General features: G+C 28.0%; 3 protein-coding genes and 3 pseudogenes across 3 annotated transcripts; 4 read left to right on the forward strand and 2 right to left on the reverse strand.

The window, feature by feature from the left end:
- Nucleotides 1-25,448: 25,448 nt before the first annotated feature.
- On the reverse strand, nucleotides 25,449-28,478 carry LOC149061524 (uncharacterized). The gene is made up of 8 exons (XM_089215019.1): nucleotides 27,942-28,478; nucleotides 27,370-27,806; nucleotides 27,160-27,291; nucleotides 26,796-27,007; nucleotides 26,548-26,731; nucleotides 26,152-26,484; nucleotides 25,677-26,017; nucleotides 25,449-25,600 (listed from the first exon to the last, which is right to left on the reverse strand). The coding sequence occupies exons 1-8, from the start codon at nucleotides 28,476-28,478 to the stop codon at nucleotides 25,449-25,451; spliced, it is 2,328 nt and encodes a 775-aa protein (XP_089071145.1).
- A 39-nt stretch (nucleotides 28,479-28,517) lies between these two features.
- Nucleotides 28,518-30,099, reverse strand: LOC149061525 (uncharacterized). The gene is made up of 3 exons (XM_089218222.1): nucleotides 29,918-30,099; nucleotides 29,732-29,829; nucleotides 28,518-28,687 (listed from the first exon to the last, which is right to left on the reverse strand). Exons 1-3 carry the CDS (start codon nucleotides 30,026-30,028, stop codon nucleotides 28,564-28,566), a joined length of 333 nt encoding a protein of 110 aa, XP_089074348.1. The 5' UTR covers nucleotides 30,029-30,099; the 3' UTR covers nucleotides 28,518-28,563.
- Nucleotides 30,100-32,592: 2,493 nt separating this feature from the next.
- LOC149061526 (uncharacterized) lies at nucleotides 32,593-34,144 on the forward strand (annotated as a pseudogene).
- A 308-nt stretch (nucleotides 34,145-34,452) lies between these two features.
- Nucleotides 34,453-54,649, forward strand: LOC149061527 (uncharacterized; annotated as a pseudogene).
- Nucleotides 34,759-36,256, forward strand: LOC149061528 (uncharacterized). The gene is made up of 5 exons (XM_089220924.1): nucleotides 34,759-34,990; nucleotides 35,084-35,155; nucleotides 35,421-35,513; nucleotides 35,753-35,899; nucleotides 36,024-36,256. Exons 1-5 carry the CDS (start codon nucleotides 34,759-34,761, stop codon nucleotides 36,254-36,256), a joined length of 777 nt encoding a protein of 258 aa, XP_089077050.1.
- Nucleotides 49,136-50,964, forward strand: LOC149061529 (uncharacterized; annotated as a pseudogene).
- Nucleotides 54,650-72,089: the final 17,440 nt, after the last annotated feature.

The raw sequence follows: 72,089 nt of genomic DNA on the forward strand, positions 1-72,089 counted from the left end.
AATCGTTATTGTACATAACTTGAATCACATCACGTATTTTACAGTTTTATATTGACGTGCTTAAATACAGACAATCCATTATGAAAACTGTATATTGTTGGGAAAAATTATATTAATTCAAGAAAATGTTGCAAAAATATATAATTATGTGTCTTATAACAGTTTGACATAATGCTTTTTTCATTAGAATTTAATCTAAATTATTTTATTAATCTATATAAATGAACACCATGAGGGTGTATTTTAAAAACAAAATTTTGGTTTCAATGAAGGTTGGTATTAAAATCATGTATATTTATAATTACATGCTATAATTTTGCCTCGAACAGAATATCAAGACAGAACCTAAGTTGTACACGTGTGTCCAGACATATTAATTCGTTAATATATACAAGTGGTCTACTAGCAGCCAAAATATAAGCAATATTTTTGTTTTTATTTAAATAAAATGTACGATTAAAAGTAGATTCTAAGATGATATGATTAATGTTAATATATATATTTAATTTTCAAACCATTTAGAACTGAATACGCCTTCATCAGGAGTACCTACTCAGTACATGTTACACGTCTAGTGTTTCTGGTATTTCAATTCATTAAATGTTATATACTGTTCAACAAATGGTTTTTTCATAAAAAATGTGGTAAAAAATTCTTAGACGAATCTTATTGGCATATTATTTGTAATTTGTTCCAGCCATAGTGTATTATTTAAACTTTTTTATAAACATATCTAATGTAAGAGCGGTGATGTTCATTTGTTAATTAAAACCGTGGGATATATACCAGTTAATCATTGAGATTATGAATGAAAATTGGACGATGCACACCATTGACTATGCCTACATTAGATTGCCCAACGAGTTCATATTACGCATTTAATCCTGGAACGATAATTCTTAAAATCTCAAATAGTCCTCCGTCGATAGCTATGATTTTGAAATTAACTGTAAACTCTATTTAAGATCGTACCTAATTATCATACTGTTACTACAAAAATATATTATTAAAATTAACTTTTGAATTTATAACCATATGTAGTTTTTTGGCGCTTCCATTAAATATCGAAGACACATTCACTATCACTTATTCATGGTGATATCAAAAGTATATTCCCCTGGTAGTTACATTTCTTTTCAGACGAACTAAATCGTTTGAAATTCATTTGAATTGTTATTGTACATAAATTGAATCACATCACGAATTTTACAGTTTTATATTGACGTGCTTAAATACAGACAATCCATTATGAAAACTGTATATTGTTGGGAAAAATTATATTAATTCAAGAAAATGTTGCAAAAATATATAATTATGTGTCTTATAACAGTTTGACATTATGCTTTTTTCATTAGAATTTAATCTAAATTATTTTATTAATCTATATAAATGAAATACGATGAGGGTGTATTTTAAAAACAAAATTTTGGTTTCAATGAAGGTTGTTATTAAAATCATGTATATTTATAATTACATGATATAACTTTGCCTCGAACAGAATATCAAGACATTACCTAAGTTGTACACGTGTGTCCAGACATATTAATTCGTAAATATATACAAGTGTTCTACTAGCAGCCAAAATATAAGCAATATTTTTGTTTTTATTTTAATAAAATGTGCGATTAAAAGTAGATTCTAAGATGATATGATTAATGTTAATATATATATTTAATTTTCAAACCATTTAGAACCGAATACGCCTTCATCAGGAGTACCTACTCAGTACATGTTACACGTCTAGTGTTTCTGGTATTTCAATTCATTAAATGTTATATACTGTTCAACAAATGGTTTTTTCATAGAAAATGTGGTAAAAATTTTTTAGACGAATCTTATTAGTATATTATTTGTAATTCGTTCCAGCCATAGTGTATTATTTAAACTTTTTTATAAACATATCTAATGTAATAGCGGTGATGTTCATTTGTTAAATAAAAACGTGGGATATATACCAGCTAATCATTGAGATTATGAATGAAAATTGGACGATGCACACCATTGACTATGCCTACATTTGATTGCCCAACGAGTTCATATTACGCATTTAATCCTGGTACGATAAATCTTAAAATCTCAAATAGTCCTCCGTCGATAGCTATGATTTTGAAATTAACTGTAAACTCTATTTAAGATCGTACCTAATTTTTATACTGTTACTACAAAAATATATTATTAAAATTAACTTTTGAATTTATAACCATATGTAGTTTTTTGGCGCTTCCATTAAATATCGAAGACACATTCACTATCACTTATTCACGGCGATATCATTAGTATATTCCCCTGGTAGTTACATTTATTTTCAGACGAACTAAATCGTTTGAAATTCATTTGAATTGTTATTGTACATAACTTGAATCACATCACGTATTTTACAGTTTTATATTGACGTGCTGAAATACAGACAATCCATTATGAAAACTGTATATTGTTGGGAAAAATTATATTAATTCAAGAAAATGTTGCAAAAATATATAATTATGTGTCTTATAACAGTTTGACATTATGCTTTTTTCATTAGAATTTAATCTAAATTATTTTATTAATCTATATAAATGAATACCATGAGGGTGTATTTTAAAAACAAAATTTTGGTTTCAATGAAGGTTGGTATTAAAATCATGTATATTTATAATTACATGCTATAACTTTGCCTCGAACAGAATATCAAGACAGAACCTAAGTTGTACACGTGTGTTAAGACATACTAATTCGTAAATATGTACAAGTGTTCTACTAGCAGCCAAAATATAAGCAATATTTTTGTTTTTATTTTAATAAAATGTGCGATTAAAAGTAGATTCTAAGATGATATGATTAATGTTTATATATATATTTAATTTTCAAACCATTTAGAACTGAATACGCCTTCATCAGGAGTACCTACTCAGTACATGTTACACGTCTAGTGTTTCTGGTATTTCAATTCATTAAATGTTATATACTGTTCAACAAATGGTTTTTTCATAGAAAATGTGGTAAAAAATTCTTAGACGAATCTTATTGGTATATTATTTGTAATTCGTTCCAGCCATAGTGTATTATTTAAACTTTTTTATAAACATATCTAATGTAATAGCGGCGATGTTCATTTGTTAAATAAAAACGTGGGATATATACCAGTTAATCATTGAGATTATGAATGAAAATTGGACGATGCACACCATTGACTATGCCTACATTAGATTTCCCAACGAGTTCATATTACGCATTTAATCCTGGTACGATAATTCTTAAAATCTCAAATAGTCCTCCGTCGATAGCTATGATTTTGAAATTAACTGTAAACTCTATTTAAGATCGTACCTAATTTTCATACTGTTACTACAAAAATATATTATTAAAATTAACTTTTGAATTTATAACCATATGTAGTTTTTTGGCGCTTCCATTAAATATCGAAGACACATTCACTATCACTTATTCATGGCGATATCAATAGTATATTCCCCTGGTAGTTACATTTCTTTTCAGACGAACTAAATCGTTTGAAATTCATTTGAATCGTTATTGTACATAACTTGAATCACATCACGTATTTTACAGTTTTATATTGACGTGCTTAAATACAGACAATCCATTATGAAAACTGTATATTGTTGGGAAAAATTATATTAATTCAAGAAAATGTTGCAAAAATATATAATTATGTGTCTTATAACAGTTTGACATAATGCTTTTTTCATTAGAATTTAATCTAAATTATTTTATTAATCTATATAAATGAACACCATGAGGGTGTATTTTAAAAACAAAATTTTGGTTTCAATGAAGGTTGGTATTAAAATCATGTATATTTATAATTACATGCTATAATTTTGCCTCGAACAGAATATCAAGACAGAACCTAAGTTGTACACGTGTGTCCAGACATATTAATTCGTTAATATATACAAGTGGTCTACTAGCAGCCAAAATATAAGCAATATTTTTGTTTTTATTTAAATAAAATGTACGATTAAAAGTAGATTCTAAGATGATATGATTAATGTTAATATATATATTTAATTTTCAAACCATTTAGAACTGAATACGCCTTCATCAGGAGTACCTACTCAGTACATGTTACAGGTCTAGTGTTTCTGGTATTTCAATTCATTAAATGTTATATACTGTTCAACAAATGGTTTTTCATAGAAAATGTGGTAAAAAATTCTTAGACGAATCTTATTAGTATATTATTTGTTATTCGTTCCAGCCATAGTGTATTATTTAAACTTTTTTATAAACATATCTAATGTAAGAGCGGTGATGTTCATTTGTTAATTAAAACCGTGGGATATATACCAGTTAATCATTGAGATAATGAATGAAAATTGGACGATGCACACCATTGACTATGCCTACATTAGATTGCCCAACGAGTTCATATTACGCATTTAATCCTGGTACGATAATTCTTAAAATCTCAAATAGTCCTCCGTCGATAGCTATGATTTTGAAATTAACTGTAAACTCTATTTAAGATCGTACCTAATTTTCATACTGTTACTACAAAAATATATTATTAAAATTAACTTTTGAATTTATAACCATATGTAGTTTTTTGGCGCTTCCATTAAATATCGAAGACACATTCACTATCACTTATTCATGGCGATATCAATAGTATATTCCCCTGGTAGTTACATTTCTTTTCAGACGAACTAAATCGTTTGAAATTCATTTGAATTGTTATTGTACATAACTTGAATCACATCACGTATTTTACAGTTTTATATTGACGTGCTTAAATACAGACAATCCATTATGAAAACTGTATATTGTTGGGAAAAATTATATTAATTCAAGAAAATGTTGCAAAAATATATAATTATGTGTCTTATAACAGTTTGACATTATGCTTTTTTCATTAGAATTTAATCTAAATTATTTTATTAATCTATATAAATGAATACCATGAGGGTGTATTTTAAAAACAAAATTTTGGTTTCAATGAAGGTTAAAATTAAAATCATGTATATTTATAATTACATGCTATAACTTTGCCTCGAACAGAATATCAATACAGAACCTAAGTTGTACACGTGTGTCCATACATACTAATTCGTAAATATATACAAGTGTTCTACAAGCAGCCAAAATATAAGCAATATTTTTGTTTTTATTTTAATAAAATGTGCGATTAAAAGTAGATTCTAAGATGATATGATTAATGTTAATATATATATTTAATTTTCAAACCATTTAGAACTGAATACGCCTTCATCAGGAGTACCTACTCAGTACATGTTACACGTCTAGTGTTTCTGGTATTTCAATTCATTAAATGTTATATACTGTTCAACAAATGGTTTTTTCATAAAAAATGTGGTAAAAAATTCTTAGACGAATCTTATTGGCATATTATTTGTAATTTGTTCCAGCCATAGTGTATTATTTAAACTTTTTTATAAACATATCTAATGTAAGAGCGGTGATGTTCATTTGTTAATTAAAACCGTGGGATATATACCAGTTAATCATTGAGATTATGAATGAAAATTGGACGATGCACACCATTGACTATGCCTACATTAGATTGCCCAACGAGTTCATATTACGCATTTAATCCTGGAACGATAATTCTTAAAATCTCAAATAGTCCTCCGTCGATAGCTATGATTTTGAAATTAACTGTAAACTCTATTTAAGATCGTACCTAATTATCATACTGTTACTACAAAAATATATTATTAAAATTAACTTTTGAATTTATAACCATATGTAGTTTTTTGGCGCTTCCATTAAATATCGAAGACACATTCACTATCACTTATTCATGGTGATATCAAAAGTATATTCCCCTGGTAGTTACATTTCTTTTCAGACGAACTAAATCGTTTGAAATTCATTTGAATTGTTATTGTACATAAATTGAATCACATCACGAATTTTACAGTTTTATATTGACGTGCTTAAATACAGACAATCCATTATGAAAACTGTATATTGTTGGGAAAAATTATATTAATTCAAGAAAATGTTGCAAAAATATATAATTATGTGTCTTATAACAGTTTGACATTATGCTTTTTTCATTAGAATTTAATCTAAATTATTTTATTAATCTATATAAATGAAATACGATGAGGGTGTATTTTAAAAACAAAATTTTGGTTTCAATGAAGGTTGTTATTAAAATCATGTATATTTATAATTACATGATATAACTTTGCCTCGAACAGAATATCAAGACATTACCTAAGTTGTACACGTGTGTCCAGACATATTAATTCGTAAATATATACAAGTGTTCTACTAGCAGCCAAAATATAAGCAATATTTTTGTTTTTATTTTAATAAAATGTGCGATTAAAAGTAGATTCTAAGATGATATGATTAATGTTAATATATATATTTAATTTTCAAACCATTTAGAACCGAATACGCCTTCATCAGGAGTACCTACTCAGTACATGTTACACGTCTAGTGTTTCTGGTATTTCAATTCATTAAATGTTATATACTGTTCAACAAATGGTTTTTTCATAGAAAATGTGGTAAAAATTTTTTAGACGAATCTTATTAGTATATTATTTGTAATTCGTTCCAGCCATAGTGTATTATTTAAACTTTTTTATAAACATATCTAATGTAATAGCGGTGATGTTCATTTGTTAAATAAAAACGTGGGATATATACCAGCTAATCATTGAGATTATGAATGAAAATTGGACGATGCACACCATTGACTATGCCTACATTTGATTGCCCAACGAGTTCATATTACGCATTTAATCCTGGTACGATAAATCTTAAAATCTCAAATAGTCCTCCGTCGATAGCTATGATTTTGAAATTAACTGTAAACTCTATTTAAGATCGTACCTAATTTTTATACTGTTACTACAAAAATATATTATTAAAATTAACTTTTGAATTTATAACCATATGTAGTTTTTTGGCGCTTCCATTAAATATCGAAGACACATTCACTATCACTTATTCACGGCGATATCATTAGTATATTCCCCTGGTAGTTACATTTATTTTCAGACGAACTAAATCGTTTGAAATTCATTTGAATTGTTATTGTACATAACTTGAATCACATCACGTATTTTACAGTTTTATATTGACGTGCTGAAATACAGACAATCCATTATGAAAACTGTATATTGTTGGGAAAAATTATATTAATTCAAGAAAATGTTGCAAAAATATATAATTATGTGTCTTATAACAGTTTGACATTATGCTTTTTTCATTAGAATTTAATCTAAATTATTTTATTAATCTATATAAATGAAATACGATGAGGGTGTATTTTAAAAACAAAAATTTGGTTTCAATGAAGGTTGGTATTAAAATCATGTATATTTATAATTACATGATATAACTTTGCCTCGAACAGAATATCAAGACATTACCTAAGTTGTACACGTGTGTCCAGACATATTAATTCGTAAATATATACAAGTGTTCTACTAGCAGCTAAAATATAAGCAATATTTTTGTTTTTATTTTAATAAAATGTGCGATTAAAAGTAGATTCTAAGATGATATGATTAATGTTAATATATATATTTAATTTTCAAACCATTTAGAACCGAATACGCCTTCATCAGGAGTACCTACTCAGTACATGTTACACGTCTAGTGTTTCTGGTATTTCAATTCATTAAATGTTATATACTGTTCAACAAATGGTTTTTTCATAGAAAATGTGGTAAAAATTTTTTAGACGAATCTTATTAGTATATTATTTGTAATTCGTTCCTGCCATAGTGTATTATTTAAACTTTTTTATAAACATATCTAATGTAATAGCGGTGATGTTCATTTGTTAAATAAAAACGTGGGATATATACCAGATAATCATTGAGATTATGAATGAAAATTGGACGATGCACACCATTGACTATGCCTACATTTGATTGCCCAACGAGTTCATATTACGCATTGAATCCTGGTACGATAAATCTTAAAATCTCAAATAGTCCTCCGTCGATAGCTATGATTTTAAAATTAACTGTAAACTCTATTTAAGATCGTACCTAATTATCATACTGTTACTACAAAAATATATTATTAAAATTAACTTTTGAATTTATAACCATATGTAGTTTTTTGGCGCTTCCATTAAATATCGAAGACACATTCACTATCACTTATTCATGGTGATATCAAAAGTATATTCCCCTGGTAGTTACATTTCTTTTCAGACGAACTAAATCGTTTGAAATTCATTTGAATTGTTATTGTACATAAATTGAATCACATCACGAATTTTACAGTTTTATATTGACGTGCTTAAATACAGACAATCCATTATGAAAACTGTATATTGTTGGGAAAAATTATATTAATTCAAGAAAATGTTTCAAAAATATATAATTATGTGTCTTATAACAGTTTGACATTATGCTTTTTTCATTAGAATTTAATCTAAATTATTTTATTAATCTATATAAATGAAATACGATGAGGGTGTATTTTAAAAACAAAATTTTGGTTTCAATGAAGGTTGTTATTAAAATCATGTATATTTATAATTACATGATATAACTTTGCTCCGAACAGAATATCAAGACATTACCTAAGTTGTACACGTGTGTCCAGACATATTAATTCGTAAATATATACAAGTGTTCTACTAGCAGCCAAAATATAAGCAATATTTTTGTTTTTATTTTAATAAAATGTGCGATTAAAAGTAGATTCTAAGATGATATGATTAATGTTAATATATATATTTAATTTTCAAACCATTTAGAACCGAATACGCCTTCATCAGGAGTACCTACTCAGTACATGTTACACGTCTAGTGTTTCTGGTATTTCAATTCATTAAATGTTATATACTGTTCAACAAATGGTTTTTTCATAGAAAATGTGGTAAAAATTTTTTAGACGAATCTTATTAGTATATTATTTGTAATTCGTTCCAGCCATAGTGTATTATTTAAACTTTTTTATAAACATATCTAATGTAATAGCGGTGATGTTCATTTGTTAAATAAAAACGTGGGATATATACCAGCTAATCATTGAGATTATGAATGAAAATTGGACGATGCACACCATTGACTATGCCTACATTTGATTGCCCAACGAGTTCATATTACGCATTTAATCCTGGTACGATAAATCTTAAAATCTCAAATAGTCCTCCGTCGATAGCTATGATTTTAAAATTAACTGTAAACTCTATTTAAGATCGTACCTAATTTTCATACTGTTACTACAAAAATATATTATTAAAATTAACTTTTGAATTTATAACCATATGTAGTTTTTTGGCGCTTCCATTAAATATCGAAGACACATTCACTATCACTTATTCATGGTGATATCAAAAGTATATTCCCCTGGTAGTTACATTTCTTTTCAGACGAACTAAATCGTTTGAAATTCATTTGAATTGTTATTGTACATAAATTGAATCACATCACGAATTTTACAGTTTTATATTGACGTGCTTAAATACAGACAATCCATTATGAAAACTGTATATTGTTGGGAAAAATTATATTAATTCAAGAAAATGTTGCAAAAATATATAATTATGTGTCTTATAACAGTTTGACATTATGCTTTTTTCATTAGAATTTAATCTAAATTATTTTATTAATCTATATAAATGAAATACGATGAGGGTGTAATTTAAAAACAAAATTTTGGTTTCAATGAAGGTTGGTATTAAAATCATGTATATTTATAATTACATGCTATAACTTTGCCTCGAACAGAATATCAAGACATTACCTAAGTTGTACACGTGTGTCCAGACATATTAATTCGTAAATATATACAAGTGTTCTACTAGCAGCCAAAATATAAGCAATATTTTTGTTTTTATTTTAATAAAATGTGCGATTAAAAGTAGATTCTAAGATGATATGATTAATGTTTATATATATATTTAATTTTCAAACCATTTAGAACCGAATACGCCTTCATCAGGAGTACCTACTCAGTACATGTTACACGTCTAGTGTTTCTGGTATTTCAATTCATTAAATGTTATATACTGTTCAACAAAGGGTTTTTTCATAGAAAATGTGGTAAAAATTTTTTAGACGAATCTTATTAGTATATTATTTGTAATTCGTTCCAGCCATAGTGTATTATTTAAACTTTTTTATAAACATATCTAATGTAATAGCGGTGATGTTCATTTGTTAAATAAAAACGTGGGATATATACCAGCTAATCATTGAGATTATGAATGAAAATTGGACGATGCACACCATTGACTATGCCTACATTTGATTGCCCAACGAGTTCATATTACGCATTTAATCCTGGTACGATAAATCTTAAAATCTCAAATAGTCCTCCGTCGATAGCTATGATTTTGAAATTAACTGTAAAATCTATTTAAGATCGTACCTAATTTTCATACTGTTACTACAAAAATATATTATTAAAATTAACTTTTGAATTTATAACCATATGTAGTTTTTTGGCGCTTCCATTAAATATCGAAGACACATTCACTATCACTTATTCATGGTGATATCAAAAGTATATTCCCCTGGTAGTTACATTTCTTTTCAGACGAACTAAATCGTTTGAAATTCATTTGAATTGTTATTGTACATAAATTGAATCACATCACGAATTTTACAGTTTTATATTGACGTGCTTAAATACAGACAATCCATTATGAAAACTGTATATTGTTGGGAAAAATTATATTAATTCAAGAAAATGTTGCAAAAATATATAATTATGTGTCTTATAACAGTTTGACATTATGCTTTTTTCATTAGAATTGAATCTAAATTATTTTATTAATCTATATAAATGAAATACGATGAGGGTGTATTTTAAAAACAAAATTTTGGTTTCAATGAAGGTTGGTATTAAAATCATGTATATTTATAATTACATGATATAACTTTGCCTCGAACAGAATATCAAGACATTACCTAAGTTGTACACGTGTGTCCAGACATATTAATTCGTAAATATATACAAGTGTTCTACTAGCAGCCAAAATATAAGCAATATTTTTGTTTTTATTTTAATAAAATGTGCGATTAAAAGTAGATTCTAAGGTGATATGATTAATGTTAATATATATATTTAATTTTCAAACCATTTAGAACTGAATACGCCTTCATCAGGAGTACGTACTCAGTACATGTTACACGTCTAGTGTTTCTGGTATTTCAATTCATTAAATGTTATATACTGTTCAACAAATGGTTTTTTCATAGAAAATGTGGTAAAAATTTTTTAGACGAATCTTATTAGTATATTATTTGTAATTCGTTCCAGCCATAGTGTATTATTTAAACTTTTTTATAAACATATCTAATGTAATAGCGGTGATGTTCATTTGTTAAATAAAAACGTGGGATATATACCAGCTAATCATTGAGATTATGAATGAAAATTGGACGATGCACACCATTGACTATGCCTACATTTGATTGCCCAACGAGTTCATATTACGCATTTAATCCTGATACGATAAATCTTAAAATCTCAAATAGTCCTCCGTCGATAGCTATGATTTTGAAATTAACTGTAAACTCTATTTAAGATCGTACCTAATTTTCATACTGTTACTACAAAAATATATTATTAAAATTAACTTTTGAATTTATAACCATATGTAGTTTTTTGGCGCTTCCATTAAATATCGAAGACACATTCACTATCACTTATTCATGGTGATATCAAAAGTATATTCCCCTGGTAGTTACATTTCTTTTCAGACGAACTAAATCGTTTGAAATTCATTTGAATTGTTATTGTACATAAATTGAATCACATCACGAATTTTACAGTTTTATATTAACGTGCTTAAATACAGACAATCCATTATGAAAACTGTATATTGTTGGGAAAAATTATATTAATTCAAGAAAATGTTGCAAAAATATATAATTATGTGTCTTATAACAGTTTGACATTATGCTTTTTTCATTAGAATTTAATCTAAATTATTTTATTAATCTATATAAATGAAATACGATGAGTGTGTATTTTAAAAACAAAATTTTGGTTTCAATGAAGGTTGGTATTAAAATCATGTATATTTATAATTACATGATATAACTTTGCCTCGAACAGAATATCAAGACATTACCTAAGTTGTACACGTGTGTCCAGACATATTAATTCGTAAATATATACAAGTGTTCTACTAGCAGCCAAAATATAAACAATATTTTTGTTTTTATTTTAATAAAATGTGCGATTAAAAGTAGATTCTAAGATGATATGATTAATGTTAATATATATATTTAATTTTCAAACCATTTAGAACCGAATACGCCTTCATCAGGAGTACCTACTCAGTACATGTTACACGTCTAGTGTTTCTGGTATTTCAATTCATTAAATGTTATATACTGTTCAACAAATGGTTTTTTCATAGAAAATGTGGTAAAAATTTTTTAGACGAATCTTATTAGTATATTATTTGTAATTCGTTCCTGCCATAGTGTATTATTTAAACTTTTTTATAAACATATCTAATGTAATAGCGGTGATGTTCATTTGTTAAATAAAAACGTGGGATATATACCAGCTAATCATTGAGATTATGAATGAAAATTGGACGATGCACACCATTGACTATGCCTACATTTGATTGCCCAACGAGTTCATATTACGCATTTAATCCTGGTACGATAAATCTTAAAATCTCAAATAGTCCTCCGTCGATAGCTATGATTTTGAAATTAACTGTAAACTCTATTTAAGATCGTACCTAATTTTCATACTGTTACTACAAAAATATATTATTAAAATTAACTTTTGAATTTATAACCATATGTAGTTTTTTGGCGCTTCCATTAAATATCGAAGACACATTCACTATCACTTATTCATGGTGATATCAAAAGTATATTCCCCTGGTAGTTACATTTCTTTTCAGACGAACTAAATCGTTTGAAATTCATTTGAATCGTTATTGTACATAACTTGAATCACATCACGTATTTTACAGTTTTATATTGACGTGCTTAAATACAGACAATCCATTATGAAAACTGTATATTGTTGGGAAAAATTATATTAATTCAAGAAAATGTTGCAAAAATATATAATTATGTGTCTTATAACAGTTTGACATTATGCTTTTTTCATTAGAATTTAATCTAAATTATTTTATTAATCTATATAAATGAAATACGATGAGGGTGTATTTTAAAAACAAAATTTTGGTTTCAATGAAGGTTGGTATTAAAATCATGTATATTTATAATTACATGATATAACTTTGCCTCGAACAGAATATCAAGACATTACCTAAGTTGTACACGTGTGTCCAGACATATTAATTCGTAAATATATACAAGTGTTCTACTAGCAGCCAAAATATAAACAATATTTTTGTTTTTATTTTAATAAAATGTGCGATTAAAAGTAGATTCTAAGATGATATGATTAATGTTAATATATATATTTAATTTTCAAACCATTTAGAACCGAATACGCCTTCATCAGGAGTACCTACTCAGTACATGTTACACGTCTAGTGTTTCTGGTATTTCAATTCATTAAATGTTATATACTGTTCAACAAATGGTTTTTTCATAGAAAATGTGGTAAAAATTTTTTAGACGAATCTTATTAGTATATTATTTGTAATTCGTTCCTGCCATAGTGTATTATTTAAACTTTTTTATAAACATATCTAATGTAATAGCGGTGATGTTCATTTGTTAAATAAAAACGTGGGATATATACTAGCTAATCATTGAGATTATGAATGAAAATTGGACGATGCACACCATTGACTATGCCTACATTTGATTGCTCAACGAGTTCATATTACGCATTTAATCCTGGTACGATAAATCTTAAAATCTCAAATAGTCCTCCGTCGATAGCTATGATTTTGAAATTAACTGTAAACTCTATTTAAGATCGTACCTAATTTTCATACTGTTACTACAAAAATATATTATTAAAATTAACTTTTGAATTTATAACCATATGTAGTTTTTTGGCGCTTCCATTAAATATCGAAGACACATTCACTATCACTTATTCACGGCGATATCATTAGTATATTCCCCTGGTAGTTACATTTATTTTCAGACGAACTAAATCGTTTGAAATTCATTTGAATTGTTATTGTACATAACTTGAATCACATCACGTATTTTACAGTTTTATATTGACGTGCTTAAATACAGACAATCCATTATGAAAACTGTATATTGTTGGGAAAAATTATATTAATTCAAGAAAATGTTGCAAAAATATATAATTATGTGTCTTATAACAGTTTGACATTATGCTTTTTTCATTAGAATTTAATCTAAATTATTTTATTTATCTATATAAATGAATACCATGAGGTTGTATTTTAAAAACAAAATTTTGGTTTCAATGAAGGTTGGTATTAAAATCATGTATATTTATAATTACATGCTATAACTTTGCATCGAACAGAATATCAAGACAGAACCTAAGTTGTACACGTGTGTCCATACATACTAATTCGTAAATATATACAAGTGTTCTACAAGCAGCCAAAATATAAGCAATATTTTTGTTTTTATTTTAATAAAATGTGCGATTAAAAGTAGATTCTAAGATGATATGATTAATGTTTATATATATATTTAATTTTCAAACCATTTAGAACCGAATACGCCTTCATCAGGAGTACCTACTCAGTACATGTTACACGTCTAGTGTTTCTGGTATTTCAATTCATTAAATGTTATATACTGTTCAACAAATGGTTTTTTCATAGAAAATGTGGTAAAAATTTTTTAGACGAATCTTATTAGTATATTATTTGTAATTCGTTCCAGCCATAGTGTATTATTTAAACTTTTTTATAAACATATCTAATGTAATAGCGGTGATGTTCATTTGTTAAATAAAAACGTGGGAAACATACCAGTTAATCATTGAGATTATGAATGAAAATTGGACGATGCACACCATTGACTATGCTACATTAGATTGCCCAACGAGTTCATATTACGCATTTAATCCTGGTACGATAATTATTAAAATCTCAAATAGTCCTCCGTCGATAGCTATGATTTTGAAATTAACTGTAAACTCTATATAAGATCCTACCTAATTTTCATACTGTTACTACAAAAATATATTATTAAAATTAACTTTTGAATTTATAACCATATGTAGTTTTTTGGCGATTCCATTAAATATCGAAGACACATTCACTATCACTTATTCACGGAGATATCATTAGTATATTCCCCTGGTAGTTACATTTATTGTCAGACGAACTAAATCGTTTGAAATTCATTTGAATTGTTATTGTACATAACTTGAATCACATCACGTATTTAACAGTTTTATATTGACGTGCTTAAATACAGACAATCCATTATGAAAACTGTATATTGTTGGGAAAAATTATATTAATTCAAGAAAATGTTGCAAAAATATATAATTATGTGTCTTATAACAGTTTGACATTATGCTTTTTTCATTAGAATTTAATCTAAATTATTTTATTAATCTATATAAATGAATACCATGAGGGTGTATTTTAAAAACACAATTTTGGTTTCAATGAAGGTTGGTATTAAAATCATGTATATTTATAATTACATGATATAAATTTGCCTCGAACCGAATATCAAGACATTACCTAAGTTGTACACGTGTGTCCAGACATATTAATTCGTAAATATATACAAGTGTTCTACTAGCAGCCAAAGTATAAGCAATATTTTTGTTTTTATTTTAATAAAATGTGCGATTAAAAGTAGATTCTAAGATGATATGATTAATGTTAATATATATATTTAATTTTCAAACCATTTAGAACCGAATACGCCTTCATCAGGAGTACCTACTCAGTACATGTTACACGTCTAGTGTTTCTGGTATTTCAATTCATTAAATGTTATATACTGTTCAACAAATGGTTTTTTCATAGAAAATGTGGTAAAAATTTTTTAGACGAATCTTATTTGTATATTATTTGTAATTCGTTCCAGCCATAGTGTATTATTTAAACTTTTTTATAAACATATCTAATGTAATAGCGGTGATGTTCATTTGTTAAATAAAAACGTGGGATATATACCAGCTAATCATTGAGATTATGAATGAAAATTGGACGATGCACACCATTGACTATGCCTACATTTGATTGCCCAACGAGTTCATATTACGCATTTAATCCTGGTACGATAAATCTTAAAATCTCAAATAGTCCTCCGTCGATAGCTATGATTTTGAAATTAACTGTAAACTCTATTTAAGATCGTACCTAATTTTCATACTGTTACTACAAAAATATATTATTAAAATTAACTTTTGAATTTATAACCATATGTAGTTTTTTGGCGCTTCCATTAAATATCGAAGACACATTCACTATCACTTATTCATGGTGATATCAAAAGTATATTCCCCTGGTAGTTACATTTCTTTTCAGACGAACTAAATCGTTTGAAATTCATTTGAATTGTTATTGTACATAACTTGAATCACATCACGTATTTTACAGTTTTATATTGACGTGCTTAAATACAGACAATCCATTATGAAAACTGTATATTGTTGGGAAAAATTATATTAATTCAAGAAAATGTTGCAAAAATATATAATTATGTGTCTTATAACAGTTTGACATTATGCTTTTTTCATTAGAATTTAATCTAAATTATTTTATTAATCTATATAAATGAAATACGATGAGGGTGTATTTTAAAAACAAAATTTTGGTTTCAATGAAGGTTGGTATTAAAATCATGTATATTTATAATTACATGATATAACTTTGCCTCGAACAGAATATCAAGACATTACCTAAGTTGTACACGTGTGTCCATACATACTAATTCGTAAATATATACAAGTGTTCTACAAGCAGCCAAAATATAAGCAATATTTTTGTTTTTATTTTAATAAAATGTGCGATTAAAAGTAGATTCTAAGATGATATGATTAATGTTTATATATATATTTAATTTTCAAACCATTTAGAACTGAATACGCCTTCATCAGGAGTACCTACTCAGTACATGTTACACGTCTAGTGTTTCTGGTATTTCAATTCATGAAATGTTATATACTGTTCAACAAATGGTTTTTTCATAGAAAATGTGGTAAAAATTTTTTAGACGAATCTTATTAGTATATTATTTGTAATTCGTTCCAGCCATAGTGTATTATTTAAACTTTTTTATAAACATATCTAATGTAATAGCGGTGATGTTCATTTGTTAAATAAAAACGTGGGATATATACCAGCTAATCATTGAGATTATGAATGAAAATTGGACGATGCACACCATTGACTATGCCTACATTTGATTGCCCAACGAGTTCATATTACGCATTTAATCCTGATACGATAAATCTTAAAATCTCAAATAGTCCTCCGTCGATAGCTATGATTTTGAAATTAACTGTAAACTCTATTTAAGATCGTACCTAATTTTCATACTGTTACTACAAAAATATATTATTAAAATTAACTTTTGAATTTATAACCATATGTAGTTTTTTGGCGCTTCCATTAAATATCGAAGACACATTCACTATCACTTATTCACGGCGATATCATTAGTATATTCCCCTGGTAGTTACATTTATTTTCAGACGAACTAAATCGTTTGAAATTCATTTGAATTGTTATTGTACATAACTTGAATCACATCACGTATTTTACAGTTTTAAATTGACGTGCTTAAATACAGACAATCCATTATGAAAACTGTATATTGTTGGGAAAAATTATATTAATTCAAGAAAATGTTGCAAAAATATATAATTATGTGTCTTATAACAGTTTGACATTATGCTTTTTTCATTAGAATTTAATCTAAATTATTTTATTAATCTATATAAATGAATACCATGAGGTTGTATTTTAAAAACAAAATTTTGGTTTCAATGAAGGTTGGTATTAAAATCATGTATATTTATAATTACATGCTATAACTTTGCATCGAACAGAATATCAAGACAGAACCTAAGTTGTACACGTGTGTCCATACATACTAATTCGTAAATATATACAAGTGTTCTACAAGCAGCCAAAATATAAGCAATATTTTTGTTTTTATTTTAATAAAATGTGCGATTAAAAGTAGATTCTAAGATGATATGATTAATGTTTATATATATATTTAATTTTCAAACCATTTAGAACTGAATACGCCTTCATCAGGAGTACCTACTCAGTACATGTTACACGTCTAGTGTTTCTGGTATTTCAATTCATTAAATGTTATATACTGTTCAACAAATGGTTTTTTCATAGAAAATGTGGTAAAAATTTTTTAGACGAATCTTATTAGTATATTATTTGTAATTCGTTCCAGCCATAGTGTATTATTTAAACTTTTTTATAAACATATCTAATGTAATAGCGGTGATGTTCATTTGTTAAATAAAAACGTGGGATATATACCAGCTAATCATTGAGATTATGAATGAAAATTGGACGATGCACACCATTGACTATGCCTACATATGATTGCCCAACGAGTTCATATTACGCATTTAATCCTGGTACGATAAATCTTAAAATCTCAAATAGTCCTCCGTCGATAGCTATGATTTTGAAATTAACTGTAAACTCTATTTAAGATCGTACCTAATTTTCATACTGTTGCTACAAAAATATATTATTAAAATTAACTTTTGAATTTATAACCATATGTAGTTTTTTGGCGCTTCCATTAAATATCGAAGACACATTCACTATCACTTATTCATGGTGATATCAAAAGTATATTCCCCTGGTAGTTACATTTCTTTTCAGACGAACTAAATCGTTTGAAATTCATTTGAATTGTTATTGTACATAACTTGAATCACATCACGTATTTTACAGTTTTATATTGACGTGCTTAAATACAGACAATCCATTATGAAAACTGTATATTGTTGGGAAAAATTATATTAATTCAAGAAAATGTTGCAAAAATATATAATTATGTGTCTTATAACAGTTTGACATTATGCTTTTTTCATTAGAATTTAATCTAAATTATTTTATTAATCTATATAAATGAAATACGATGAGGGTGTATTTTAAAAACAAAATTTTGGTTTCAATGAAGGTTGGTATTAAAATCATGTATATTTATAATTACATGATATAACTTTGCCTCGAACAGAATATCAAGACATTACCTAAGTTGTACACGTGTGTCCATACATACTAATTCGTAAATATATACAAGTGTTCTACAAGCAGCCAAAATATAAGCAATATTTTTGTTTTTATTTTAATAAAATGTGCGATTAAAAGTAGATTCTAAGATGATATGATTAATGTTTATATATATATTTAATTTTCAAACCATTTAGAACTGAATACGCCTTCATCAGGAGTACCTACTCAGTACATGTTACACGTCTAGTGTTTCTGGTATTTCAATTCATTAAATGTTATATACTGTTCAACAAATGGTTTTTTCATAGAAAATGTGGTAAAAATTTTTTAGACGAATCTTATTAGTATATTATTTGTAATTCGTTCCAGCCATAGTGTATTATTTAAACTTTTTTATAAACATATCTAATGTAATAGCGGTGATGTTCATTTGTTAAATAAAAACGTGGGATATATACCAGCTAATCATTGAGATTATGAATGAAAATTGGACGATGCACACCATTGACTATGCCTACATTTGATTGCCCAACGAGTTCATATTACGCATTTAATCCTGATACGATAAATCTTAAAATCTCAAATAGTCCTCCGTCGATAGCTATGATTTTGAAATTAACTGTAAACTCTATTTAAGATCGTACCTAATTTTCATACTGTTACTACAAAAATATATTATTAAAATTAACTTTTGAATTTATAACCATATGTAGTTTTTTGGCGCTTCCATTAAATATCGAAGACACATTCACTATCACTTATTCACGGCGATATCATTAGTATATTCCCCTGGTAGTTACATTTATTTTCAGACGAACTAAATCGTTTGAAATTCATTTGAATTGTTATTGTACATAACTTGAATCACATCACGTATTTTACAGTTTTATATTGACGTGCTTAAATACAGACAATCCATTATGAAAACTGTATATTGTTGGGAAAAATTATATTAATTCAAGAAAATGTTGCAAAAATATATAATTATGTGTCTTATAACAGTTTGACATTATGCTTTTTTCATTAGAATTTAATCTAAATTATTTTATTAATCTATATAAATGAATACCATGAGGTTGTATTTTAAAAACAAAATTTTGGTTTCAATGAAGGTTGGTATTAAAATCATGTATATTTATAATTACATGCTATAACTTTGCATCGAACAGAATATCAAGACAGAACCTAAGTTGTACACGTGTGTCCATACATACTAATTCGTAAATATATACAAGTGTTCTACAAGCAGCCAAAATATAAGCAATATTTTTGTTTTTATTTTAATAAAATGTGCGATTAAAAGTAGATTCTAAGATGATATGATTAATGTTTATATATATATTTAATTTTCAAACCATTTAGAACTGAATACGCCTTCATCAGGAGTACCTACTCAGTACATGTTACACGTCTAGTGTTTCTGGTATTTCAATTCATTAAATGTTATATACTGTTCAACAAATGGTTTTTTCATAGAAAATGTGGTAAAAAATTCTTAGACGAATATTATTAGTATATTATTTGTAATTCGTTCCAGCCATAGTGTATTATTTAAACTTTTTTATAAACATATCTAATGTAATAGCGGTGATGTTCATTTGTTAAATAAAAACGTGGGATATATACCAGCTAATCATTGAGATTATGAATGAAAATTGGACGATGCACACCATTGACTATGCCTACATTTGATTGCCCAACGAGTTCATATTACGCATTTAATCCTGGTACGATAAATCTTAAAATCTCAAATAGTCCTCCGTCGATAGCTATGATTTTGAAATTAACTGTAAACTCTATTTAAGATCGTACCTAATTTTCATACTGTTACTACAAAAATATATTATTAAAATTAACTTTTGAATTTATAACCATATGTAGTTTTTTGGCGCTTCCATTAAATATCGAAGACACATTCACTATCACTTATTCATGGTGATATCAAAAGTATATTCCCCTGGTAGTTACATTTCTTTTCAGACGAACTAAATCGTTTGAAATTCATTTGAATTGTTATTGTACATAACTTGAATCACATCACGTATTTTACAGTTTTATATTGACGTGCTTAAATACAGACAATCCATTATGAAAACTGTATATTGTTGGGAAAAATTATATTAATTCAAGAAAATGTTGCAAAAATATATAATTATGTGTCTTATAACAGTTTGACATTATGCTTTTTTCATTAGAATTTAATCTAAATTATTTTATTAATCTATATAAATGAAATACGATGAGGGTGTATTTTAAAAACAAAATTTTGGTTTCAATGAAGGTTGGTATTAAAATCATGTATATTTATAATTACATGATATAACTTTGCCTCGAACAGAATATCAAGACATTACCTAAGTTGTACACGTGTGTCCATACATACTAATTCGTAAATATATACAAGTGTTCTACAAGCAGCCAAAATATAAGCAATATTTTTGTTTTTATTTTAATAAAATGTGCGATTAAAAGTAGATTCTAAGATGATATGATTAATGTTTATATATATATTTAATTTTCAAACCATTTAGAACTGAATACGCCTTCATCAGGAGTACCTACTCAGTACATGTTACACGTCTAGTGTTTCTGGTATTTCAATTCATTAAATGTTATATACTGTTCAACAAATGGTTTTTTCATAGAAAATGTGGTAAAAAATTCTTAGACGAATATTATTAGTATATTATTTGTTATTCGTTCCAGCCATAGTGTATTATTTAAGCTTTTTTATAAACATATCTAATGTAATAGCGGTGATGTTCATTTGTTAAATAAAAACGTGGGAAACATACCAGTTAATCATTGAGATTATGAATGAAAATTGGACGATGCACACCATTGACTATGCTACATTAGATTGCCCAACGAGTTCATATTACGCATTTAATCCTGGTACGATAATTATTAAAATCTCAAATAGTCCTTTGTCGATAGCTATGATTTTGAAATTAACTGTAAACTCTATTTAAGATCGTACCTAATTTTCATACTGTTACTACAAAAATATATTATTAAAATTAACTTTTGAATTTATAACCATATGTAGTTTTTTGGCGATTCCATTAAATATCGAAGACACATTCACTATCACTTATTCACGGAGATATCATTAGTATATTCCCCTGGTAGTTACATTTATTGTCAGACGAACTAAATCGTTTGAAATTCATTTGAATTGTTATTGTACATAACTTGAATCACATCACGTATTTTACAGTTTTATATTGACGTGCTTAAATACAGACAATCCATTATGAAAACTGTATATTGTTGGGAAAAATTATATTAATTCAAGAAAATGTTGCAAAAATATATAATTATGTGTCTTATAACAGTTTGACATTATGCTTTTTTCATTAGAATTTAATCTAAATTATTTTATTAATCTATATAAATGAAATACGATGAGGGTGTATTTTAAAAACACAATTTTGGTTTCAATGAAGGTTGGTATTAAAATCATGTATATTTATAATTACATGATATAAATTTGCCTCGAACCGAATATCAAGACATTACCTAAGTTGTACACGTGTGTCCAGACATATTAATTCGTAAATATATACAAGTGTTCTACTAGCAGCCAAAGTATAAGCAATATTTTTGTTTTTATTTTAATAAAATGTGCGATTAAAAGTAGATTCTAAGATGATATGATTAATGTTAATATATATATTTAATTTTCAAACCATTTAGAACTGAATACGCCTTCATTAGGAGTACCTACTCAGTACATGTTACACGTCTAGTGTTTCTGGTATTTCAATTCATTAAATGTTATATACTGTTCAACAAATGGTTTTTTCATAGAAAATGTGGTAAAAATTTTTTAGACGAATCTTATTAGTATATTATTTGTAATTCGTTCCAGCCATAGTGTATTATTTAAACTTTTTTATAAACATATCTAATGTAATAGCGGTGATGTTCATTTGTTAAATAAAAACGTGGGATATATACCAGCTAATCATTGAGATTATGAATGAAAATTGGACGATGCACACCATTGACTATGCCTACATTTGATTGCCCAACGAGTTCATATTACGCATTTAATCCTGATACGATAAATCTTAAAATCTCAAATAGTCCTCCGTCGATAGCTATGATTTTGAAATTAACTGTAAACTCTATTTAAGATCGTACCTAATTTTCATACTGTTACTACAAAAATATATTATTAAAATTAACTTTTGAATTTATAACCATATGTAGTTTTTTGGCGATTCCATTAAATATCGAAGACACATTCACTATCACTTATTCACGGAGATATCATTAGTATATTCCCCTGGTAGTTACATTTATTGTCAGACGAACTAAATCGTTTGAAATTCATTTGAATTGTTATTGTACATAACTTGAATCACATCACGTATTTTACAGTTTTATATTGACGTGCTTAAATACAGACAATCCATTATGAAAACTGTATATTGTTGGGAAAAATTATATTAATTCAAGAAAATGTTGCAAAAATATATAATTATGTGTCTTATAACAGTTTGACATTATGCTTTTTTCATTAGAATTTAATCTAAATTATTTTATTAATCTATATAAATGAAATACGATGAGGGTGTATTTTAAAAACACAATTTTGGTTTCAATGAAGGTTGGTATTAAAATCATGTATATTTATAATTACATGATATAAATTTGCCTCGAACCGAATATCAAGACTCAAGACATTACCTAAGTTGTACACGTGTGTCCAGACATATTAATTCGTAAATATATACAAGTGTTCTACTAGCAGCCAAAGTATAAGCAATATTTTTGTTTTTATTTTAATAAAATGTGCGATTAAAAGTAGATTCTAAGATGATATAATTAATGTTAATATATATATTTAATTTTCAAACCATTTAGAACCGAATACGCCTTCATCAGGAGTACCTACTCAGTACATGTTACACGTCTAGTGTTTCTGGTATTTCAATTCATTAAATGTTATATACTGTTCAACAAATGGTTTTTTCATAGAAAATGTGGTAAAAAATTCTTAGACGAATCTTATTAGTATATTATTTGTAATTCGTTCCAGCCATAGTGTATTATTTAAACTTTTTTATCAACATATCTAATGTAATAGCGGTGATGTTCATTTGTTGAATAAAAACGTGGGATATATACCAGTTAATCATTGAGATTATGAATGAAAATTGGACGATGCACACCATTGACTATGCCTACATTAGATTGCCCACCGAGTTCATATTACGCATTTAATCCTGGTACGATAATTCTTAAAATCTCAAATAGTCCTCCGTCGATAGCTATGATTTTGAAATTAACTGTAAACTCTATTTAAGATCGTACCTAATTTTCATACTGTTACTACAAAAATATATTATTAAAATTAACTTTTGAATTTATAACCAAAAGTAGTTTTTTGGCGCTTCCATTAAATATCGAAGACACATTCACTATCACTTATTCATGGCGATATCAATAGTATATTCCCCTGGTAGTTACATTTCTTTTCAGACGAACTAAATCGTTTGAAATTCATTTGAATTGTTATTGTACATAACTTGAATCACATCACGTATTTTACAGTTTTATATTGACGTGCTTAAATACAGACGATCCAGTATGAAAACTGTATATTGTTGGGAAAAATTATATTAATTCAAGAAAATGTTGCAAAAATATATAATTATGTGTCTTATAACAGTTTGACATTATGCTTTTTTCATTAGAATTTAATCTAAATTATTTTATTAATCTATATAAATGAAATACCATGAGGGTGTATTTTAAAAACAAAATTTTGGTATCAATGAAGGTTGGTATTAAAATCATGTATATTTATAATTACATGATATAACTTTGCCTCGAACAGAATATCAAGACATTACCTAAGTTGTACACGTGTATCCAGACATATTAATTCGTAAATATATACAAGTGTATATAAGCAATATTTTTGTTTTTATTTTAATAAAATGTGTGATTGAAAGTAGATTCTAAGATGATAAGGGGATTCGATACCGACCTGTTTTAAGGAGTTAAATATAGGCAATTTCTATAATACGTGCGTGCAAGACATGGTTATGTGTGTGTAGTAACTGATTATTAGTGTGAGTGACTCCCGCACCACCTCTCATCTCATATAAGTGTATTGTATATGTTGGTAATTACGAGTATTTATTATCGGCGACATGAGTAATTGGGTAGCCCGGAGCATACGACACGATTGATGTCAATAATAATTCGATAACGATAAGGAACCTGTTAAACATTACATAAACAATAAAACAATCAAAATAGTTGGCTGTAGAGAAAAATAATTATTTTTATTTTTAATATTTTTATTTAAAATATAGTATACATATATATAAAAAAATAATCTATTGTAGTAGGGCTGGAGTCAAACAATAGTCATAATATAAAACTAAAATAAAAAATTACATTTTTATAAATTCAGCCCAGTTCTTAGGGGAAGTCCTCGGTCAAACCGGGAGTCGATAAGTTCAGGAAGTAAACATTCCATGTAAAATTTCTCTAACTGAGGTTCAATTTTTTTCCAGAAATCATAATTTTTATATATTTTATCAATTACCATCCCTATATACCAACATTAGAATCATCAATATAAATTAAATATTATTTATTAGAAATAGTTAATTTATTAAAACAATACCTTTAGGTGTCCACACAACAAAGTAACAGTAGTTTCTTTCTGATATTTCCAATTGCCCCTGTACTTGAAAATAATAATTATGTGTGGTTTTCAATTTCAAAATTCCATTTTTAAGACTCATAAAATTTAATTTTTTATTTTCAAAAGCTTCTTCTGGTGTCTTATCTTTAATGGAGGCTGGACATTTAATCTCCACTATTCCATCTTTATCAATTAAACCATCGGGGCTAGCTGCCAAAAATGTTAATTTTTGATGTACAAAAAGACAACAAGGCTGAATATTTACACCTAGTTTAATTTCTAAACATTTTTTCGCAATCGGCTCATTTTCAATTCCATATCTAAACGAAAAAGCTAGGTGTCAATTAATAATTATTATTTAGAAGTAAATAATAAATAAATAATATTTAACTTTATTTATTTATTATCATGTACTCGTATTTATAATTGATAAATTAAATAAAAAATAAATAACCTTGTAGCAACATTGCCGGAAAATAGCTCATACAATATATATTTGACAGTATTTGCCCGAGAAGTAGTAGCTCTAAGTTTTGAAATTTTTCCGAAATTTGATGCTGTGAGACGCATTTTACGTTGTCTCCGCCATTCGTCACTACTAGATTGATCTACAGTTCTCCTTTCTAATACATGAATTTCATCTGAAGTGAGCTTTAATTTACTTAGAAAATCTACTTTTTTTTTTTCATATTCAGTGAATGGCATGTCTACAATTTGATTTTCAGTTTGAACTGCACCATAGTCTTCATCAGGCCCTTGTGAAATAATTTTCTTTTTATTTGCGTTTCTATAAATATTATGTTTATGTTATTATTTATTTTCAGTAAATATTACTATTTACTACACAAACCTTAATTGACTAAAAATTAAACGTCTTTGGGAAGACTTATTTCGACGTTGAATACTTTTGTTGATATACTGTTTTGTGTACATTCCGGGGCTTTGGTTGGTGGCTTTTTTGTGGAAGTACCTTATATAACTAGGTCCATAGTTATATGCTGAAACTGCTATATTACAGCGAGATTGGTAGGATCCTATCAATGATATATAAATTAACTATAAAAACAATCTATTAATTTGTTTGTCTCTCACTCTTACCTCTTAAAGAATAATTTATACGTTTACCACCGACATATTTAGCTACGATGCTATTATATCCTTCAACATGATTATTATTTACAAAATGAATAAGACTGTCTGAATGATGCACTACTAAATTTCTTGCTGCTAAAATATTCTGCCATAATCCATATTTTTCCATTTCAGATACATAGTTTTGTTCGCCAAGTTTGGGTCCATTACAAAAATAGCTAAACATTTAGACTTATTAATAAAAAACAAAATTACTGTTAAAATAATGAAAAAACGAATAGGTATTTATGTATTTACTACATTATAATTTAATCAAAACTTATCTGATATAAGTATATAAATACAATTTATTTTTTAATGAATTTTATACCTAGCGCATTTATCATGTGAACCAAAAACATGATATGGACCGTTTTCTATGTCTTCTTTTAAAAGAGTAATTTTATAATTAAGAGGTACATCTAGTTTTGTTCTATATTTAATTGCATTTGTTACAGCACACCTATAAAACAATAACATAAACAAAAGTTCATTTTTTTAAATACTTAAAATAATGTACAAATTATAAACAAAATTATACCTCAACTTTAAACGCTTGTCTTTTAAAACTTTCCGTAAGACTCCAGGAACCACATCCCCCCTTGAACTTTTTCTTCTAGTAGTAATTTCTACAATGCGATTAATATAGTTTCTAAGTATATGGTTGGCGCATTCAATTTTTTTTACGTCTATATCATACAGTGCATATGGGTTTGCCAAAATAATTTTTTTTAAAACACTCGAATCTCCGTCTCCTATGAGCTTGTGATAAATTAAACCATGCATAGCCATACTTTGTCGAAAACCTTCTAAAATGATGTCCGACTCCATAGCTGTACTGGTACTATCCCAATTTTTATAACAAACGTGTTCTGTAGGTTTTTTATTTATTGAAGAAGCTTTCATACAAACTGAACAATATTTATTTCGAACTCCGATAAATAAGACCTGTTTTGTCCGATAACCAACAATGCACGCCTAAATCAAATAATAAATATACAATTATATAATATTGTCAATTGTTATAAAATAATATTATATATTACTATAATTTTTATATATTTGTCAATTTTATTTTGTCATTTTAGATAAATTATTAAAATAATAGCTTACCACACCAGATAATGCGTTATAATTATGTTTGTAGGATCTTTTTGACCACGCACCATCTGCAACGACAGTTATCAAGGGTATACCGTCGCTATTTACATCCCCATTTTCTATCGCTAGTCGAGCTTCTTCCTTACCAGCCGCTACAATTGATTCCCATGCTATCATTTCTGTTTTATTTGCTACATATTCATGCACTCTTTGGTATTTTGTATTAGACATACAAGGCATATCTAAAATCGCAGAAAATTGTTCCAATTGGGAGTGACCTTGTCCTGTATTTAATGTAGCAGTAACAACTGCGTCATTAACGGTTAATTTGTCATTTAAGGTTGGAGATTCGGAATAAATTATTTCTTTTTTATTACACATTGAACATTCAAAATAAAATTCAGACAAATATCCTTTGCAAATTTCATGTGTAAAAATTAGATCTTTAAATGAACAATTAAATGGTGTGTGGTAAACTGCTGAAATAGATTTAAAAAGATAACTTATGTCGACTATTCTTCGACCACTTAATATGTTATCATTATTCATTATTTTGAACTCTAAAAAATAATTAAATATTTAGATTACTGACTATAGTTACTTATAATATTAAACACACTATTTCATGTTTTATTTACCTTAAAGTCGAATCGTTATTTGACGTTACGGTACTGAGGCTGAATGTTGGTTTTAGTATATGCTGTGAAGCTTCTGGCGATAGTGGATAAAAGTCCATACTTATGCTATCAGAATTTACCCTTTAATTATCATAAAAAATTTTATTGGTAAAACTAAAACGTATGCCTAACATAATAAAATAAATGAAATCATTTTGTTTCATTTTTCAAGCTATTTTAAACATAAACAAAAAAGTTATTATAATATAATATAATAATATAAATATTAAACATTTCGTCCAAATATGAATTTAAAATGTCTGTAAAAAAAAACTTTATTTATGTATTTTTTAGATTTTTTGGTTACAGTATGAACTATTTATGAGAATCTTTGTTTTAAATTTGTAATCCTTAGTTATAATAACTGAACATTTTATAATTTTTTAATTACAGTGATTGATAATTTTCGATATTTTGATAAATTTTGTCAAAATTTGAACTTCAAATGCCTATAAAAAAAATGTATGCCTATGTATTTTTAATATTTTACGATTGCTATTATAAAAATGAATCAGGAGCCTCGTATTAAATTTTCAAGCTTTTTCACCCAACAAATAAAATTTTATAGAAAAAAAAAACTAAAAATATTGAAAATTGACGATTTTGTCTGTAAACAGCTCAAAAAGAGTCAAATTATTTTGAAAATTAAATGGTGTATAGAATATGCTAATATAAACATTCAGTCAAAATTTCATGTACCTACGGTCATTTTTTTAAGAGTTACGTCAAAAACCAAAATCGATATTTCCGAAAACAGATTTTGTGTAAAAATTCCCGTTTTTCCTTAATTTTTCTTTTGTTTTTCACGGCGCTTTTGAAAACTACTGGAACATTTTTGATCCCCCAAAGTACCAACTAGATTCACTTTCCTATCAGAAAAGATACTATTTAAGAAAATCCAACCACTTTTACCTACTGTCCTAAAAGGTGATGACAGACACAAAAAAAAAAAATAAAAAAAAAAAAAAAAAAAAAAACACTCATCATTGTAAAATCAATACATTCTTCGTTCCACTCAGAATCTAAAAATGTAACCAATGATAATGTGGTCAATTTACCACTATTGGCAAAAAAAATGATATTCACATAAATTGGAAAATAATACTTATTAATAATTAGTCTTACTCAGCAATCGAAGATTCATCGGAGTGCAAATCATTTATTTGATTTTCGTCAATATTATTTTGATTTTCATTCGGACAAGTTACAGAATCAGTGTTTTCCTACAAAAAAAAACCATAAAAACACAAAAGTACATTTTTTCTGAATTGTATACCGCATTTTACAAATTTCAAACTATATCTGACTTACCGTTTGGTTTATACGATTTGTTCGCCATTTAGTAAGCGATTCAATAAATCCTTTATTCTTTTTTCTTTTTGACAATCTTACTTTTTTTTTTCTTGTCGATATGTCGTTCATTTTTTAAAGCACGTATAATTTAAATATATAAAACAATATAATGATAGTACAAAGAAAACGAATAAGTTGTAACTAATATAACATTATAAACCTGCAGTATTATAGGATAGGATCAGTGATCATAGACAAAGTAGGTAATATAATATACTAATAATATTATAATATACAATTAGATTGTAATCGCGAAATCGTAATCGTTTATAGTTTATTATTAAATATTAGGACCGGTTGTAAACTTATAAATAGTTATTTCTCTTATGACGGTGTTAGTAGAAATAAGCACTCACGCACGCTCATACACATGTCAACGCGTACAACGTCGCGCGCGCGAGGAAATTAAATCGACCGTTTTTTCGACTAAAACATCCAATCTTTTGTCCATCATTCCAATGGACCTAATAATGCAATACAACTTTTAAAAACTGATTTGAATTCGTTATCATGTCTTCTTGAGATCGGCCGAGCCACTTTTTCGAAATTACAATTTTAATTCAGTATAATTAAAACTTACAATTTTTTAAATTTCACAATTTCTAAATCCATATTATAAAGATTAGGGGCCGAAATTTTAAAAAGTGGCGTGGCCGATCTCAAGAAGACATAATAACAAATTCAAATCAGTTTTTAAAAGTCTTATCGCATTATTAGGTCCATCGGACTGATGGACAAAAGATAGGTATGTTTTAGTCGAAAAAACGGTCGGTATTGAATTCCCTTAATATATATATTTAATTTTCAAACCATTTAGAACTGAATACGCCTTCATCAGGAGTACCTAATCAGTACATGTTACACGTCTAGTGTTTCTGGTATTTCAATTCATTAAATGTTATATACTGTTCAACAAATGGTTTTTTCATAGAAAATGTGGTAAAAAATTCTTAGACGAATCTTATTAGTATATTATTTGTTATTCGTTCCAGCCATAGTGTATTATTTAAACTTTTTTATAAACATATCTAATGTAAGAGCGGTGATGTTCATTTGTTAAATAAAAACGTGGGATATATACCAGTTACTCATTGAGATTATGAATGAAAATTGGACGATGCACACCATTGACTATGCCTACATTAGATTGCCCACCGAGTTCATATTACGCATTTAATCCTGGTACGATAATTCTTAAAATCTCAAATAGTCCTCCGTCGATAGCTATGATTTTGAAATTAACTGTAAACTCTATTTAAGATCGTACCTAATTTTCATACTGTTACTACAAAAATATATTATTAAAATTAACTTTTGAATTTATAACCAAATGTAGTTTTTTGGCGCTTCCATTAAATATCGAAGACACATTCACTATCACTTATTCACGGCGATATCAATAGTATATTCCCCTGGTAGTTACATTTCTTTTCAGACGAACTAAATCGTTTGAAATTCATTTGAATTGTTATTGTACATAACTTGAATCACATCACGTATTTTACAGTTTTATATTGACGTGCTTAAATACAGACGATCCAGTATGAAAACTGTATATTGTTGGGAAAAATTATATTAATTCAAGAAAATGTTGCAAAAATATATAATTATGTGTCTTATAACAGTTTGACATTATGCTTTTTTCGTTAGAATTTAATCTAAATTATTTTATTAATCTATATAAATGAAATACCATGAGGGTGTATTTTAAAAACAAAATTTTGGTTTCAATGAAGGTTGGTATTAAAATCATGTATATTTAAAATTATATGCTATAACTTTGCCTGGAACAGAATATCAAGACAGTACCTAAGTTGTACATGTGTGTCCAGACATACTAATTCGTAAATATATACAAGTGTTCTACTAGCAGCCAAAATATAATCTATATTTTTGTTTTTATTTTAATAAAATGTGCGAATAAAAGTAGATTCTAAGATGATATGATTAATGTTACTATATATATTTAATTTTCAAACCATTTAGAACTGAATACGCCTTCATCAGGAGTACCTACTCAGTACATGTTACACGTCTAGTGTTTCTGGTATTTCAATTCATTAAATGTTATATACTGTTCAACAAATGGTTTTTTCATAGAAAATGTGGTAAAAAATTCTTAGACGAATCTTATTAGTATATTATTTGTTATTCGTTCCAGCCATAGTGTATTATTTAAACTTTTTTATAAACATATCTAATGTAATAGCGGTGATGTTCATTTGTTAAATAAAAACGTGGGATATATACCAGTTAATCATTGAGATTATGGATGAAAATTTGACGATGCACACCATTGACTATGCCTACATTAGATTGCCCAACGAGTTCATATTACGCATTTAATCCTGGTACTATAATTCTTAAAATCGCAAATAGTCCTCTGTCGATAGCTATGATTCTGAAATTAACTGTAAACTCTATTTAAGATCGTTCCTAATTTTCATACTGTTACTAAAAAAATATATTATTAAAATTAACTTTTGAATTTATAACCATATGTAGTTTTTTGGCGCTTCCATTAAATATCGAAGACACATTCACTATCACTTATTCATGGCGATATCAATAGTATATTCCCCTGGTAGTTACATTTCTTTTCAGAAGAACTAAATCGTTTGAAATTCATTTGAATTGTTGATAATTATTCATTTAATGATATTTATGAACTAAATTTATTAGTTAATGTTGATGGTTTACCATTGTTCAAAAGTTCATCTGGTCAAGTGATTCCAATTTTAGTTACAATAATCAATATACCTCATTTAAAAAAAATTGTTTTGCCAGTTGGATTGTATTATGGATTAGAAAAACCAAGTGATATGAATATTTTTTTAGATTCATTTATTTCAGAAATAGTAGAATTATCGCAGCATGGTATAACAAACAGTAATGGTATATTATTTTCTATAAAAATTGTTGGTTTTGTTTGTGATGCACCAGCTAAAAAAGATTTACTAGGTATAAAGGGGCACGGAGGATATTTTTCATGTTCGTGGTTCTACAGTCAGCCGTAAAAGGGTATTTACAGAATTAAATTGTACAGCCAGAACACATGAAGATTTTATTAACTGGGCTGATTCTAATTATCGTCTTCGCGATACTGCTTTAGTTAGAATTCCTGAGATTCATTTTGTAAATTCATTTATATTAGATCCAATGCATTTAATATATTTGGGAGTTATGCGAACTATGCTAACAACGTGGTACCAGGGGACTCTTCCATATAAATTATCACAGCAGTTAATTAAAAAAATATCAGATTTTATGGAAATCCAAAATCTTCCAGAAGAATTTATAAGAAAACCAAGAGCTTTAAAGTATCTTCTTCGTTGGAAAGCTACTGAATTTCGTTCATTTTTATTATATACTGGACCAGTTGCCACAAGAGGAGTTTTAGACAGAGACAAATATAATAATTTCATGACATTAAATGTAGCAATTTCCATTTTACTTAACCCAAATAGTTGTGGTGATTTAGATTTGCGAAACTATGCTAGGCAATTACTAATGCATTTTGTTCAATCATTTATTAAAATATATGATGAAAGTTTTATTACACATAACTTTCATGGATTGATCCATTTGGTTGATGATGCTGATTATTTTTCATCGAAAATAAATGAATTTACATTGGATAAGATCTCAGCATTTCCATTTGAGAATTACTTACAAAAAATTAAGTCGATGGTTAGAGGTAGAAATAAGCCCCTAGAGCAAATTGGAAACCGAATGGCAGAACTGTTTTGTGATATTAGTTCGTCATTTCCATCCTTGAGAACTCTGAATCAACAGTTTCCTTTATTATCTCATATTCATTATAATAATGGTGCATTACCTCTTAAATGTGTGGGTCTCCAGTACAAGGAAATACATTTTCCTAATTTTAGCTTAAAAATTGAATCCCCAAATAACTGCTGTGGTCTAGAATGTGGAGACATAGTCATGGTAGAAAATATATGTCATTCTATTGATTTAAACTGTACTGTAATTATTGGTAGAACATTTTTAATCAAACGAAACTTTTTTGAAATTCCTTGTAGTAGCTCATTAATAGGTGTTTATGAAGTTGAAAAATTATCAGAGCCTGAATTGTGTCCCATTTCATTTATTTGTAAAAAATATGTGTATTTCAAGCATAAACATAATATTTATGTTGTTTTCCCCCTATTGCATACAGCATAATAATACAACAAGCTAATTTTTAATTTTATTAATTTCCAAACAAATTATAATTTTGTACATTATTGTATATAAATCATTATTAGCATCATATTCAACTATATAAATACACCTGTCTATATGGTATAACATTATTTATAATTTTTTCCTATATTTTATCCATTATTTTCCTTCTATCTTAATTATATATCACAATTTATATGAAGAATTTTAATTATTTATTCAGGTGCTTATTAATTTATTTTAATGATTATTAAAACAGCATACCATGATTTATGTTAGATATAATTGATTAAGTTTTTTATTTTAGAATGTGGACACTCATACATTTATATGAACCTCCAGATGCAAAAACCCCGGATTTAATTCCAAATGCATGGATAATCGATAATGATACATGTTGGTACCCTATGTCATTTCGATTATCTAAAATAAAATCACTTGCTAGAGAAAAAGCAAAACCAAATACAAATGATTGGGAAAAATTTAAAATTGAAATAGTTGAGAGTAACATAGGTATCTAATTTACTATATTTATTTATTGTAAATTTATTACATTATTGTTTAAACTGATTATTTATTAATTTACAGATAATTATGATTATGGTATAAAACTTATGTATAAATTGTTGAAAAACAAAAGCAAAAAAAATTTACACTCTGATGCTGAATTGAAAGGACGTGGAATGAGAAAAAAATTAAAATATGAAGATCATAATACTAAAAATTTATTTTCTAATTTAACATCTGACTCTGATAATTCTGATGAAGCTTTCCATATCAGTATCAAACAGAAGTCATCATCAACAACCCAGTTAGACTATCCGAATTTTCCAAAAGAAAAAAAAGGTATTAATATGATTACATTAGTTCAGTAGTGAGTTATTATTATTATTTCTAGGTATAGTTTATGTTTAAATGATACATTTTTGTTTTTCTTAGAAAATCATAATTTTGATGAATGCGCTGTACTAAAAGAAAAAACAAGCACTCCCCGCCAAAGCAATAAGTTAGGTATGTATAATTAATAGACTTAAATAAAATTATTGTGATCATAAAATTCAGAAATTAAAATAACACAAATGTCAAATTCTATTTTTGTTGATAATGGGAATATATTTTAATAATTCAAATGAACTTGCTTAAGAAAAATGAGATAATTATGTAAAATGAAATACCTACAGCTGATATTCTAATTACTTATTTAATAAAATGTTGTGTAATGTAATTGTTTAATACATTTTAAATTAATAATAAATGTAACTTTCTTAATCAACAGGATTATCTGCAATAAATACAAGTACACCATTAGATAATCATCAATTAATTGATGCTGATTTTGAGACTCCTCATATTGGAATACATAATAACTGTAAGAATATTATATAACGTTATATTAGTAAATAAATTATGGCAGTATTTTATTATAATAAAATGAACATTTTTTATAAGTGAATTATTTATTGTAATTCAAGCATTACATAGAATAATTTACTTATCTTAATATATTTTTAAAGTTTTTACATTTTTTTGAAACTAAGTTAGATTTTGGACTAGTTGTTTATGACTATTTCTAATATTATTTATAATTATTGTTTAATTTAATTTTAGATGACTCAGCTCTAAGTAATGTAAACTGCAAATTAAATAAGAAAAATAATCATCATTGTTCGTTTGAATCTCAAAATAACAATACAAACAAAGATGAAAACTATCAACTATTAGTATCGTTGGGACATCAACTTTGTCGTCTATCTGGTAATAAAAAAAAAAATTATTATTACTTAAACTACATAAATTTGTATGTTTATTAACACTAAATGACAATGTATTATAATGTTAGATATGAAAATATATTAATTAAATATTTTAACAATTACAGCTGACTTTATGAAGTTCAAATCAAACATGAATTACTTAAAACTGGAATTAACTTCATTCATTGAAAATAAAGAGGCTTCAACACTTCAAAATAATACATTCAATCAGGAAAAAACTGATGATGTTTTATCAACATTCCCAATTAATGACGAGGAAAAGCTTTTGACTCTCGAATCAAAGCTCGCATTTTATGACCTTGGATATAGTGATAAATTGGTACCTACCTATCTATAACTTATTTTATAAGCATTAAATTATTGTGTTAAATAATGTTTGTTTTTTTTATACATGTATGAATAACAGTTGTCAACATTTATGTTTGCTTCTGAAGGGAAATCAATTTCCAAAGTAACCAATAGTTTATTGAAAACAATATTTACTGATAAATTTGCATCTGCCTTTAGCTGGAAAGGTCAAAAAGAAAAAAAGAAATTAGAAAATTATAAAATTTTCAAAGTTATTATAAGTAAGTCATATTATTATTTTTTTATTATTATAACATATTATTGAGGTAAACATAATTTGTGTAAATATTGTTTTAGACTGTGTTGGTAAAAAATTTCCTAATTCAGAAAACTACAAGATGGATGTCATTGCAAGTGTAATGAATTGGTTTGCCCAAGCACCTACTAGAATTCTTAGGTATGTTTATTATACATATAATAATATATAGTAGTTTTTTGCACTATACACTAAACATTAAATATTTATGATACAACGTCAATAATTTATATTGATTTTTGAAATTTGTTTTCTTGTATTATAATGGAAGATATATAAGTTTTATAGGTTCTGTTATGTTATAAATACTGAGAATGTATCAGTTTTAACTAAATTACCTAGTTTCTTATAATCTTTTTAATTTTTGTTGGGTGTTATAGCTTAAACATTGGTATTTATTATTAATTCATTTAAATGATAATAAAATAAATAAGTGATATTATTTATTCTTTCAATATGATAAATTTATTAGTTATAACTTATAAACATAATAATATGGCATTGAGTATATTTTATATTTCTTAATCACATCATTATAAGAACTGGTTTCTGTGTTGAGAATTATAGCCATTAATTTTGAAACTACATAATACTTACATACTTATCAGTATATAGTACCAATAAGTGATAATTTTTAAAAATTATTAAACTTGAATTTTCACAAGTAGCATATATTATATTTTGAATTTATTTTATATATAGACTGGGCCCAAGGACACAAATAATTTATGTGTACATATTTATAGACATAGTATAAATAAATAACTATCATCTTTATACATCAATATCTAAATAATACATTTTAATCCAAATATAAAATTGTATTATAATTATAGTAATATATTTATGTTGAATTTATTTTTGTTTTGTTTAATATAGAGACGAAAAAAGAAACATAAAATCTACTGAAAATATGCCAGCCGAAGGACTACTACAATCATCATCATTTGATGAAGATGATACTATATAATTCATTATTCATATAATATTATAATATACTATTAATTATCATTATATATTTAGTATTATAATATTATTATATTTTATAGCCTGGGCTATATCAAATATATTATGAATGTTATTTTAAAAATAATAACAGTTGTTGATTTTGTTTATTTTCCTGAATAAAAAAAAAATATTGCAAAATAAATAATTATATATTTTATGTAATTTTTATGATTTAGCATGTGAATGTCAATTTTATTGTTTCCGTCAAAGCTATTTTTACCTATATTATTGAGATGGAGTTTAAGAACCTTTAGTCTGTCTATATATAGTTTATATATAGATCTGATAATTTATACACATCATCTTATATTATAGATGATATTTGGGTGTTTTATAAAAAAAAAAAACATTTTAAAAATACCTTAAAACAATAAAAAAAAGATATTTTAAGTATATGAAATAAATTTTTAAGAATGGTTTTAAAAATATTTTTTATCATTGAAAACAAAATGTATTTACAACCTATTTAAAATGTTAGTTAAACATTTTCAAAGTAATGTAAAAGCGGCCATGAAGATATTTAAAAAACATTTTTAATAATATTATTATATATTTTTCATACATTTTTTAAAACGTTTCAAAAACATTTCTTTGCTACTTGGGTAAATACCAGTTAATCATTGAGATTATGAATGAAATTTGGACGATGCACACCATTGACTATGCCTACATTAGATTGCCCACAGAGTTTATATTACGCATTTAATCCTGGTTCGATAATTCTTAAAATCTCAAATAGTCCTCCGTCGATAGCTATTATTTTGAAATTACCTGTAAACTCTATTTAAGATCGTACCTAATTTTCATACTGTTACTACAAAAATATTTTATTAAAATTAACTTTTGAATTTTTAATCATATGTAGTTTTTGGCGCTTCCATTAAATATCGAAGACACACTTATTGATGGCGATGTCAATAGCATATTCCCCTGGTAGTTACATTTCTTTTCAGATGAACTAAATCGTTTGAAATTCATTTGAATTGTTATTGTACATAACTTGAATCACATCACGTATTTTACAGTTTTATATTGACGTGCTTAAATACAGACAATCCATTATGAAAACTGTATATTGTTGGGAAAAATTATATTAATTCAAGAAAATGTTGCAAAAATATATAATTATGTGTCTTATAACAGTTTGACATTATGCTTTTTTCATTAGAATTTAATCTAAACGTCGTTCGTACCACACGTCCGTTGACCGTCGTGCGCGTACACTATCGCCCTCCGCCTATCGCATCATTAAAATTAATGAGTTCAAATTCAAACCATATTTCTCAGTTTAATTATATTCGTTTTCCGTATTCCACACGTTTAAACAAAAATATAATCTACCTGCCACCACCGTACTTTAACCGGCTGTAGGCCGCGACCTGCAACTTATCAACTGCTGCACCATGCAACGAAATAACTCAGTCACAAGTAAATCTAAAAACAATCCGAAATTATCTCCGTTAGTTATCGCAAATACTGTTTCTTGTACGACGCAGGTCGCAACCGCTTCACCCGCCTCTTCGGCCAAAAACCAAGAATGGAATATTGTTGACACCAACAAACGCATTAGGTCACCCAACAACTCTACTTCGCCTCTCACAAAAAAACAAGCGATCCGTCTCACTTCTCCTCACCAAACCGTTACTCTCTACTCAACACAGACGAAAATAATATAGATGATATGGATATCGTAACAGGCACAGAAATCATCGAGTCAACTTCTCCACCACCTCCTCCGCCACCAATTTTCTTGACATCTCCGATTAATTTCGTCACTCTTTGTAAAAACTTAGAACAAATAACGAAAAACGAGGGCTTCCTCTGCAAGTCCAACTCAAAAACCATAAAAATAAACCTTCACTCGGCCAGTTCTTACCGTGCCGTTATATCATTGTTCAACGAGAATAAACTTGAATACCACACGTACCAGTCACACGAAGAAAAGTCCTACAGAGTTGTTATTAGGAATCTGCACCATACAATTCCTACTGACTACATTAAAGATGAAATTGAAAAACATGGGTTTATGGTAAAAAATGTCACTAACATCCTAAAATCCCAATCAAAAGAACCCCTCCCACTATTCTTTGTAGACCTCAACCCATCTCCAAACAACCAAGACATCTTCAAGATAAACAATTTATGTTTCTCTAAAGTCAAATTCGAAGCCCCACACATCAGACGGGATCTAGTCCAATGCCATCGCTGTCAACAGTACGGCCACACTAAATCATACTGCAATCGTTTGCTTAAATGCGTCCGATGTGGCGATAACCATACCTCAGACCAATGCTCCAAACCCAAGGACCTCCCTGCTAAATGTGCACTATGTAGTAATGCTCACCCGGCAAATTACAGAGGCTGCACGGTACACAAGGATCTCCAACGTCTCCGAAAGAAACTTCAACCAAACTCCATCTCAAGAGAATTAGCCCAAAATTCAGATTCATCTCAAATCCAACACAACAGTCATCCTCATCACGAAGCAAGTCAACATCTCAACAACGCACCCACAACTACTCATAACGAGCCCATTAACACCCAGCACACATCATATTCACAAGCAGTAATAGGTAACAAATCAAAATCAGATTTTAATAATACCAACGACCATATTCCCAATCAAAAATTATCAAACCAACTAACATCGTTCATTTCCGAATTTAAAACACTAATTTCTCCCCTCATAACACTTCTCAATCCTCTAATAACCCTTCTTACCTCATTAATAAACAAATTAAGCTCCAACAATGGAAACTAACTTTAAACTCAAATTACTCACATGTAACGCAAACGGTATTACACCCCACAAACTAGAACTCCAGACAATCCTTAGTGATCTTAATATAGACAGCCATGATATCCGAGTCTTATCTTACCCCGTCAAAATCTATCAAAATACTCGGATAAAGCTATTCATATATAAAGCTTCATTTTATAAAGCTTATCAAAGCAATCACCCCGACAACACGGCTCACGCTGGCTCCTTGATACTTGTTAAGAATAATTTGCCCCATTCCTCTCTTCCTAAAATCAGTGAAACTTACATCCAAGCAACAAGCATTCTTGTTCCCGTAAATAAACATATAAATCTGACACTCTCTTCCACCTACTGCCCCCCAGGACCTAAAATTAGCTCAGTTAACTTTACAAATTTCTTCGAATCTCTAGGTAAACATTTTATCGTCGCCGGTGACCTAAACGCCAAACACTCCTCTTGGGGTTGTTTTTCAACTAATACAAGAGGCAGAACCCTACTCAACTCTATAGCCAACTCCAATATAAAAATTCTACCCCCACCTCACCCCGCCTATTGGCCTTCTCATCGGATCAGACGTCCAGATATTCTTGATATCTTTATCACAAAAACACCAAACAACTGCATTACCACGGTCACTAACACTAATGACCTTTCATCCGACCACTCACCTGTTATACTGGAGTTTGAAATACCCTCTGCGAACCCTACCACAAATCTCCAAGCTCCCAAAAAAATACACTGGCCTACTTTTAAAAAACTCGTTGAAATTCGCACTCAACTCAACTCATCCCTAAAGTCAAGTGACGATATTGATGAAACAATTCAAAAACTCACGATAGACATTCAAGATTGCACACACTTGGCAACATTTCATAGTCCAATCCACCACGAAAAATACCCACTACCGAATCACATAAAATTTCTTCTCCAAGAAAAACGAAAAGCCAGGTCCCGGTGGCAAAGACACAAATACCCCATCGATAAACAAACCTTCAACCAACTAAACAACAAACTAAGAAAAGCGCTCTCACAACACAGTTCTAGAACTTATCAAAAATACATACAGAACTTAACAACTCAACACTCTTCCCTCTGGAAAGCGACAAAAAAAATTCTTAAAACCGTTTCAACTCCCTCTCCCCTTCGGAAAGAAGATAACACATAGGTTGTCTCAGATACCGATAAAGCAAACCTATATTGGAGAGCCCTGAATAGACCAAATGCAGACGTGAGCCACCTGAGTCAGTGCAAGCACCTTCACGCCAGTCACCATTCCAAATTAATCATTTGGACTTAGAATATTTTCAATTAAATCATTCATGTATCAGTAATAATGTTTTGTCCACATCGCAAGCAAATAATTGTATAATAATTAATCACAAGTCAAGTTATTATACTTATTTCACCCAAACCATCTACCTCAACACAAGTCGTTCGTCCTCCTGTATGCTGGGACACTACAATATTCAAATCCAGATTATGTATTATCTTATGTGTAAATGTATTAGATTACACAAAAATAATTTAAAAAACAGTAATTTTAATAACTTACTATAATATGACCACACTTCCTCAATTATTTTTGGGTTTTTATTACTTATGTCTGTGTAATGACTCACGACAATGCATAGTTAATTCCTGTTGTTATTGTCAATTTTGATTGTAACAGTATGTTGATATTCAAAAAGAGATAGAAACCTTAATGAATATATTAGATATCTAAGGAATACTCAATTAGATCAATAATGTATAATGTACTGTGAGTCTTGAGCAGGGTTAAAATCTTGATTGATTTAGTTTCATAATTGTAACAATACAGTCATCAACAATTAATAATTTATATAGTGTAATATAAATAAAGTAGTTTAATTACATGAAAATAAAATATCATTATCTTTATTCAAAAAAGATCAATTTAAAAGTATATTTTTTATCAAATATTGATAAAAAAAAAATTGTATAAAGTATTACCACATTCTTGATATGTTTACACTTTTAATAATTAACACTTTAAAATAAAATTTCCATATAAACACTGCAGTAATGCAGTATACTTGTATTATGTTTATGGTTGACTGTTTCTTTCCCAGAGTTCCGAAGCCATTAATTATAGCCCCATGGTGGGGGGGGGGGGTAAGCTGACGTGTACCAAATCGAAATAGTTCGTAAAGGACGATTTTGGATTCAATCCATCATTGTAACACAACAATACCAGAAATCGGTATACCCTACTATGCTGTACTCATATTATTTTTTATCGTAATAAGGTAGGTAGGTACAATATGAAATTTTTATTTTTCGTTAATACCTAGAATACATTTTATTTAATATTCAAAGATTATACGTACGAATCAGTTTATAACTGCATTATTACACATTCAATAATCGAAAACAAAAAGTTAAATAATATTAAGAAACTTTGAAAAAATATAGCGATAAAAAAATATATTTCTTATTTCAATGACATTAAATTGTAAATAAAACTTAAAACGTTTAAAAGTATTGAGAGTTTGGTGATACAAATTATCCTTGTTTTTGTATTCTTAAATAATAGATAGTGAAATATTCATCTTGATAAAATTCAATACTGCTCATCTACCTGAGTAAATGGCAATAAATATTTATTTATTTTATTGCTATAATATTATTATAATCTGTGAGCTATTTATGAATAAAAATTCCCATCGTAAATTTCAAAAACCTTTCTCAAATGTCCGATAAAAAAAAATTGAGGTCGTTAACTGATCACTAAATTGTTATACGTAACATAATAATTAAGATACCAGTGTTATAGACATGGTGGTGCTGGTGGAGTTGTAACCTTCCCTCCCAACCCTGAAAGTTTAAGAAAATGAAAAAATTATTTCTATACCTTGTCCATGAAAGTTACTGCAATTAAAAATTTGTTAAAACAGCCTTCAGTAATCAGTAACCGATAAATAAAAATTCTGGACACTCAAAAAAACAAAAAAACTGTGAAATACATATAGGTAGTGCTAAATAGTAACCAATAATTACTAGGTACACAAAATCAATTTTCTATTGAGACTGATAATTGATAAACTGAAATTAATTATTATGTAGGTATGAAAAATGTATATATAAGTTACTTGACAAAATGTAATATAGTACAACAAATTAAATTAAGGTTTAATTTATATATAGCTAACAATGTCAATCATGTTATTTTTTTCATTTTTGTAGTACCTATGTTGTTTTATTGAAAGTACTAATTTAAATATTTTGGGTAACTCTTTTTCAATTTTGTAATCATGTCATTAAAAATAAAATTCTGATTTTAAATGTGGAATGAAAACAAACTTTGATTTTTGGAATTTGAAAACACAAAAAGGTACCAAGGTTTTTTTTAATCAAATTAATTTAATTACATACCAACCAAGTTCATCCATGTACAATTAAAATAGTTATATAAATCTATATAATATTAAACAAAAATTAAAATTTACAATTATAATATTATTATCAATAGATAGTTAGTTTGTATTAAATGGTTTAGTTTTACAGTAAAGGAACTATCTAATACATAATGTACCTACTATATCACATACAGTAATATCTTTTTCGTATAAACTATTAGCTTCAATTACTATAATATCTTACAAACAATTGTTTAAACAATATGTCATGGTTAATATAAGTACCAATCGGAAATACAACATTATCGGTTATAATGGTTGATAATTTTTAACAATGCTAAAATTGGATAAAACTGACTGCTAGAAGATTTAATTAAAGGGAGTCCACTATAGTATAAATAAACAACTAATATATTGAAGGAATGTAGACTTTTTAAATGTATTGTTTGTGCTATATTTTAAGAGTTTGCTACACCCACAAGTAACGTAATTAATCATTATCATATTGGTTATCAGTTTTATCATATAAATTCTAGGATTATAATTTGGTGTTTTGGTGAGCCCAGGTTGATGTTAACTAAGATTTAAAATAATATTATCATAATAGAAATCACAAGGTATGACCACATCAAATGCCATTTTATGGTATGTTAGCACACTACATAGGATGTACATATGTAAAGTATAAAAAGTAAAGAAGTTGAAACACTCAACACCCTAGACACATTATTGTAGGCCACCCAAAACGTTCACTTCCGTGATGTTCAATATTTAAACACACCAGAAAGGTATGAAGTTACAAAATATTCAAAATTTTGGACTCTTAAGTCATAACTTTAGACCGGCGAAGAGTGTCGCTTGTATAAACAGATATATATAAATATAATGTTCTATATTGAAATATTCTAGTTTAGTTTTATATACGTCATAAGATAAAAATGTTGTTTAAAAATCATAATTCAATTTGCTTTATTCAAATTATCTTATTTAACCAACTTAATATGGTAAAATTGCTTCCTAAACCAACCAATGAACAAATTATTTTCTTTTTATTATATTAAAATAATAATCAATCATACATATTATGATTTCTTAAAATTACATTTTGTGGTACAATTTTAGTTCTTTGTTCTTTAATAATTATTATTATTCTAACTGAAACATTTACATCGAATGTAAATTACTAGTGTATGATAAACAAAACAAATAAAAAATAATAAGTCAGAAAATCATGTATAAAAATATAAAACTTATATTATTATTTGAGTTGGGTAATAAAAACTAATTTATAATTGTTAAATCTACATTTACTTTCTTATACATACTAATTTAAGTATTTGATACATATTATATTATTATTATTTTATTTTGCACTATAAATTAAATTGCAATATAATGTTTAAAATTGAAAAATAAAATGTTGGGATATCTATAGATAGTTCATATATGATAGTATATCATATTAATAATTTAATTATAACAAAAGATTGAAATATATTTTTGAAGCTGCAATATAATGTTGACAGTTGCTTGGTGTACTTGTTACTTATCCAATTGAAGATATTCCAATACTTGCATCACTGAAAAATTGAAACAAATTATTAAATCAACTTTTAGTTTGTGGATTTGGATACTATTTAAGTGTATTTATTGCTATGATTATATACATTGGATGGGTAATATTGAAATTATGGAACATTAGATGTTTATACGATGATACTCGCTTAGAGCCATTTGTAGATAATTTATTTCAACCTATTTGTGTGTTTGTGTGAAAAAATATGATATCATCAATTCCACCACACTATATTTTTATTAAGATAATTATAAGCATCTAAATCCCTCCAGTACAAGAAGCTTTAAGTGCAGTAGGGCAGCATTTTATTTACACAACATTAGAAGGTATGTTTTGAGTTTTATATTTATAAGCTAAATTTTTCATTCTAACTATATACTCAATGTATCATAACTAAACTTGAATTTGAACGAAAAAGGTTAAAATTTATTTTGTTGAATCTGAGAGCATACTTAATGGTATTTGAGTTAAAATGGAACAAGTAAAAATGTAGTTAGGTGTCCTAAATTCTAGGACAAGGTGTCAAGATATAAGAATATTGTCATTTTAAAAAATAAAATTATTTTTACTATTAAAAATAAACTATATTGAACTGTTTATAAATAGTTTTGTAAGAAATCACAATAACGTCTAAGTATCTAGTTCTATTTCAACAAATTCCAAGGAATTCAAATGCACTCCAAGACCCTTACAAGCCACTCATGAGCCCTTTAAGGCTGCATCCGAATTGGTTCCCGATATTCTAGGTAGGCGGCACACGTCCGAATTGCTTCCCGATACAGACTTACGAAAAAGCAAAATACAATATAATATAAATGAAATATTTAATATTATAATTAATATTTTAAATGAAAAAATTGGTGAATTCTTCGATTATATTTTAAAAATTATATTGAAAAAGATAGCTCACTTCCACCAACAATGTGGGCTGAATGTACCAGTAGTATAGAACGAACTATACTAATTGCTGTGAATCATTTCACAGAAAATTCAACAGTTGCTTTTATTCCGCACATCCGAACATATAAAAATAATGAAATCAGTAGATTAAAATTTTTTTTAAATGTTTGTTATAAGTTTTTACCTCAATAATAGAAAATAATAACTATAAAGAAAATAAACGAATTAAAAAAAACGATATACCGCATATATTTATTATTAGGTATTTATTTTATATTTTTAAATTAAGATTTTAATTTTTTTTTAATGTTTGTTATATATTATTTATTAAGCCAAAATTTTAACAACTCGGGAACTAATTCGGATATACCCTTTGAAAGAACCCGGGAACCAATTCGGGCATTTCAGAACCAATTCGGACACTCCGATTTAAAGTATGTAGGTACTTACGTAGATCAAAATAATAAAATAAAATATTAGTGTAATCCGTTTTTCGGATTTTAAACGTAAATCCCGGTTTTGGTTTTGGAGTCGTAGTTGTAGTTGAAGTAGAAGTTGAAGTTAAAGTTGTAGTTGCAATTGTAGCCCTGGAATTTATACATATTAATTAGTTACTGAAAAAATTACATAAGTAATTTGAAATGTAGTAGAATCTTATATAGATACATTTCTATTAAATTAAGTTAGAACATTTTTTATTATTAACAGGTTAACCGCCATGTGTACCATCTCTGGTACATGGTTGATTTGCCATTCGTATTCTAATTTTACCTAAACAAATTAATTTATAAGATATTAATGGGCTAGTCGAAAATTTGTTTGTCTAGCGGGCTACGAAATATTTTCCTGTGTTAAAATCGTATTTAAGTGTACCATAGTAGGCACGCAAAAACATATTGGCAAAACAACAAGTGTACCAAAAATGGCACACGTAGCGCTTTTGGCAATGTACTGAAAAATAACGTAGCAGTTAACCTGTTAAGTTTGTAACTTTGTTTATGAATTTATCGTAAGTTTATTTTTATATAAATTTTGTTGAATGGTTAATTTAAGTTTACAATTTTAGATATTTTATTTATGTTATTACATACCATTTCGATTCAGGAAGCCAATAATGATCTTTCAAATATTTCCTGCTGCACGGAGTTATTTTACAACACTCATTAGCGATAGCCCTTTTAGATTTGAACGAGTGACTTCCTGAAAACAAAGGTAAATCATTAGCAAAGACAAACATTTTTCAATAAATCTAACTAAATAGAATATGCTTATAATAAGTTAACATGATCATCAGATTACCATTTACCATATTTCTTTTACATTTTATTCAATTTTAAATTGTTTTAATTACAAACTAAAATATACAAGGAGTAGCAAGGAAAGGGAAGATTAGAACCCCTAAAATGTTAAAAAAAGTTTGCTTTTTAGTTCTTAATGTATTATATTAGAGCATTACGAGAAAACATAATGTTTATTTCGTCAAATCTACATCAGCACGCTATGACCATAATGATAAATCAAAATTTCTCCGTATCTTAGTAAGATACACTCGATAGTCGATAGTGTCAAAATAATCGATTATTTCGATTAATCGATAGATTTTGAAAACAAAATGTATAATATTTACTATATTCTTAGTTTTACGATATTATTTAATTCGCTATTTGTTCGATAGTGAATTGGATTGATATAATCGATATCATCGATACGACTTATACCACCATCATGACTCCTGTGGCTAGAAACCTTAACCGCGGGGGAGGGGGGCATCGCAGTCTTTGAGAAAGATTTTAAATGATCTAACTAAGTTATGAAATTTTCGTTTTATTTTTTCATACTTATAAAAAATGAGAAGAAACACAAACCCCGATAATTAACTGTGTGTGTGTGATAGGTATCTAATTTTGTATTCTAGAGTTCGTTGATTTTACAATTAATATAAACTTTATAGGTTAATTTCGACCAATAGACGATACTATTATAATTAAGAATAAGGTACTATAGAAAATTATATTCACGTGGATCTTCGTTGTAGCGGCCTTTGCAGATGATTGAGAGCTCAACTGCGAGATTTGATCCACAAAACCTGAACGGAGCTTCCCAGTACGAACTATTATTAGCGATAGATCCAAGAATTAAGTCAACGCACAAGCTCAGTACCAAAATAATCAAATTGAACTTCATGATTTTCTGAAATAATACACAACATTATACGATGTGACTATAATATGTTAAAAACCTGCAGAATAAAACTAATACGTTTTTGATCTTGATTATTGTTAAATTCATTTGTAAATTAATATTATTGATAAATTAAATACTAAAAATAATATTTTTTTATCACACAAATATAGCATATCTTATGCAATTTTTATGAAATTATCGAACGATTTTTGTTATATAAATTTAAATTGTTGAAACCTAGTTTTTTTTAATTAATAATAAACCAACTAATAGGTAAGTAACAAAAAATATCATGCTAAGTATCAATATATGAAAGCCTATGTTGATAGGTACCTATTATTCATACTTGTATAATTTTTTGGCCGTTGGTAGGTTAATTTATTCTACGAATATAAGAAATATATTTCTACTGCATTCTATTTATTTTAAGTTAGGTTAGGTTAGACTGCACATAAAATTATTTAACGTTAGGTATTTAAAAATTGAAAACTAATTTAACTGTAATTTTCCATCAGAATTTACATAAGTACATACTAATTGAATGTAAATCTTTATTTCTAAATAAATATATTATATGTTTTGTTTGTGAAAAATATTTATTCAATATGTATCTTGATTAACTTTATATTAAATTTTACCATTGAAATTACCTAACAATAAGAACAATAAGTAGTCTGTTGATAGTATATAAGTATAACATACCTTATTAGAGGTACAATGTCCGTGTAGGATATAGTAGATAGTTCGATTTATCTGGTAGAAGACTAGAAGAGTAACAATAATATTGGACGAACACTGCAGTCAAAATGAATTGTGATCATTCGCAGTATGGTGTAGTTCTGAGTCCTGACGCAGCTCTCACCTAAATATATAAAGTTATTATAGATTGAGAAAGTAGTGAAGAGGAGGGGATTGATAAAACCACACACTTGTATGTGGTGAAAAAGGTACGTTATAGGCTATAGGCCAGGAGTTCCCAAAGTTAACTATTCCCCCCTCCTTGTTGATGATTCTGAAATTCAAAGAGTCCTGCTTTAACCTCTGCTTTACCAAGAGATTCTAGGACATTATTGAAAATATCCAAGACTAAATTTTGTTCAAAAATAGTTTTTCCTGGAAAATATATCCATATAGGACTTGAAAAACAACTTAAAAGAATTATTTCTGGAACTTTTCAAGATTTAATTCATAGTTTCAAACTAATAATTAATATAGATGGTATTCCAATTTTTAAAAGTTCAAACATACAAGTGATACCAATTTTATTTGGGATATATTTTAGATATAAATTAACTACAAAATAAAGTGTTCTCAATTGGTTTATATTTTGGTAAAGGTAAACCTCATGATATGGATTGTTACCTAGAAGAATTTGTTAATGAAGTCAATTATTTATCAGAGAATGGTATTTTACATCAAAGTGGAAAAACAATTCCAGTAAAAGTTGTTGCTGTCTGTTGTGATGCCCCTGCAAAGGCAGACATTCTTGGTATAAAGTCTTTTAGTGGGTATAACTTTTTATAATTGGTCAGATACAGAATTTAGAAAAACTGAAACGTTACTTACAAAAATCCCATGACTGCATTTTAACAACTCGTTTGTTTTAGATATAATGCACCTTGTTTATTTAGGAGTAACTCGTACTATGATTTTAACATGGAGTACAGGAAATGTTCCTCACAAATTGTCTATCCAACTCTGTCTTAGATTATAATCATTATTAGTTGAATATCGTTCATGTGTACCTATTGAAATTAATAGGAAGCCAAGAGAACTGAAACATTTACTTCGTTTTGAAAGCTACTGAATTTCGAACATTTTTGCTATATTTAGGACCAGTTGTCTTAAAATCTGTTTTTACTAGTAAAAAATATGAGAACTTTTCAACTTTTAATTTTGCAGTGACTATATTATTATCACCTAAAATGTGTAAAGATAGTGGATGTGTAATTATGCCAGATCATTACTACGGTATTTTGTTGAAGACTTTATTCATCTGTATAATAAAGACTTTATCACTCATAATTTCCACGGTTTAATTCATATAGTAGATGACTCTGATCACTATTCAGGAATAACATCAAATTTTACTTTAGAAACAATATCTGCATTTCAATTTGGAAATTATTTGCAAAAAATTAATCAATGGTGCGAGGATATAATAAACCAGCTGAACAAATTTGTAATCGATTATTAGGTGAATGTTTTTTATTGGAAAACTATTTTGAAACTCCTCGGCAATCATCATTATCAAAAATATCAAATATTCACTGTGATGGTCCTCTACTAGCAAATTGTTGTGGACCACAATACAAGATTCATATGTTTCAACACTTTCAATTAAGAATAACAAAACCTGATAATTGCTGTGGGTCAAAAAATGGTGATATTATAATGGTGCACAACTTTGCTTATTCAAAGTCACTAAAAACTGAAGTTGTCATTGGTAAAAAATTTATATCACAAGAAGATTACTATTCAGTGCCGTGTAATAGCTCATCACTTGGAATTTATGTTGTTCAACATTTATCCATCTTAAAAATGTGGCCAGTTTCAGAAATTTGCTTAATATATATATATATTTCCCATACAAAAATTAGTCATATATTGTCTTACCTTAATTCATCTATGTTAAATACCTATTGTAAATGTAAAGATTATTTATTAGGATAAGTTTATTTTGTACTTTTAATATTAGGTTATAAGTGTTAGATTTCTGAACAATAAGATGGAGAATATTACTTCTAAAGCATGTAAAATATTTGTTAATTTAATTTAAAACTTAAATGCTGAATGATGTAAATTTAATGATTATGTATTCAGTTACATATATACATATATATTATTTTAAGTTTAAGGTTGTTTATGTTTGCTTATGAATTGAGGCCGAGAATAAAATAGAAAAAATATATAAATTTATTGTGTTAATAATCAATTAAATTGTTTTCTTATTACTGCAATGTGCAATTAATTACAAAATTATCATTGGCTACTTTTTATAGTGCTATTTTTATGCCCCAACAAGTTATTATTAACCTATATCATATAATATTTGAAAAAAATACCTATATCAAAATTTATTTATTCTTATATAGGTGATTATGAAAGAGGATACAAAATGATGATAAAAGCAAATAAAAAACAAAGTGAGTCAAATTTAGAGTCAGATTTTGAAATGAGAGGTAAAGGTTGCCGAAATAAAACAACTTCTTCAAGGCTACTTTTTGAAATTAGTAGTAGCAATGAGGATATTGCTCTGGATAAAAATGATCTACATCCTCTGACCAGTTCTACTGAAATCCTAGAACCACAAGCCAGTTTACGACCAACCAACATTGATTGTCAGTTTCCTACTCCTCCACCTATATTGTTGAAATCTGCTACAAAGAGGACATATAATTCAATATCAACATTGTCACCTTCTACTTCAACCTCAATTTCTAGTGCAATTATGAGTACTCCAGTCGATAGTGATAAGATTTCTAAGTCTGTATGTCCTTTAATAGGTACACGTTATAGTAAGAACGAACACTGATGCTCTTCATCAGACCTGTGTTTCATTTCTGGTGAGTTAAAAATCTTAAATTATTTACTGATTATTTTTAAAGTTATTAATTTTAATTGTACCATTATTGAAGCCAATATTATGAAATTAAGAAATACTGTTTCTTATATTAAACATCATCTCATTGATAATAAGGATACAACCGATGATAAAAAACCTGTAGTAGTATCTAATTATGAAATGGACAATGTAGTATTTCCAATAAAAAGTGAAGATGGTCTTAAAATGTTAGAAAAAAAACTTGAAGATATTGAATATTTCCATAAACTGGTAATTATGAAATGTTTAAGGTAGCTAGTAGTTAAATTAATATTTTTTTTTTGTTATTTATGAAAGTTTTAACTAATGCATAATAATATTTTATGTGTTAGTTAAATTATATAACACATTTTGATTTAATATTATAGTACATACCTAAATTCTTTTAAATTAATAAGCCAAGGTTAGTTTATATTATTACTAGAAACCAATTTATAAATTGAAACAATACATATATATATATATATAAATAGTTCCTAAATAAAAATTCTCTCCTAAGTAATATAATTTCATTATTCCTACCTATATTAAAGAACATCACTATACTAAAAACAAGTACTTATATAATATGTATACAAAACAATATATATAATATTTTAAGCACATAGATATATTTAGGGTTATGATGAAGAACAAAATTATTAAATACTATTGTAAGTTATTAAAAAAATTTGTGTTTATCTGTGTCACCCATAGGCTCTATATATAGCGCCAAAATCTCTGAATCTATCAACTCATTATCTTGATAAATAATAATTTTTTCAACTTTGGATTTTTACTAAAACATTGTAATTATTTTAGCTACAATAATACACAAATAAACTTAAAATCAAAAAAAAAAAAAAAGTTAGTGTTGTGAATTTGTGATATCCTTTAATAAAATTATATTTTCTGTATTTTAAAATATGTTTTAGACCATGTATTAATAATGTACAATTAACTTAATAGGTGTCCACAATTGCATTTATCAATGGTGGGATAAAGAGTTTATCTAAAATGATAACATCGACAATGAGAATAATGTTTTTGGATGAATTTATAGCAGATTATAGTTGGAAGGGGCAAAAAAAAAAGTCTTGAAGCAAGTCCAATTCACAAAGTTATAATAAGTAGGCAATATTCATATCATTTGGAGATTGGAGAACTGGTCAAAGTTCTGAGAACTTATTACCATTATGCGCCACACAAGAGAGAAACTTTATTCAAGGAGCTCGTCTTAAGCGAGATGGACTTGCTGATTTTTTTATGGGAGATGGGGCTGTTCCCTGGCAGTACAATATGATTCAATAAAGTATTATTAGTTTAAGTTGAATAATCATTAATGTATAGTTAATATAATTAATATAATAAATAATAATATTAATACCTAATCAATATAATTAATGTATAAGTATTTGAATAATGTAATAAAATAAACATATTATAAATTACCTAACCAATCCAGTTTGTATATTATAGATAATATATAACCACTTAAACTTAGGTAGATGATACAAATTTTTAAATCTATTTTCAATTTTTTAAACCTAAGAATTAATGATTTTGTCCAAGGTACATTCATACCACTTTGGAAAGAATGTAATTTTTTCAGACCTTAATACTAATTTTTTGTCTGATATTAATTATAAGACCAAGGTACAATACTCTCCCTATCTATGAAGTACACAAATCAAATTAATAAAATAATCAACTCACCAAGTTTGATTCAGTCTGCATATTTAGATCAATATTTTTTCTTAAAAAACTGTCGGCATATGAGAACCATTGTAATTTAGGCTTATATATATATATCACTTGTCCCAGATCCTGTTCTCATAGATTTGTTTATTTTCGCAACTTCCTGGTTGTACGTACCACGAATACTCCTAATTTTCGCACAATTGCATTTACCAATGGTGGGATAAAGAGTTTATCTAAAATGACAACATCGACAATGAGAATAATGTTTTTGGATGAATTTATAGCAGATTATAGTTGGAAGGGGCAAAAAAAAAGTCTTGAAGCAAGTCCAATTCACAAAGTTATAATAAGTAGGCAATATTCATATCAACTATATTTTATTATTTACAATTTTAATATTTGTTAAGAAGTTTCACATCCTTGAATTACACACAACATTGTTAATTTTCTAAGGCTGATTCTTACAATATCCAGTTAAAGTTGTCGGACTCTTATAACCTCCGGAATTCTGCCGGTAATAAAATCTGTTATCAGTCTGTTAGCATTAACTGATTTAACTGACACTACCGTATATTGTAAGAACGACCCTAACAGTAATAAAGAATAATTTTGAATAGAGTTATTAATGTTTCATAAATCTCGTAGTAAATCACACACTTTTATAATATAATGTTCAAAATTGTAGAGAAGCTTGTTTCCAAATTAAATGTGTATATCTCATATTTTGTATTAGGTACATTATTTTATGTCATATTATATTGTTTTATACTTTTTTATTAGGTGCGATATAACACAAATTTCCTACCACTACAAAAGCTGGTATTATAGAAATCATAAGCCCATGGATGGCTCAGAGCGAAACCAGAATTAAAAGGTACACATTTTCAGTTATTTTATTTACATTATTATAAGATTTAAATTAAATATACATTTTTTAATATGATTGTATTTATTAATTATAGAAATGCCATTAAATTATCTTTAGACTACTGCAGCAATAGATGATGATCTTGCCACATCTGACCAGCCTATCTGACCTGACCAGCATTTTTTAATGTATAGTCTTATTTACAATTGTTTAATTGTTACCTATTCGTTACATCCAAGTTCAGTTATTATTATTTTTATTTCATACTTAAAAATTGTTTTTTTTATATAAATAATTATACCTATGTATACATTATAGGTACAAATTTTATTATATACTTATATTGTTATTTGTTACATCCAAGTTTAGTTATTGCAGTTTTTATTATATAATTATACTTAAAAGTTGTTATTTTCTTTTAGTAGTACTAAAGTATACCCTATTATAGTATACCTATTACTTATGTATACATTATATATATTTTATTAAGTATATATATTATTATTTTATTTTGTATTAATTGTATACATATTGATATTATGCTTATAACCATAAAGGTTCTTTATCATTTTATTTAAAATTAATTTTTTTTGTGTCTTTCATAATATTGAATTATAAATTAATAATTTTTTTTTTTTTTAATAAACAATTTCTTGCAATTCTATATACATAGGGTGTGTATAAAAAAAATTAACATATGTACCTACCTATAATAAGCTGAAAACACTGCATTTTTAAACTGCATATGTTTAAAAAACATTTAGAAAGTTTTTAAAAAATATATTAAAAACCTTTTTTGTTTATTTAAAAATGTTAATTAAACATTTTTTTTATATGGAAAAGCGGCCATCAAAACATTGCTATATATGTTTTAAAAACCTTTTTTTATTATTTTTTTTTATGTTTTTAAAAACATTTTTTAAATATTTTATTGCTCATATAATATATTATAATTCTCTTTGTACAATTTTTTTATCTATGATATTTTCATTGCTTAAATAAAAGTTATTTGTTGGAAACGAGTGGGATATGCATTTTGGGAGTGCTTTATAATATAATATAATCATACATTACGGAGGATAAATTATATGACATTATTATTTTTTTTTTTTTTGGAAATTATTTTCGATTGCGTCATATTGTGATGGTGTTGTGTAGTCTTTCCCATATCGTGTTGTTTCTTTATGCCCAAACATGGTCATAATTTAGAACGTAGACAGTGAAGAATGTTAATAGCTTACTGCGGTGATGTGTCATTTTTGTTTATTTGTTGTGATGTAATTGTTTAGGAATGTTGGTAGTTAAATATTTCTTATACCAGGTACCTACTATGTTTTAATTGTGTCTGATTTTCTACACCTAAATATGTTTGTAATTATTGGTTTCATCATTTTATACTTCTATCTATTTAATTACAGAAGTACAGAGAATATTATCTACTTTTTAGTATAATACATGATAATAATCTTTTTATAGGCTATCTGTCTTGTATATTTTTATATTTTTAAAACATTATTATTTGTATAAGTAGCTACTAATTAAATAAAATTTTAAATAAATAGAGGAACTCACTATCACTAACTCACTTAATCAAATAATGATTGAATTTTGATAGTTCTATGGATAATAAATAATTGTGCATGTTTCTGATTATGTACAATTTTGTTTTTATGTGTAATACATAAATATTGTAACTAATCCCACTAATATAAAAATTAGATATACTATAGAGCTTAACTATTTTAAGTGGTAGTTACTCATATGGGTTTAATTAGCTCAGTATGTTTTCAATCAAAATATTTCGTCATTAATTAACAAAGTTCGTAAATCACATACCTATTTTAATACGTCTGTCAACCTTGGACATACTAACGACATTATATTAATGACACCTAATATAATAAAACATTAACCACATCTTTTTAGTGCTGTAGTTATCTACATAAGTATACACTAAATAACATTTAGACAATGGAATTTACTAGGGTTGCCAACCGTCCTACATTGGGCAGGACTGTCCTACATTTGTTAGTACTTAGATTTGTCCTACGCGTCCTACAAAGCTTTACACTTTTTGTAGAACAATCCTAAATTCCTACATTTTACAAAAATAGACATTGAAATGTTGAATGTTCTTTATATTATTATCACAATATGTCAATATGATATTATTATCGACGTGATAGAAGATTATCATAGACTCTATGACAGGGGCGTACCCAAGGGGAGGGTTTTCGGGCCTGGACCCCCCATGGATTGACTGGATTTAAAATTCATAAGGTGCAAACCACTGATTGTGTAATAATATGGTTGATATAGTATATTTACATTATTATTATCGGTTAGGTTTATTTTTATTAATACTACCCTTAAGTAGTGCATTTACTGAAAGAGTATTTTCTGTTATGGATTTTTGAGAGAAATAAGTGTTCAACAGCTCTCATAAAATCTGAACAATTAATTTATTTTAATTATAAAGAAGACTGTTTTGAATTTTCTTAGTCAGTAAAAAAGAACAAAGATTTAATTAAGTTGGAGAAGAGTCAATATAAATATTCCTTCAAATGATTATTTTTGTTATTATTGGCTATTGTTGTTTGTAAAAGTCTTGTTTATTATTTTTTATTGTATAAGTTTTCATTAGATGCATAGTTGCATTTACTGAAATTTTTAAGTTTGTTACGAATTAAATAATATATGCTATTTAGTATTTATTATAGTTATTATTATATTAAATTCTGTTGATTACATGATTACACTGATTACAGTATGGTTTATTAAACTATGCTATGTTTATTTAACTATTAAACTGTTATGTATACATATAACAAGTATAAACTGCCAATTGTCATAATGGTGGTATTTTTTTATTTTTATTTTTGGTTTATCTAGACTGCAGTTCTCCCCCTCCCCATTTAAAAATTCAGGCTATGAAACTGAAACTATGCGACTATGGTATATAATGTGAATGAAAAAAATTGTCCTACATTAAACAATTTTAAATTGAATTTAGTGATTTCCCACGGTTCTAATTCTATAAATATTCAATATTGATCAGCTATTATTTACCTACCCATTTTTCCGGAACGCAACTATTATATTATTCAATGGTTCCGTTACAATCGTTGTCCGCTGTCTTCTCGAGGTGTAATCAGAGAGAGTTCCTGTTCCAGCTCCATAATTATATCTGGAACATCCCTGTCCATAGTTGCCTACCAATGCATTGGTCCACGGACTAAAATAGTGTACAATGCGACACTGTTAGCATGATGTGTTGCATCTCATAAGGAGTGTAGGTGAAAAATACATGTTCTAAACTCGAGTGCTAGAAGCATACCGATTTTATTGTGTATAAAGTACCGATAGCAGTACATGCGTTAATACATCATAATTGCATAACCTTTATTGTAGATAGCAGGTAGGTATCATAGCTATTATAGCTATGTAACATCTCCCTTTTTATATATAAACAAAACAGATTACCTATAGATTGAGTTTACAAAAGTGAAATAATACATAATGATACAAATTATAAATTAAGCTTAGTTGAAAATACAACACGTCGCTTACATATCCAACTAGGCTTCGAAACAACATTATCTTTGTTCAAATTATACCTGATCTGTTTACCGGCAGGCCGTAAATGTACAATATTTCGTAGTTTATTATTACCCGTGTTATCACTAAAAACATATGATCTGGGCGTATTGTTTTATTGATGATTTTAGCTGGCTTCCAAGTTTTAGAATAAATCTCTAAACATAATATAGTTTTGTTTTCATATTTTTATTTTCACGTACTAATTTAAAATCATTTACTAACCATAGGCTGTAGAGCATTGTTTAAGATTGGAATTTTCGATCTTAAAGTGCGACTCATTAAAAGTTGTGCTGGGGAAAACTTAGAGCCTATGATAGCACTGTTTCGATATTCTAACAACATTAATTGTTTATCAACTTTACCTTCATCCGATATTTTTAGTATTGATTTCGCAATACTTAAACCTTTCTCCGCAAGTCCGTTTGATTCCAAATTCATTAGAATTAAATAGCATACGATATGGAAATCTGTTCACGACAAAGCAACAAATGGGCCAAATAGAGTTGTGCGTAGTCTAACAAATAGGAAATTGTCATTGAATACTAGTAAGACCTTTTACATGACGTTCACTATAAATAGTACTCAAATCCCTATAAGTGATTTAAAAATTCACTTTTGTGAAAATGCTAAAAAGTGTGCTGACACAAATACGTGTAAAAAAATTCAATGAGTTCAAAGTATCAGATATTTAGGTATAACTATTGATAAACACCTGAGATGGGATCTGCACATTAATTATTTACTTAAACGCCTGCGTATTTCATTGAATCATTTTTATAAACTCCAGTCAATTTTACCTAAGCACCTCATCAGAATAGTATATATATCCTTATATCAAGCTGTTCTCCAATATGGTGTAAAGATTTGGGGTGGTGCAACTGCGAATGTAATAAAACCGCTACAACTACAGCAAAATAAAATAATAAGAGTATGTCTGGGTAAAATAGATTTAGTAGGGTCAACTGTACATAACTATAAAGAGCTAAACGTTTTGCCTTTTAAATTAATTTACCAGAAATTAGCAATATTATGGGTAATTAAAAATATAAACACTTGGTTTAATTTAAAAAGAGTAGAAGATAAGAGAATAAACAGAGCATATAATGCTCCTGTAGCATATACAAATACCTCATATGGTCAAAGATTTCTGGACTATCAAAGTCCTACTATCTTCAACTCCATGAATAATGAATTAAAAAATACAATTTGTATAACACCTAAGTATGCGAAAAAATTGGTTTCTGATTGGTTATTTACTAACATGGAAAAACTTTAATACTTGTACTAGTGTTACAAATTATTATGCTATATAAAAAAAAAATAATAATATGATAAATGTAATTGTTAAATGTCTTCTTATGTTTATTTTTACCTAGTTGTAATATTTTACCTTTATGTGTACTTGTTTCTGATAATTATTTCTTATTTTTTAATGTTAAATTTATTTTTAAATGATATTATGTAATTAATTCTACCACTTTATAACTCTCTTTCTCCAACAGAAGCGTAAGCTTACAGGAGAAAGATAAATCAATTAATGTTTTATTTAATATGTATCTTGTTAAGTATTATTTTTTCTGATTAATAAAAAAAAAAAAAAATAAATAAATAAATATTATCTGCCACAAGTTGCTTTGGAATCCAACGTATCGAAAAAATAACTTTTAGTATTTTAATTATATTATTTGAGGTTTTAGAAGATAAATAATTAAACTTAAGCCAACCAGAATAGTATTCAACTTATACTAGGTAAATATCTTTCCCATGAATCATGATCCAAAATATCACACCTAACTTTCTCATAAGGTAGATTAGAAACTTCTTGACATATCATAGGGTCTTTAATATTCTCATTTCTAAAGTTATTACCTACATACTGCAAAATTAGCAACATATTTCTCGATATCTTTATCTAAACCTTTCCAATAAAACAAGGAACGTGCCCTCATTTCAGTCTTACAAATTCCAAGATGAATTTCGTGTAGTTTAAATAAAATTTTATTCTGTAACTTCATAGGGACAAACACACGATTATTAAGAAAAAAGTGTGGTAATTTTTTTTTGTGTATATATATATATATATTACGAGTATTATTGTAACGCCATATCTATGCCGAAAGTCCACGGCAATTATCGTGTCAGATAAGGCGATCGTCGTTCGGAGATATTTGTCGTACCGATAGTCAGTTGTTATAGTGCGGCCACCGACGAACGCCGATTAAAGGCACGTAAACTATTAAATATTTAAATAAAGTTCTTTTCCGTAAACCCGAATTATTTTATTTACTTTACTTTTATTTTAATAATTGCTCCCAACTGAACACCCAAAAATATAGTGTTCTACAGTTCAGGTGTGGGGTTCATACGGAAATTGTGCGGTAAGTCGGTCGTGTGTGTGTGCGCTAAACTCGATTCGGTTTGTTTTTCTCTTTTTTTTTTTCTGCATATATATGCATATAAAGCGTTAGGATACGCGAACGTGAAATTTTTTTTTTTCGAGTGAATATTAATGAAGTAATATTTTCACCAGTAATTATAGTACTTATATTTTGTGCTGCGTGTACGAAGGCCATGCTATTTTAGCTGGGGCTGTCCGACGACGTGTTATATATCTGTTCGTTATCGGCGAGTGGCTCAGCGGAGCGAGTTGTTCGTACTATATATATATTTTATTACCTGTAGAGCTGAACTTATCGCGTGCGCGTGATGGCTGAGAGTAATAGATATAGTGATAGTGACACGACAACACAACACCGACGATATTTGGCAGATATAGCGATGGTAGTACCGGAATTTGATCCTGTACATGGTGCACTGACGATCGAAAAATGGATCGATAAAGTGGAAGAATATGCTATTCTATACGAGTGGGACGATGTTGCGATTCAACATTTCGCATTAACGAAACTCGCGGGAGTAGCTCGACTGTTCTCTCTACCGAGAGAAGAACGAACGTGGTTGCAGTGGGTACCACTATTGAAAGAAACTTTTCCGTCGACAAATGAAGACGTTTTACGGATAAAGTTGGACGCTCAAAATTTTACTAGGAAAACAGGTCAAAATATGATAGAATATTTTTATGAAAAACTGTCTAGGTGTAATCGGGCCGCCATGGACGATAACGAAAAGATACAATGGATAGTTCGCGGGATCGGCAACGATCGATACCGAGACTACCTGGGCCCACTATCTAACTACAAAAAGCCGGCAGATTTATTACCACATTTGATATCGGCAAATGATTACATCGAACGTGATAAAGAAAAAAATGTACAAAAATCGAACGAAAATTCAATTGTGAAACAAACACGTACAACGGGAACGAATAATTCAAACAAAACGTCACTGATTTGCTTTCGGTGTCGTGTTGCTGGTCATACGTCAAAGGAGTGTGCGAAGAAACCAACAGTGACTTGTTTTCGGTGTGCTAAACCAGGACATAAATCATATGAATGCCGTAATAAACCAAACGTGAGTGATACGACGTCAAGTTCTGTGCCGCAAGCCTCTTCGACGACCAATGTAAACGGGAAACAGCGATCGGTGTTGAAATTGAGTGACGGAACAGTGAGTCAAAATAAATATTTCAAAACCGCCATAATAAATGGCGAACGAGTACAAGCATATATCGACATGGGTGCTGCGTGTGTTGCAATGCGAAAGTCGGAAGCTGATCGATTAAGGATTAATTACGACGACACTACGCGGGAAGAATTTGTCGGTTATGGTTTCGGCAGGGTGAGTTCGTTGGGCCGATTCAAGACTACAATAATAATAGACAAAGTGAGTGCATATGTTACAGTAAATGTTGTTCCGGATGACGTACAAGAAATTTCGCTTTTAGTTGGTCATCCTTTCACGGAACAGCCACACGTCGTGATAATAAGTGCGCCTAACGAATTACGCGTGGAAGAAGTCGCGTCCGTCGAGATGACGGACCACGTCAACAAAACGCCAATGTGGGCCAAAGAAGCACTAGTAATTCCTAAAAATCATGTGGGACATATCACTGTTGTCACGACACTTCCGGATCGAGATTTATGTGTTGAAGGAGGGATACGCGCTACCCGGCAGATGGTGCCGCGTTGTTTGGTATCGACTGACGGCGAGGGGCGCGCGGTGGTGCCAATGATAAATTTATCTGATGGAGACGTCACGATTAAAAAAGGCGATACAGTAACAAGAGGGGTGCTATTCAATGAAGTGTTTTCGAAAGGTGAAAAATGTAATCGTGAAGTAAACCAAGAACCCGTGTCGCCCGAAGAAGTTGTGAGCGATCTCGCGGCCGATCAAGCCGGCGAAGTATTAACATTATTAAACGAGTATAAAGACTTGGTAGCTCGAAATTTGCGACAAGTAGGGTGTACCAACCTAACCGAAATGAAGTTAGTACTTAAGGACGATCGACCAGTAGTGTATAGACCGTATCGGATTTCCTATAAAGAACGAGAACAAGTGCGCAGTATCATTGACGAACTGAAAGAAGCAGACATAGTTGAGGACAGTGAATCGCCGTACGCCAGCCCCATACTGTTGGTGAAAAAGAAGAATGGTGACGTCCGCATGTGCGTGGATTATCGTGCATTGAATAAGAAGACGGTGCCGGACAAATACCCACTACCAAGGATTGACGACCAACTGGACAGGCTGCACGGTAACACGTATTTTACTAGTCTAGATCTTTTTAGCGGTTATTATCAAATACCAATTAATGACGTAAATACGCGCGCACAGACTTCTTTTGTAACGCCCGACGGTAATTTCCAATTTAAACGTATGCCTTTTGGTCCAACCAATTGCCCCGCAATTTTTTCGCGAATGATAACTGCCGCCTTAGGTAAATTATTGTATACGGTCGCTCTAGCTTATTTAGATGATATTATTATTCCGAGTAAAAGTGTGGAGGACGGCCTCGAAAAATTGAGATTAGTATTACAGTCACTGAGAGAGGCGGGTTTAACGATAAAAATCGAAAAGTGTAGATTCTTTATGCGAAGAATCGAATATTTGGGTTTTGAGATAAGTAAAAATGGTATAGAACCGGGGCGTCGAAAAATATTAGCGGTAGAAAACTTTCCCGTTCCTAATAACGTGCGAGCGGTACGCGGGTTTATAGGGCTAGCGAGCTACTTTCGTAGATTTGTGAAAGGATTCGCCGTGATTGCTCGACCACTGACAGATCTTTTGTGTAAAAATACGCGTTTTGAGTGGACAGACGAGCGAGATGAAGCATTTAAACTGTTAAAGAAAGCACTTACGAGTCGACCTATTCTATCGATGTATGAACCGAATGCATATACAGAGGTGCACACCGACGCAAGTCAACATGGTGTAGCAGCCGTACTAATGCAACGACAAGCGGAGGACGGTAAAATGCACCCTATAAGTTATTTTAGTCGTAAGACATCGAAGGACGAGGCGAAGTACCATTCGTATGAATTAGAAGCACTGGCGATAGTGAGCGCGTTAGAACGATTCCGCGTGTACTTAATAGGTATTTGTTTCGTAATTAAAACTGATTGTAACAGTCTAAAACTTCTAGCAGATAAACGAGATCTAAACCCAAGGATAGGTAGGTGGTTTATGAAATTATCGGAGTATCAATATAAAATAGAACATTTGAAAGGAGATCGAAACTTAATTGCTGATGCCCTAAGTAGGAACCCCGTAGAGTCGGAACAATCGGTGGATGTGGCTAACTTAAACGTGTTTGGAATAAAAATAACGACCGACTGGGTGGCGGCGCTCCAAAAAGACGACGAAGAGGTGGCGAGGATGATTGCAAAAATAGAGACTAATGACCCTACTACGAAAGATAGATATATGATAGAAAATAATAGATTATACAAGATAACAAAAGGGAGGTGGAGGTTGTATTTACCAACTGACCTTAGGTACGATGTTGTTAGTACTACTCATCGGGAATTAGTACATCTCGGGATAGAAAAGACACTATCTAAAATAAAAGAAAACTTTTATTTTCCCAAAATGAGAGAGTTTGTAACAAAATATATTAATAGATGTGTGAACTGTATGTTTTACAAAGTACCAAAAAAAAGAGAATTGTACTGGCATCCTTTAGATAAAGGCAGTGAACCGTTTCAAGTGATACATCTCGACCATGTGGGACCTTTCGTTATGACAGAGAGAGATAATAAATATATTCTTACGATAGTAGACGGGTTTAGTAAGTATGTCGTACTACGCGCCGTAAAAGACGTAACGGCTGTCGAAACTGTGTATTATATGCGCGAGTTTGTGTGTACGTACGGCCGGCCCGAACGAATAATCACAGATAGGGGTACCGCGTTTACGGCAGCGATATTTGAAAAATTCTGTCACGAACTAAATATAAGTCACGTGAAGGTAGCATCGAAAAGTCCACGCAGTAATGGTCAAGCTGAGATAATAAACGGAGTAGCTGTCAGGTGTTTGGCGATGATGACCGAGAATTCAGATAACGGCGATTGGGATTTAAGGGCGATGGAAGTGCAGTGGGGAATCAATAATAGTAGGCACAGAATAACAGGTCACACGCCGTCCGACGTAATATACCGTTTCAAGATTACCAGTCGTGTAGATAATCCATTAGTGAGCGAGGTGTCGAAAGTAAACAAAGATAAGGGTATAACAGAAAAAAATATTAATCCGACTGAGGTTCTGCAGCAACATCGCGAGAAAGAATTATGTAAGATAAACCAACGAAAAACAAGGCCTGAAAAGTTTCGTAAGGGGGATTTGGTGTTAATTAAGTGGGAGGCGCCAGCTTCGGGGCAGAGCAGGAAGCTCGAGCCCAAGTACAAAGGCCCGTACCAAATGACCGATACGTTGTCACTGATGTAGAAGGAGAACAGTTGGGTCAAAGGCCGTTTTAGTGGGGTGATAGGATTTGACCGTCTAAAGCGAGTCTGTAAATAAAAAAAAAAATGTAATGTTTAAAGACGTGTTTTCAAAAGAAAAAAAATATATATGTATATGTAGTATTATTATTAATAATTAATGTAAAAAAAAAAAAAAAAAAAAATGTGTATGTAAATATGGTGTGTAATTATATAAAAAAGAAAATATGTTATTCTACCAATTGTTAATTTTTATAGTATTGTATTGTTCATTTGTTTTGTCGGGACGCCAAATTATCAGGTAGGCCGACTGTGGTAATTTTTTTTTGTGTATATATATATATATATTACGAGTATTATTGTAACGCCATATCTATGCCGAAAGTCCACGGCAATTATCGTGTCAGATAAGGCGATCGTCGTTCGGAGATATTTGTCGTACCGATAGTCAGTTGTTATAGTGCGGCCACCGACGAACGCCGATTAAAGGCACGTAAACTATTAAATATTTAAATAAAGTTCTTTTCCGTAAACCCGAATTATTTTATTTACTTTACTTTTATTTTAATAATTGCTCCCAACTGAACACCCAAAAATATAGTGTTCTACAAAAGTAAATCGTCATCATATTATATTTGGTAGGTAACGCATATTAAAATATGGTATAAGCTCACGCGAGACTTTATTTTTATGCTTAGGCCAGCCATTCTTGCACACGTATACTAATTGTTTTAATAAATCATCTTTAATTGTTTCTTGTACAAACTCATTTCGAATATTTTTAGACATATTAATTGAATGAACTACATCGGAAACATCGATATGAACGTCATTATCTCGAGACGATATACATGCTCGACTTAATGCATCTGCGATAAACATTTTTTTTCCGGTACATGTATAAGATTAATATCATATCGTGATAATTTGACCTTAATGCATTGAAGCCTTTTAGACGGAATGTCATTTATGTTCTTTTTCATTAGCGAAATTAAAGGAAGGTGGTCGGTTTTAACTGTCACGCGTCTACTATAAATATAATGATGAAATACCTTGCACGCAAATAAGACTGACAGAAATTCCTTATCAACCTGTCTGTAGTTAATTTCGGTTTCAGATAAGCTTTTCGATTTAAAACAGACTGGTCTGCCTTCTTGTAACAAAACACATCCATTGGCAAATTTACTACTATCTGCCTGTATGATCACGTATTTTGTGTTATCATAGTTTCTAAGTACGGAGGGACTAGCAATTAATGTTTTAAGTTTATTTACACACTCATTATGTATTGATGTCCACACAAACTCATTATTCTTTGTAAGAAGATCTCTTAGTGGCTTAGTCAACATTGCCAGATTAGGAATAAAATTTCCGACGTAATTAACCATACCTAAAAACCTTTGCAAATCTTTTATAGTTTTTGGTACCTAATACTCGAAAATAGATTTAATACGATCACTATCTGGTTTCATTTTAAAATGTATGTCCAAGGTAATTAACTTTATCACCTTATATTAAATTGCGTTTTTATTAAATTTAATATTATTTTTCATAGCCAAATCTAAAACCTGTTTTAATGCACAATCATGTTGAGTCTCAGTGTTACCAAAAACTAAAATATCATCAAGATATTATATGAATACATTTCAATACTTCCGAACACTTTCATATTCCATTTTTGACATATTTCAGCTGCATTATTTATTCTAAAGGGAAGTCTATTGAAACAAAAAATACTAAACGTGCATAATTTAGAACTCTCTAAATCTAATTTTTTATTTTATTTATTTGTTAACGGGCTGGGCCCTATACAACAGTTTAACATAATACAATAATATATAATTTAAATAATTAATACAATGACACAATTAAATTTATATAAGATAATAACTACAGAATAATAAGTATAATAATGATAATAATATATAATATTATATAATAATATATATATATATATATATATATATATATATATATTACCTATATATATATAATAATAAAATGTATCAGTTTTGATTTTATTTGCCAAAAACCATCTTTCAAATCAAAAATTTTTATTATCACCTAAAACATACATTTTACCTACTTTACATTACAATATAATAAAATTTACTGTAAAATAAAGAATTTTAATGTATGAATTACTTACTTATACAATAAACAATTATATAATATTTTATTATGATTATAGGTTTATTAAATTTTTGTCTAATTATTTATATTGATTTTCAGGTAGTCAACAAACCAGAAAAACAAGAGGGATAGTGGATGAATGTTGTTCAGTTCCATGCAAACGAAAATACCTAAAACAATATTATTGCGCTCCTGAACCACAGATGTATGTAATTTTTCATTTATTCTAAAATTTTAATGATGCTTAATGGTTATGATTAGTAATCTTAAATTGGAAATATAAATCGATTATTCAATAAAACTAACTTCTTGATAAAATTATCAAACGTTTTAAAAGAATTCCGTTTAGAAAAAGTATCATGAGTGATGAGTCCGTCCTATGTTTAATATGGCGTATGAAGTTTCCCCATAAAAACTTTTTCCTTCTCACTCTTACAGGCTTAGGATTGTCCAGATTTAACAGGCATGATTGAAAATGTGCTTCTTTATGTTTGAATTTACAAAGTTATACATAAAAATATAATATATTATAATATATTTATATTTATTTATTTATATTATATGTACATTGTACAAGGTAATATTTTTTATTTGTTTATAGCAAATTCAAGTTGTGAAATATTTTTATTTTCATATTTTATACTTTTCATACCTATTGTGGTTATTTAAAAATTAAATATATTATAGTCATGGCTCAATTTATCTGGCACGTTAAAATTGTTCAAACTCATTTTAAGTAGCCTGATATTTATCCAATTATTTGAGACTTGGCTAACCACTCACTACAGGCATAGATCGTTTAATCAAAATATTTAAACACAGGTAAAATTATAAGCGAGTTATTAAACTATTAATTTTTTATATTTCACAAAAAATTACATTATTTAGTGAATAAACAATAACTACCTACTAATAGGTTCAAACGTAAAAAAATGAAAATACTTATTACATGTTAGTCATGTACTTTGTTAATTAAGTATTTGATTTAAATAAAGTCACTTAAAAAATACATAATAAATAGTAAATAATAAACACTTAACTGTAAAAACATATTGATATTACAGTAACAACTAATATTGTACATAATATTCGAACATATGATCCATATCACAGATATTGGTAAATAAACCTTATCTAAATATATATCTAAGTCCAGACCTGTAAAGAATACATTTAAAAAGTATTTCGGTAAATACTCTGCAAATATATTTATTTTTTAAGTATTTAAATACTATTCAAATACTCAAATTGTATCATAGTTCGAACACTACTCAAATTTTTTATTAAAGTATTCGCAATACTTTTCATATACTTTTGGTTTTTAAGCAATGTAGGTATTATAGCCAATAGACACATAGCAGGTTTATAATCATTTTTATTTTTTATTTATTAAATAATTTTTTATTACATTTTAAAAACATAATGTTTTCGAAATTCAGTATTATGGCTAGAATTACTGATATTAAAACATAAAATAGATAATTCTACTTGTGATGTAGATCCGGGGTAGAAATATTCAAAAACAAACACAATTTTTAAGAACGTCCATAGTAAAGTCACCAGGTAAAACCAGTTTCAATCACCCAAACAGGCTAATAATGTTTGGTCAAAACACCCAACCAAACTGTTCTCAATGGAAAATTACCAATCAATGTATTATTTATTCAGAAATAAATTAATTTTTGTAAATTGCAGATCTAATTCCCAATTTGCAGTGACTACTGCAGAATCTACAGATTCAGACGGAAAATCAAGTCTCATTAATTATTCTTTATACTATTATCCCCTAAGTAAGTATCTGCTTAAAATACTTTACTGGTGAGATTTAAAGATAAAAGAGTGCAATTTAAAACACATAGAGTAGATAATATTGAAATTGTTAGATGTTATTCTAATTCCTAACAAGTAACTAAATAAATTATATAACATATTAATGATTCAAAGGAATATTTGCAATAACCTAATTAATTTCATTTTTTAATCTGAAATTATGGCCTTCTACTATGCTTTATTTTCTCTATGCACTCTTTTAACTCAAATATCATTAAGTTACTTAATTTAAGTATTATGCTGGATTAGAATCCGTTAGATATACTTCAACTTTTGAATCTTAAATCCACGAAACACAAAAAATAAAAGTTGCTTCAATAATTATTTTTGTTTTTACAGTTGGACGTGTATTAGCTGATTTTCCAAAAGATTATCCAATCCAGTAGGTAATCAATATGGATTGTTAAATTAAAAATAAACTTACTATGATGAACTGAGTTGTGTTGTTTTTTTATTATTATACTTATTAAGAATGAGATCAGTAACACACTAGTACTACCCGTGTCAATGAGATCAGGATACAAGGATTATTTATGTTGTGATTGAGGGGGGGGGGATACAAATTGTCATAATATTAAAGAATTGATTTGTTTATACTATATAATAACTACCTACAATAGACTTAAAATATCTATTTTTAGATCATTACTTAAAAAATGAAATAATTATAGAAGGTTTGTTGAAATTTTCAATCTTTGTCTATATAACTTTTTGTTCATTTATATTACAAAATAATTTGTGAATTTTGTTAAATTTTATCATTTTTGTCCAATTTTGAACTAAAATTGTTTATGTAAAAAAGTCATGGCCTTGTATCATATTTGTAAATCTTAGATATAAATGCAATTTTTTTATCAATGCTTAGAGAAAAAAATTAAAAACTTTGAAAATTTAAAAAGTTTATAAATCGTTCAAAAATAATCAAAATATTTTGAAATTTTTATTCGATTTAACAATTTATTAAAGAAACTATTGTAAAGCGCGTTATTTACCATGTTGGTTGTCAATTTGACAGTGTACAATTCAATACATTATGCATATAACTATTTGTAAGAGGAGACTTATAAATAATAATAATATTTATATTTATTACCTTTTAAGAATCATATTATTTAAATAAAGTAATAAATTAATGTCTCCAAAAGCCTTGATTTGCAGAGCGGACAACGGTTAGTTTCTAAGAGGGGAGGTTCAAATTTAAAATAATTAGATTAAAATATCCTTTTTAAATCAATCAATCAATTAAAATGTAATCAAATAAATAAATAATAATTTTAACTACGAAAGAACAAAGTTTGAGAAGAGTGCAATTGATATATAAGGTTTACAAAAAACAAGAATTTCTATTATACTTCACATACTTATCGTAACAACCATAATAAATGATAAAAATGAATATAGGAATATCATATTGCATAAATAAATTTAAAACTATATTTAAATGATCCCTGTCACCAAATTCAATATTATATTCACTTATTTTATATACATTGTTTATTTTTTGAGAAGTAGAATAATTCTAGTTGAAACTGACATATTCAAGTTAGAAAAATATAAACTACACATTTTGCATAAAATTACTTTGAATTTAAAATATATTATATAATATATCTGTATTCAAATTAAAAGATATCTTAAAGGCTATCCTAATTAGTTATTTATGATTAATGAATTTATAGTAGGTAGTTCAGATTTAAATTATATATTTCTTGGAGATATCACCTTATACACTGATTTTGTGTGTTTATACTGACTCAAATAGCACCAAAAATCATTTTCATGTTTTAAGTTGATAAAATAATATTTAACGTTAAAAATGTAATGAATATGCTCCTAACACTTTTAAGCAATTGAATCAATTAACAAGCTTTTTAGTGGTGGTTGTGGGATTCAGCTCATAATATTCCTACAGAAAAACATAAACCATTTATGAAATTATTTCAAAATATTTTATACCTATGCTGAGAATGGTATGACAAACGAAAAATAGTAAAACACTATATTCGTTCAAAGACTCAAAGCCTTAAAGTATACCAAGTTTTCAATAATTTCACTAATTAAAAAGTAAACTTAAGTGAGGTCTAGTTTGTGATTTTACTGAATTAAATGTGAATTATTAAATAATAGTACCGATTATAAAGTATTTACTAAGTTAAGATGAATATTAAAACATTTTTCAATAACAAATGTAAAAAATCAAATCCATAGAATAAGATATTGAAAATATTCTGGGCACATTGAAAATATGGATGTAAGTATGTAATATGAATATGTATTTAATTTTTAATGCACATTTTTTTTTCTTTTTTTGTCTATAAACCATAACAAACTTAAGAAATCAATGGTTGGATACTTAATTGCATAAAATCAATCAGTGGATAAAGGTTTGTTTTGCAAATCTATATTTTATTATTGTGTATTATGTTCAATGTTGTAGTATTGTAACTATGAATAAATATAAAATATAAAATGTAAAACATTCTTCTTCCTTGTTAGTATGAATTATTAAGAGTTTCGACATTTTCTTTATTGAGATTTTAATGTTTTTTAGATCCCATTTAATATAAGTATAATGTAAGTTATAACAATAAAAGTATCCCTTTATGGTTTAAAAAATGTGTAATTTTTAATTGAGTTTCAACTATAGAATAAATGTTAATTTTTGGCAGATTTAAACTGATATGCTTGATAACAAGAATATAAAATAACATAATAATTATGCGCTTATAAATCATATATTCTCTCCAGTTGATGAAATCAGTCAATAAATAATACTCCTAAGCATAGAAACATGTAAATACTTGTTCATTATATTTGCTTATAGGTATATTATATGTATACATTAAAAAAATATCTATCTGTAATTAGTCTCATCATCACCATTTACTATTAAAGCAATTTGATTTATAAGTTATGATTTAGGTATAGAAAGAACTCATCGTTGAACTTATTAATGAATGTACTATATTGTTGTATCCTTTTAAAATTTTAGTTTTAATATTTAAGATTATACAATTATGAGTCAAATATTTAATGTTTAAGGAGACACACTACCATACTTAGTTACCTAAATTTGCTAATATGTCAATTCATTCAACATTATTAATGTTAACTACACATGATAATAACTGCTAAATAGACAACACAGTCAAGTGTGACATTTTATTTATGTATTCTATGTGGAAAAAGTGTGGTTAAAAATTATA

Source organism: Diuraphis noxia, unplaced genomic scaffold (assembly GCF_037042655.1).
Source record: "Diuraphis noxia isolate RWA-SAM2 unplaced genomic scaffold, SU_Dnox_SAM2 contig0001, whole genome shotgun sequence".
Lineage (NCBI taxonomy): Eukaryota > Metazoa > Arthropoda > Insecta > Hemiptera > Aphididae > Diuraphis > Diuraphis noxia.

What these genes read in the sequence shown, in the direction of transcription:
- LOC149061525 (XM_089218222.1), bottom strand. Translation starts at nt 30,028, where the DNA reads ATGAACGACATATCGACAAGAAAAAAAAAAGTAAGATTGTCAAAAAGA. An exon ending in CAAATCGTATAAACCAAACG is followed by an intron (nt 29,830 to 29,917) that starts GTAAGTCAGATA and finishes TTTTTTTTGTAG; the next exon opens with GAAAACACTGATTCTGTAAC. An exon ending in GATGAATCTTCGATTGCTGA is followed by an intron (nt 28,688 to 29,731) that starts GTAAGACTAATT and finishes TGATAATTAAAG; the next exon opens with GGTAAATTCTGATAGCATAA.
- LOC149061528 (XM_089220924.1), top strand. Translation starts at nt 34,759, where the DNA reads ATGTATAAATTGTTGAAAAACAAAAGCAAAAAAAATTTACACTCTGAT. An exon ending in CCGCCAAAGCAATAAGTTAG is followed by an intron (nt 35,156 to 35,420) that starts GTATGTATAATT and finishes CTTAATCAACAG; the next exon opens with GATTATCTGCAATAAATACA. An exon ending in TATTGGAATACATAATAACT is followed by an intron (nt 35,514 to 35,752) that starts GTAAGAATATTA and finishes ATTTAATTTTAG; the next exon opens with ATGACTCAGCTCTAAGTAAT.
- LOC149061524 (XM_089215019.1), bottom strand. Translation starts at nt 28,478, where the DNA reads ATGAATAATGATAACATATTAAGTGGTCGAAGAATAGTCGACATAAGT. An exon ending in GACAAGCGTTTAAAGTTGAG is followed by an intron (nt 27,292 to 27,369) that starts GTATAATTTTGT and finishes ATTGTTTTATAG; the next exon opens with GTGTGCTGTAACAAATGCAA. An exon ending in TTAATTTTTAGTCAATTAAG is followed by an intron (nt 26,485 to 26,547) that starts GTTTGTGTAGTA and finishes TAATATTTATAG; the next exon opens with AAACGCAAATAAAAAGAAAA.